We start from the raw sequence: 72,089 nt of genomic DNA on the forward strand, positions 1-72,089 counted from the left end.
AGTACGTTCCTAGTTATGAGAGTCACACTTTTATTGCATGTATTTATCAATAATATAATAGATGTTGAGGTGCTTCATAAAATGAAGAAAACATAAATTGAAGTTAATGAAAATGTTTGTGATGGTCATTTATAAGCTTGTATTTGTAATTTAAAACAACCACTCCAAGCATACAAGACTAGTTGTTACATTTCAATTAAACATAAACAAATACCCTTCTTCTTCTTCTTCCATTTTGAGTACATACCTCTTTACAGAGTATTATCATACTATACTGGGGTGTGTGCAGGTGGACCACTACATCGGGGTTCCCCCTACTCTTATACAAATAGTGCAGTGGGTTCTTAACGTGCAAAGGTGGTGACTTTTCTCTACACGGGGCCTCCATTTTACGTCCTATCCGATTTACATTCATACAGCTGGAATCAATCGTTGCCATTCTTTGTGTTACAGATAGACGAGTATATATTACAAGTTGCGGAAAGACAAAAGAACATACAATTATGTTAGTTATCACCCTTTCACATATCAATCCACATAATTATATAACTTATATTGCTTGTAATACACATGTGTTACCTGGGTCCCGTCTTATAAAGAGTTGCAATCGATCCAAATCTCGCAAGTTTGCAGTCTCCTATCTCTTGTGTACATAGTTGCGATTGATATCAACTTTTTATAAGACGGGGCATCTCATATATCATCCCAAAAGATCTATTCTAATCTAATTTACTGAAAAAATATGAATATCAAGTCACTTCTTTCAGCCTAAGGAATTGCCATTTCTAAATGTCGTTTTCATTTCTACATTTTATTTATAAGTACTTATTTCTCATGAATATATTTCCACGTCCACATCTAAGCTATTAATGGATAAAAAGGGACAAATCTTAAGAAAATGAATATGAGTTAAAATCCAATACAAAACATTAGCAGGTATGAATATGAACATTTTATTATGATGAAGTCTTACAATCTTAGATACAACTAGATGGAACTTCGACTGCGCGCAGTCGAAAATGATGCCTCCGTCATAGAGCAATTTTACAAACCAAAACAGAAGAAATTTTTCGAATTCAAGTTCAATTGTAATCCATTAACAGGTTCTCAGAATATTGTGATTACAAGCTATTTTTGCATACATAATGAGCCAATGACCTTTGACCTAATGAACCAAGAATCTACTCAGTTCATTGGCTCTGCAAGAAACATACATGACCTAAGTTGGCAGGAATCCATCAATCGGTTCTTGAGATAACGCGATCACGAGCTGTTTTTGCATACATAATGTGCCCTGTGGCCTTTGACCTTTGATCTTGTGACCCCTACATCTAATCAGTTCATCGGCTCTGCAAGTAACATACATGACCAAAGTTTGGCAGCAATCCATCAATCGGTTCTTCAGATAACGCGATCACGAGCTCGTTTTGCATACATAATGAGCCCTGTGACCTTTGACCTTTGACCTCGTGACCCCAAAATCTAATCAGTTCATCGGCTCTACAAGATACATACATGACCAAAGTTTGGCAGGAATCCATCAACCGGTTCTTCAGATAACGCGATCACGAGCTCATTTTGCATACATAATGAGCCCTGTGACCTTTGACCTTTGACCTCGTAACCCCAAAATCTAATCAGTTCATCGGCTCTACAAGATACATACATGACCAAAGTTTGGCAGGAATCCATCAACCAGTTCTTCAGATAACGCGATCACGAGAACGGGACATACGTACGTACAGACGTACGTACGGACGTACGGACGTATGGACGTACGGACGGACGGACAACCCGAAAACATAATGCCTCCGGCTACTTCGTAACGGAGGCATAAAAATAAACAACAAATGTAAATATCTTGAAAAAAGTTAACATGATGAGTTATAATTCTATACAATACATATGTATATTAATATATCATATATTCTGAAGAAAATCTGCCATAAAACAAGTGATTAGTTTTCCTTTAATTTTTTCCTGGAAATTTCTTTGTTAAAAATGGAGAATTTAATGTTAGATGCACATCAAATATGTACTGTAAAAGGATAGAGTTGAGCAAAGCTCAGGTAAATGGAGTTTGGGTTTGGAGTTGTATGGGATTAGAATAAAGCCCGGCTCGATTCCAGTAGTCTACCGCCCTCACACGATACCAGCCACTGATGAGACTTGAAGCACCTGAAGAGAGCAACATTAAAAAGAAAATGATTAAGTTCAGAGAATTAACATGTTTAGTGTTGAATAAGATTATAAGCACTCTAATAATATTTGGTATATCAAAATTGTAGAAACAGGTTCCCAAAAAGAATCTTAAAAGAATAAATTCACACAGATAATAGTCATATCAATGTAATATAAATATAAGTCATGAATGATTGTTTACCCTTCTTTTCCTGATCAGGTGAATATACAAATGCAGTGAAGATGAGATCGACAGTGTTGATTCTTTTATATGTTCCCTCACTCCCTGTGGAAGAATACTCTGCTTCATAGGTAAGTATACAGCGGGTTGTGATATTAGAATCATCCCAGATCACTAGAACATCTGATGCGGTGTACTGATGAAGGCGTAGACCTGTTACCTGATGAGAAGTTTAGGAAGAAAAAGGATCATAATTTATTTGGTATTTTGCCTCAAATTTTGCCTACCATAGTATAAATCCAATTCTTAAAGAGAATTTACATAATTGTCAATTGTGAAGATTTTTTACTACGATTTGCACATCCCTTGAAAGACCAATGGTGAGAGCAACCAGTGGCATGAACAGCCAGCCATAGTTCATGTCCAACTAAGTTGATCTTTAAAGCCACACTATCCTACTGGTAGCTACTTGCTCCATCTATATAGAAAACAATGCCTAAATGGTGACCATTGGTCCCCCATGATGCCCTTTTTCTTATGTCCATTGAGAGCTGAGTTGATGAGATAACCACCTGTCCTGTGACCTTGCAGTCTGGTCTAATCCTTCTAGTACAGATAAGCTTTAATAGTCTTTGTGAAACACTCTAAACATGGAAATCACACTTCGTGCATTCTAGAAAAATCGCTGCCAAAGTGATGAAGGTCCTTCATGAATACCTCTTGAGAAGAACAATTCCACCAGTGTATCAGAGTAAGATGGCAGTAAATAAATGAATGATTTTTACTTAACTTTCATGAGCATGTTTCTAGCATTCCTCTTGGTGGGTTTTTCAAAAATGGTGTAAATGGCCTTAAAGGTAAAGACCAGTATTGGTAACGCCCCAATTTCAAAAAATGAAATGGAAGCTCTCATTACCAATCATGTGAAAGAATATGTTTTGACTAATACATGATGATAAAAAATTTGCCGGGAAACCGCCTACTAATTCATATATTTGGTAAATTTATTTCTCTCATGGTCGTGTGAGAGAGATAGGGTAGTCCCATATACATCTTTCTGTGTATAGTGCTTGTAACTTTACGAAGAATGGGCCAAATTTCTTATCATTTTGATGATTCCAGAACCTTGCAGATGCTAGATGCTAGATGATCAACCTTTTCTGATCGAGTCCACAACGTTTCTTTCACAATGCAATCGCATGACCATTACTGGTCTTTACCTTTAATTCTGCCCATGCGCAGATTAGATTGTATCAACAAACTGGCTTATTCTTTGTGCAAACCAGTTTTGAAATTACCCATTTCAACCTTTTATATTCATTCATATCTTCCTTCACACATGAAACAACAACAACAAAAAATGATACCATATAAAAGAGGATGAACAAACCTTCAACATGCCTAACACAAATTTATCACGACACAATCATTTATCTTTCGATTAATGGGGGGAAAAAAATCCAGTTTTTAAAAGAAGAAATACACATAAACCATTACCTTTTCAGGAGCTGATGCAGATTTAGCACATATATGGACGAGGATGACTCCTGGTTTGTTGAGTGAAATACTGAATGTCATGCTAGGAGGGGTGAAGGTCTTTGGTCCAACAATTCGAACTGGTTCCTAATGTACACAAAGAAACAAAACTTTAGGATTAATCAATGATGATTATATAACATTAAGCGTCTGTCGAAGATTTGATACCAAAGCTTGTAAAAAAATGTACACCAATCAATGAATGATAATAATGAAATTATTTGTAGAAGATTTGATATCAAAGGTAGGAAATTAATAGTTATTCCTACTAGTACAATGTAATTTGACTACCTTCAAAAAAGGGAGAAAAAAACTTGGTTCTGATCATGAATCTCATTAAATTGCAGGGAAGGCAACTATGATAAGTTATTTGGTTTCATGGCATTTCTTTATCCGAACTCACTGAAAACATGCATATTTCAGACTTGCAAGAAGGAATTATAAATTGCACCTGGTTTTGTCTCATCTCCTTGAACTGCTGTCTGGTAGGATAGACTGGTGAATCATACTTTCTCCAGAAGGCTGAGGGATTTCCATGTGCATTATCAAGAAGGTATTCAACATAAACCAGGTCACCAGCTAAGTCTTTGATTGTTAGTTTGAAGGGGAAGAACAAAACAAAAATGAAATTAGTGTGAGCTGCAAATCACTTTTTATCTGAATTTCATATTAGTACACGTTCCATAATCTACATGATTACGCTATTTTACCAAAGAGGTACCATGCTTGCAGTCAATGACATAAACTTTGCGACTTAGATTTCTAAAACGACATATGACATGAAACTGGTCATGTCATGAATTGCGGTTGACTCTACATTTCATTTCATGTTACCTATTTTTACATAGAATTGGAGAAGAAAAAATATGTGAATCTTTTTTCTTCTTTTTTCCCCTTTTACCAATATTTTTTCCTCCATATTTGTATTATTATGTATCCTTTGAGGATAGTCATGCTATCAAGCTTTGCTTACTTTTTAACCCTTCTGTTTGATGTTTTCGATTAATTACAGCCAGCCTTACTTTATTCTACATATTTTCTTTTGTCATGTATAAATTTGAAATGTTTGTTTGTTATATATTTGTAAAAATGCAAAAGAAAAAGAAAATCAAAACAGAAATAAATGAATCAAATCAAATCAAATTAAATATGGAAGTCATCTAGAAAGTATTATAAAAGTAAATTAATCAAGATATTCAAAGGACACACACAACTAGGGATGCTTGAAAATCATCTTCTTACCTGCCACATTTGTTGTAAGAGCTGGGTTGACACCACCGACTTCAAGCTGAATGCTATCAGTACCAGTGACGTTATCTGTGTCTGCACTGTTGTGTATGAGGATACTAGCTTGCCAACTGAAATAGGAAAACAGGAAGGTAAATAAATAACCTAACAAACAGAAGATTGAAAGAACATTGTTTTTAAAGTAATATGCAGTAGATAAAATTGTGTTTAACTAGCTTCCATATGCATTCTCAAATTCAGCCTTCAAACTTGGATGATAATTCAAATTGAATGTGCTGCAGAACTTTGAAGCGGACAATATTGTCTCTTCAAAGCCAGAAAGGCATTAGCATATACAGTCAAACCTGTCTGTAATGGCCACCTGTCCATAACGACCACTTAAATACCCCCATGAGATTTTTAATGTAGTTAATAACCTGTCCACAACGACCACCTGTCTAAAGCGACCAGCGGCCACTCATTTTGCTTCCGCTGGCCATCGAAAATGCCCATACAATCAAAATGGCCGCCAATGCATACCTGTCTACATCGGCCACTATTTGTGTTTCCCTTCGGTGTTCGCTATAGACAGGTTTGACTGTATCATTTAACATAGAGTTAACACCCTTCTGGTTCTCAACAGACCCCATAATCATAATCACACATGGAATGGGGATGTTGCAAATTACGTTCACCTGTCATATTAACCCATTGGTTCCTCAGGATTAAAGCCCGTCTGCACTAGATGGGCCAGGGGGATTAGACCTCCCTGCAAGGTCACTGACAGGTGGTTATCTCATCAAATCAGCTCTCAACATAAGAAAAAGATGGGCCAGGGGGATTAGACCTCCCTGCAAGGTCACTGACAGGTGGTTATCTCATCAAATCAGCTCTCAATTAACATAAGAAAAGGGGATCATGGGGGACAAACAGGCACCAATTAGGCATTGTTTGCTATATAGAGGGCGCAAGTAACTATAAGTAGTGCATTAAGTCTTTAAAGAAAGGTTCAAAAATAGATTTCTTGATAGAAAAATAATGTCATAAAAGCAACAACAACTACAAATAATTGGGGTCAAAGATGGAGCAGAAGGGACTCACCTGTCAGCTCCTCCTGATTGAGTTGGAGTGTGGATGGTGGCAAGCACACCTACATCCCCATCAGAAACTGCTCCTTCTACAAGAAAATATAAAAGTAATTTATAAATTGACATCAAATATAAAGCTTTAGAAATGACATGTATCTAGAGAGATGCTGTTTCAAATATCTCCTTCAATCACATATGAAATTTGCAAAAGAGAGTTATCAGTGAGAGAACAAAGTCTTAGAGTAAGATTACAATTATCAAGCTTACAATCTATGGTAGAGAGCAAGTAAGGCCATATCTTCAAACAATCACACATGCTGACCTCTGACCCCATATGGAAGGTCACTGACCTCCATCTTTCATATTTTTAAGTTATGATGAAGAGCAAACGTTTTTTCGAACCCCACCCACATGACACAGACAATGATCCATTCTGACCTTTGACCCGATATGAAAGGTCATCGACCTCCACCTGCTGCTCTCCGAGGAGAGAGAGCAATCCCATGATGCTAAGGACAGGTTTCTTGATGGTCTGTATACTAGGGGGCTTTGTCTCGTTCATCTGGAAGCGGGTGACGAGGGTGCGCTGGTCGAAGTAGTTAGGGTGCCAGTTGAGGAACCCGTTGTCGTTGCTGAGGAGTTCATAGCTGATGTTAGTGTGTTCTCTAATCATCTTATTCTGGTGTTGCAGAATGATCTAAATAAAAGTCAAACGACAAGAAAGAACCTCATGTTTTAAACTGTATCTGGATGGTTTCATTAATAAACAGTACATAGAATATTAAAAACAGACAGCATAAAGATAAGAAAAAATATAATAGAAATAAAGTTTTCCAAAAATCTTTCTTTTATGTCAGCAAATTTTGTTATTTAGCTTTACTTAAAGGTACTATGTCTCATTTACAGGCCCCAAAAATGAAAAGTTTAATTCCAACAATATTTGAAAGACAATACTAATTTAGAACTTAAATCATAATGAAAGGGCTTGAAAATGGCTTTTAGTGGGAAAGTAACGACCATTAGTTGTCTAATCAACTTAAGTAATAGTCTGATTTTCAGACCCTTTCATTATGATTTAAGTTCTAAATTAGTATTGTCTTTCAAATATTGTTGGAATTAAACTTTTCATTTTTGGGGCCTGTAAATTGGTCGTACGTTTTGTGCTGCACAAAGATTCAATCAGTTTAATTTTGGCCATTACAAGTAATGGGTTATTGATGTAGACAAATGCTTATGTACCTGTTTATTTTATGTATGTTATTACCAAAGAAAAAAAGATGTCAGGAGTCACTCAACAGTGTCTGACACTGAGAAATAGTGAAGTCTAGAAGGTAAGTGGCTTTCCTTGCACACAATTTGAATACTAGGAGTAGGAGTGGGACACTGCTAATGTTTAAATTTCACGAATAGGACATACATGACATATTCATATTTCCTGCAAAGTTCTACAGAATTTGATGTTGGCTGCAAAAGGGACATAGTATTTTTAAAGGGTGCATTACCTTGGCAACAATTGCAGCATACGCAGCATCTGCTCTCCACCATTCCGGCCTGCTCCAAGTTACCAGGGGATCAGCCTCACTATCAAACAGAGTTTAAAATGTCCGATTGAGTCACAAGAACAACATCTAAATTATAATTCTCGATATTCACAACACGGTGCTTCACCTATCAGATGCAACAGAAAGGACAGTTTTAAAGTGCCCGGGTCGACATCAAATCTGCGGTACTGTAGAAGCGTTATTTCATGGCTATTTCACCCATTGTACGGCCTTCATCCATTATGTTCATCAAAACATATTCAGTAAAAGTAAAAAACAACAACAAGGCAAAAGCAGAGGCGTGAAGCATTTAATTTAAATTGTTTAAATTTTACAAGAAAATATGCGGCATGAATTGTTCACAAGAAAAGTATAGTAGCTAGGCACACAAAGACCTAAAATATGCCATTTCTGACTTCGAGATGTTGACTTTTCTCATAAGGCACTGTGGATTTCCGTCGGTCTATTGCATCTGATAGGTGGCGCATCATACTGCAAATAGTATACCAAGAATGCCGAAAACACAACTAAACATGGAAGAAACCATCATCGACAGGGTTGCCACAAAAAGATTGAGATACTTTGGATATATCAACAGAATGAATCAAAATAGATACCCCCACATCCTTCTCAACGAAAATGTATGTGACAAACGCCCAAGGGGAAGACCAGCTAAGAGATGGATGGACTGTATCAAGGCGGACTGCAGCAAAAGACACCTTGACTCTCTGACTAAAGCCACTAGGCTGACAGGAGACAGGAAGGCGTGGCAAGCCCTTGTGAAACAGAAGCCATCATACATCCCAGCGATGGTGTGGATGGCTTAAGTCAAGATTGTGTTAGCTCCCATGAATTAGTCTGGGGGCATAAATAACACACTTTCAAAATCACATTGCACAATATTCTCAAACAAGCCTCTCATAGCAGTTCCTATTTGAATAATATCATACTTACTCATTGTAGAATGGTGTTGTTGTTAAAGAAGGATGCTTTAACTGAATTTCTTTTATCTTAGCAAGCTCTTGGGTGAGAATTGACAGTGATGCACCTCCACCCTGAAAAAAAAAAAAAAAAGGTCAAAATTAAAACAAGCCATTACAAAAAAAAAACCTCTGAAAATAATCAATGTGTACAGAGAGGAAAGATAGGGAGAAGTAGTCGAGTAAACAGGAGTCTCCTTAATCGCTTGAAAGTGTTTTGACATACAAAATTGATTTTAGTCAAGTTTTGTTCTTTCCGGAATGGATGTCGAGAAAAAGGAAACCAACAGAGGCTGAATTTTCACACAAATAATAACCACTTGGCCTATGAGTTCTAATATACAGAGTTGTCCATTCCTTATTTCTTATTACATGGCGTACTTATTGCTTTCTTTTCTTATAAGGGCATGTGATGCTAACACCTAGGAATTATAACTTGTGCAATTTGGGCTTTTTAACTAAGCCAATGTTGGAGTAGTGTGTATTATGTTATCATAATCGATACCTTGAGATGCAGGGAGATATAGTCCAGCCTAACGCCTTTCTCCTTGGTGAAATAGTTCATACCATTGACACAGTGATCCATTAAGGCCCAACTCTTCTTGACAAGTTGCTTTGTGGTTGGTTCTCTACAGCTGTCTGCAGGGCCACCTAACTTCAGGCTTGGATGGCCCGCCTTGAGGCCTTCGGAGCATGCGTCATAGTAATTCAGAAAACCTTGTAGGACAAAGGAGGAATATAATAAAGATCCATTAAAGCCTAGCTCTTCTTGGCAGGTTGCTTTGTGGTTGGTTCTCTACAGCCGTCTGCAGGGCTACCTAACTTCAGGCTCGGATGGGCCGCCTTGAGGCCCTTAGAGCATGCGTCATAGTAATTCAGAAATCCTTGTAGGACAAAGGAGGAATATAATAAAGATCCATTAAGGCCCAACTCTTCTTGACAGGTTGTTCTCTAGATGGTTCTTTACAGCTGTCTGCAGGGCCACCTAACTTCAGGCTCGGATGGGCCGCCTTGAGGCCCTCAGAGCATGCGTCATAGTAATTCAGAAATCCTTGTAGGACAAAGGAGGAATATAATAAAGATCCATTAAGGCCCAACTCTTCTTGACAGGTTGTTCTTTAGATGGTTCTTTACAGCTGTCTGCGGGGCCACCTAACTTCAGGCTCGGATGGGCCGCCTTGAGGCCCTCAGAACATGCGTCATAGTAATTCAGAAAACCTTATAGGACAAAGGAGGAATATAAAAAAGATCCATTATGGCCCAACTCTTCTTGACGGATTGTTTTGTGGTTGGTTCTGTACAGCTGTCTGCGGGGCCACCTAACTTCAGGCTCGGATGGGCCGCCTCGAGGCCCTCAGAGCATGCATCATAGTAATTCAGAAATCCTTGTATTTTGTGGTTGGTTCTCTACAGCTGTCTGCGGACATAACCCCCCCCCCCCTCCCCTTGGGCTGCCAAGTGAAAATGTGACGTACATAGAAAACGCTGAAATTTCAAAAAGACGTTATCATGCATTGCATGTTATGGTCTCCATTGTGTTAATAGATGCCAGGAAAAAACATCACTTACACTTACAGGGGTTCAAAATAGCAACAACAAAAAATTGGCTCACCGCTCGTGGAAAATGCTCCCCATCGCAATCGTCATTGGGTCAAAACCCCCACCCCCCCCCCCCCCCCCCCCTTAGCAAAAAGCTAGATCCGCTCCTGCTCAGAGTCATTGATATGTAAACATGCTTTGGCCCACTCTGTTTACAGCACAAGTTGCCCTACTTTTCAAGCACACAATATAAAGTGTGCATCAGTTCCATGCAGCCAGGGAAAAAATAAGATACTTTGTATTATTCTCAGTAGAGTACATGTGTTCAGTAGCTGTGTTATACAAATGGACACCATCATCATTGTTATTATTAATATAATTATCATTATTATTATCATTCTTATTATGATAATTATCATTGTCATCATAACCACCACCACCATCATCATCATCATTATTATTGTTGTTGTTGTTATAATTATCATTATTATCATTACTATTATTAACAATCATTAGAAGGTCACAGGTCCTATTTTTTTTTATTGGATTCTAAAGAAATCATGTATACAAAAGCCTGATTGATAAGAAGCAGAGCACATATTCCTGCACTCTAATAGTTCAATGAATCCAATGGGTCACTTGCACTTACCTTGTACTGTAAAATTGAGATTATCAAAGTCTCCATGATCAGGTTCATTCCAGGATTCAAAGTTCCATTCAGCGACCTGAGAAAGGCCATAACGATCTAAGATACACCACACATAACATGGAGACACAAGTTACTATCAAGCATCATAATCAATTTTGAAAAGAAACTACCTTAAATTTGTGATTGAAATAACTAATGGCCGACTTGATTAAACATTTACATGGGGTATGAATAATTCAGTTGTCAACTGTTTTTTTGTAAACTATGCTGGAAGAAACTTATCCCAAATCATTTACAGTGATAACGATGTGCAGACTATGTCTGAGGGCACAATTTGATGAAAATGTGTAAATATAAAGTCATTCAAGACCCTTCATAGACAATTAGCTTGAGTGAAGTACACAAAATTGAGTTAAAATTCTTCCAAGTTTCAATGGTTATAATACGGCAAGCAATTTTGTGAGAATTCTAGGAATGGGACATTTTCTTGTCATCCTAATAACCCCCTCCATGCCATAGGTGCCATACCCCCCCCCCCTCGGTCTTTCCTCAAGAATTTGAGTGTTTAACAATGTGCTTGGACTAGGATGGTCTTATAGAAATAGAGACAGTTACCTATATTGAGCAGATTATATTTCCCAATTCATAATTGACATGTCATGGTTGTCATGGATACGTCACCAAACTTTGGATCACGATGTACGCAATGGCACTGATGTCCTTTGGCAAGACATTAATCTACATTTGCCACACTCGACCCAGGTGATGTAAATGGGCACCTGGCAGGACTTATTTCCTTGAAATGCTAGAGCACGTACCGTAATGGTGGCCATGTTAAAACCGGGGTATATAATTATGGAGCACCAGGAGTGTCAAGTCTGACAGACATGAGCGCTATACAAGAACCCACTATTATTATTATTATGACACAAAGCATTTTAAGTCTAAATTTCACTCCGGAAAGGACGACATCTTTACCCTCAATGTAAGTCAATTTCTGTGACATTTAGAACGATATTGTTCAACTTTAGTACACATTCTGTTGAATATCACTCACCTACGTATCTCTTGGCTATGAGCTGGACCAAGTCCCGCCAGGCGAAAATCTGGGTCCTGTTCTCAAAGTCGTTGTACCAGTCCGATGGGTTCCCCATCAGTTCAAAGCCAGGCTGAAGACCATTGGAATGTAACAGATCAACCAGTTGGTCCAAAAGGGTAAAGTTGTAGTTGATGATGGATCCTTCAATTGAGCTGGTTGAGGTGTTTTGGAAGGAGAGAGGTAGGAGGGAGGAAAGGAGAGAAGAGGGAGGGGAAAGGGTAGAGAAAGGGAGAGAGAAAGAGATATAGATGGAGAGGAGGGAAAGAGATGGAGAGGGAAGGAAGAGCAAGAGAGCGAGAGAGGGAGAGAGAGAGAGAGAGAAAGAGAGAGGGGGGTCGAAGGAGAGAGGGTTGGGAAGGGAGGGAGAATGAAAAGAGAAGGAAAAAAAATGAAAGAACAGAAAGAGACAAAGTGAACTCTTGGAGAGAAGCTAGACAATCTTGTAGATATTGTAAGTACCGGTAGATCAACAGGCAGGATAGAAAGACATCCTTCAGCACATACCTGTGGAAGCATTGAGGCATAGCGGGTCACTCACCTGATTGTCTATCAAAAGGCTAAGGTTTTGTTTAAATCTCTGCCAACCACTATCCTTTGGCAAGACAGTGATTTACGTCATGCCACTCCATAACAGGGTTTAAATGCAAGAGTGAATGCTGCATACCTACCAGTTCAGATACAAATGGGATAATAAATACAATGTAAACTGATTTTAATCTAATCTAATCTATAATGGCTTTTATTATCAAAATTTGATCTATTGTGGTTATTGTAACCAATAGTAACTTACTTTTATATCAATTGAACTAAGTATTATGATACCATGCCAAGCAAGACAGGTTTACCAGGGAGCTTAAAGGAAAATCCAACTTTACAAGCAAACTACTTTGAAAAAGAGAGCACATAAATCACACAAGTAGACTGGTGAAAGTTTTGATCAAAATTGGGCAAAAATTTATAATCTCTGTCCATCTAGGTACATCAAATTGACTGAATCAGTAATGTCACTATGGAGGTAGAGCTGGAATACTTTCCCATCTGTTCGAACACATAACATGACTGAAATTTCAATTTTTCAAAATCTATGACCCAGGAGGGCCTGTTCTCTTTAGAAGACATATAATGTATGTAGACAAGTGCCTCAAGGGAGAAGACACTTCTAGGAGAAAAGCATAAATTAATGGTATTTTTGTATACTGTACAATAAACATGTCATCGTCACAATCCACTGACCAATTTGAGATTTACAGATATTAAGTGATCTCACATTTCAAACATTTGTTATTCTGTTTCTCTTATCATTCTGCTTTCATGCAAATGAACTTATTATTACACAGGTTGGATTGCCTGGCTTACTTGATTTTAACAAGATCCAGCAACCAATGAATGCGAACTTGCTTGATGCCATCTCTTGGGACAGACCCAATCAGGGCCAGGTTCTGCTTTTCATCCTCACTCAAGAAATAGCTGTAGTCCTCTTGATGTGGAGCTGCTGGACTAAAAGGTTTTTTGAAAAGATGGATTTAAAAGAAAATCAAAATTTTAAAATATCTTGGAGAGCATAATGGTAAATAATGTAGTGAAACAGCAATTATCATTATTACTATAATAATTAATATTATTATTATTATTATTATTTTTTAATTTTTTTTTGAGGGGGGGGGGGGGGGGGGGGACTTGAGCCACCAAGTGTTCCCCCCCCCCCAATCGATTCCCCTCCAATTTGCACCTGCTACTAGCATCTACGTAAAACTACTACTACTACTAGATCTACTACTCTATTGATTTTCAAACATCTGTGGACAAAACTCACCAGATTTTACTCAAAAATACTTTCAAAATGGGCGAAGGGCATTATGGGGAAGTGAGCACTTATTTATTTTTTTGCCAATGGGAAATTTGTGAATATCGCGCCTGCCGATATTTCGCTCAACATCCCCCCGCCCCCCCCCCCCCCCCCCCCAAGCAAAATAAATAATAAGGTAAATTTCTGGTCACAATTTTTTGTTGCTGGTTGGAGGGGGGGGGGGGGGGGGGTGGCCAAGGCTCGCTCGGCCAACCCCTGGATCCGTGCCTGCATCAAACTGTGTGTGTTGACGGGTGGCTGTCTATCTCGCATGTGCAGATAGCCTGCCGCTGACCTGTGTTAACAACCGATCACAACGATAAACACAGGTAAACACAAGTAGGCTCAAATATCTGGAAAAACCAAGGAAAATTTAATTAACAAAACTTGTAAGTTTCATTTGTTTGTTATTTGTCATCTACATTGATTCATTAAATTGTTTGTTAAACTGTTTGAAACTATCAAACAGCAGGTTTTACAAAATATTGCATGAAAGTACTGCTGTACAGTGTCCCTAACTTTAAATACAGCCAGGATAATAATGCTGCTATGTGTGGCTATACCGTGTGTGACAAAAAAAAGTCTACACTCAGAAAATTGTCATTTATTTAAAGTCAGCTAGTGAACGAAAGGTTATCATACAGGTTTTGAAAGTGTGTTTTATCCCGAATCGTTTGGTATCATTTTTGTGTGGTATGTGTTCACGTTTGGATGAACAGAAGGCATTATTTGTGAGAGTGCAAAAATCAACTTGCAAAAAGTAATATTATTAAAGTAAGAGAATGAATTGAATGTATCAAATGAGAAGCATTGCATAAAATGTTTGCAGAAGCAAGTCACACACACACACACACACACACACACACATGCGCACAAATGTTCTTTGATATGTGTGGCATGATCAATTTTGTTAGGGATGTTATTTGGAGCTGCAAATCGTTTTATGTAAACATCACAAAAGCATTACCGATGAATTGCTATTAGATAACAGACACTAACTTAACACACACACACGCCCGCACCCCACCGTCGGTACGGTATGCATCAGTTTAACGTGAATTTTCTTAACCTCTCTGTATTTTCTCTCTCCCTCTTGCCTTTAGCCATATGTTAAAATACTCTATAAAGTATGCACCAGATCACACAATTTTACCTTGAAAAATAAAAAAGCTCCACACTGTGGGAGGGACGTCCCCCTCCCACTAACCCTCTCTGCGCTCGGTTGGGCTAGGTCGCTTTGCTCCCTCACGCTAAAGCATCTTGTATAATCTCACTTTTAACTGTTTTTCAAAATTGGCAGCCCTGAATTTACTAGGTTGAACTTTTTTTTGACTCTCACTGTTGACCGTTTTATAACCTATTCTACTGACTGTACATGAAGGGGTACATGAAATTCAATAGCTGGGGCAACAAGCAAAATGTAGGTAGAGCCATCATCGCAAGCTTTATTCAGGGTCATGCTAAATACGGAGATCACTCACCAAAGGCCTGTACTTCTCCAAAAGTGCTTTAATTCTGCAACATTTTTATCACAAGACACTTTGAAGGAGTGGTGTTCTGATGAAGAAAGATGACCTTGGATGAAAACGGAAATGAGAGAACATGCAAACAGCAGACGATCCATCCTGAAATATGTGTCAAGAGAGGGCAGCAGACACAATGATAGTTGTAATCATTTAGACACGGATATTATGTATATGAAACATTACGGTTGACTTCATAGGCAGATCCGTCGTGAGGGCAGGCCGAATGGAACGCGACAGTTATTAAAAAAAAAGAAAAGAGGAAAGACAGAAAGAGAGGAGAGGAATAAAACAGAGAAAGATATAGAGATTAGAAAGAGACGACGACGGAGAAGAAGATGACGACGACGAAGAAGAAAACCGAAGAATGCCATTCTCGAAGGAGGCGGGGGAGGAGAAGGAGGACGAAGAAGAAAAAGAGGAGGAGGGGGAGCAAGAAAAAGGAGGAGATGGAGGAGGAGGAGGAGGTGGAGGGGAAAGAAAGGGAAAAGAATTGAAAAGAAATCGAAGAGAGAAATGAGGGGATATAATGGCGGAACGATGCAACATTCACTATAGGTCAAAAAGATATTTCACCAGATTAGGGATCACATAACAAATACCGTAGACTAGCGTGTGGATCTTTGAAGGTATATACTATCAAATAAAATAGAAAGACCCCTCCCACTTCGAGCGAATCTGTACCCCTTATTCCCTTTTGGCCTATATCCGAAGACCCAAGTGAAAATAATCCTTAAGAATCTCACACAGCATAGGTCATTAAAGGCGTACTGGATGGGACTCTGAAATTCCCAATGTTCAGGTGAATTAAAGTAAGCTGTCATTTAAAAATCTGTCATACAAATGTTTGCAATTAAAAATATAACAAAGAACACGTTACAAAAAAATGAGTTCTTAATTAGCTAAGAATTTTTCACTGATATGTTTTAATCATTTGACACTAGTACAGAAAATGCTGTTCAGAGATTGAAAAAAAAAAATTTGAAAACAGATTTTTATGTTTGTAATGCAAAATGTGAAAAGTATGTATTGAGAAACTTCTACAACTATGAAAAGCGTGATGTTGGTGTGTGTTTTGAAGAACAAAAATGAACACTAAAATCAAATGCTCCGAGTCACAATACCATGTTCTAACTACATAGGACAATATATCAACACAATGGATTAAAGTTGTTTCCATTGGTTCCTGATAGGGATTTGAAAGATGTTTCCTGTCTGTTAACTTTTTCATATCATTTCATTTCTAAACATAAAATGAAACAATAAAAATGTTGACATGTGCAAGGCATGGTTAATAATCAGTTTAAATACACTTAAAAACAAATAAATGTACAACATGTCTTGGATCATAAAGAACTAAGGTAAAAAAAACCTACAGTGCTCTTTTACTGCGAAAGGTGCCCCCATTTATACAGATAAACGCCTTTTAAAAATTTCAAATAGTTGCTCGTTCCACATACTTATGAGTGCCTCTTATCAACTCTGGTATGTGTCCATTTGCCTCTGAAAATTCCCATATTCAAATCTGAGAGGTGCCCATTTTACTTTACGAAGTGCCCTTTTCTTTTGTAATAAGTGCCCCTTCCTCTTCAGATAAGTGCCCCTGTTATTTTGGCTCGTTCCCGGCTTATCATTCCTAGTTTATGCCAATTCCTTACCGATAATTGCTCCTATTTCTCCTTTGTAATAATATAGTGCCCCTTTTCCGTTCTCACAAGTGCCTTTTTCATTTCTGGTGAGTGCCCCTTATTAGGTGCAAGCATTGCCCCATTTTCTCCTCTGATAATTGCCCTTTTTACTTTAACACGTGCTCCTTTTTCTAATAAGTGTCATTTTCCTTTTGGATATGTGCCTCTTTTTCCTTTCACCATAAAATGTGCTCATAATATTCTAAAGCAACTAAGAGCAATTTTCCCATTAATTTTCAGCGAAAGCTTGCTCGCTACGCTCGTTAGCAATTAAAGTTTATTTATTTACGTTTCTTATTAAATATCTTTTCAGTCTTTCATGATTAGGTTGTGCTTAAAACCCCATCAGAATTTGTCCCCCATCTTTATAAGATGTATTTTTTTCGAACTGCGACAGGCCACACAAATCTTACAAATTATTACTCGCTCGCAAATGAATATTACAGACCATCACATTCAACTGCAAAGTATGATGCTTAAGCAGTATCTTGGACCATGTAAAGAGAGAAACAAACATTGAAACCATCCCTGATAATGTAATCACAATGTAGGGGTATTATACCAATGTCTAGTAATGACATATTTTCACTTTGAGGTTTCCCTTTGACGATGCCCCCTTTTCCAGAAAGTGCCCCGTTTAAGTTGTTGGTGCCCCCACACTTTTATTGCTCAAAGTGTGAAGAACATTAATGTAAGCAATCAAGTATTTTTTCATGGGTAGATGCAAAGTATTCTAGCCTCATGAATAATCAACATAGCAAAAAACGGTACGCCATAGCTAGAATATATAGGCGATATTATCTTCAATATCCGCATTCTCCAGGGGCGGATCTAGCTTTTTGCTAAGGGGGGGGGTTGACCAAAATAATGACGATGCGGAGCATCGTCCACGAGCCGCGAAGCGGCGAGCCGATTTTTTTTGGGGTGTTTATTTGAACCCCGTAAGTGATGTTTTCCTGGCATCTATTAACACAATGGAGACCATAAAAAGCAGTGCATGATAACGTCTTTTTAAATCAAGTAACAGTTAAATACACAGTTATATCCAGAGTTATCATGTGTTTGGTTAAGTTACCAGATGAGTTGAAAATCTTCTCACAATATTTGCACTTGAAAGGGTTTCTCTCCAGCGTGCGTTCTTTTTTCTTTCTTTTTTTTTTCACTTCGGCGGTGGCCCGTGTCCTCAAAAAAGCTGATGGGGGAGGGGGCAAGGGACTCTGTGACATTTGTTCGCCCAACCCCCCCCCCCCTCCCCCCAAAAAGAAATAATAATAATAATAATAATAATAATTAATGAAATAAATACATAGAAATAGAATAAAATAAAATTACAAGTTTAAAAAAAAAGATAAGATTTAAAAAAAATGGTCCCCGGATTTTTTTTTTTTTTTTTTTTTTTTTGGGGGGGGGGGGGTTGCAACCCCCCAACCCCCCCCTCTAGATCCGCTTCTGATTCTCTTCCCCCCTTTAACAACAATTATTGCCCATTATGCCATCTGGTGGTGATGCGGATTTGTTTTGCTCATTACGCCACTATCCACGCATGTATATATGCATCTCCTTCATTATGGGGTGCATTCCAGCCAGGCGCCTTTTCAGAGAAGCTCACAATGCTGAACAAACTTTCGCTGCCTACCAGGTACATTATTCGACACTTGGCTGCATGGGGATAATAATCAATAAGTAAATTCTTGCTAAAGTACACAAATGCTGTACCGGGGATCAAACCCACGACCTTCTCAACTTTAGTCGATAGTTTAAACCTCTCGTCTTCGACGCTCCATGCATCTTATTTAATACAATCATTGACAGGAAAAAACCGTTGACTCCACTGTTCTTGCCAACAATCCATTAAGTTCCTTTCTTTCTCCGAAAATAATAATTTATAGCGAGGGAGAAAAAAAGAGGAAATAACCGTTGTTGCATCAGTCAACTTGTAATTTCGTGTGATTACCCCACTCATTCCTAGTATCTAATGTTGCGAATGAATGAAGAAAACATTAAATTAATTCTAAGTCTGACAATGGAAAAGGAGAGTGTGAAAGAGAGAGAGAGAGAGAGAGAGAGAGAGAGAGAGAAAGAAAGAGAGAAAGAAAGAGAGAGATAGTTTGATAGATAGAGAGATACATAGAGAGAGAGAGAGAAAGAGAGAGAGAGAGAGAGAGAGTCTAATGTAGAATACAGAAAGAAAGACAGCAAGTAGTCATGCAATATTGAATCCTGTGTGGATTTCATAGAAACTCTTTTTAGTTCCAAATTAAAGTCTTTTATTGTCTGTTTTAGTTTTTATTACAGATTAAAAGTAAATTTACTTTCCTGCAGCGCATTTCCGGATTTTAATAAACTAAATCTTTATGAGTATGGTTATTTTCATTAATTGTTTTTGACGTCAGAGATACGTGCAAGCTATGCATTTACAGTTTCCTGCTAGAAATTACAAAAAAATCCCTTGTTTTTATAATAAATCAAAAGAAAATCCATGAATTAAACATCATGTAAATCCCTAGAAAGCAATTTAATTGTCAATCAACTTTCGAATGAAAAGGAACGATGTTATTGCCAAAATATATCACGCGAACTTTCTGCACTTTTACTTTAATTTGAAAAAACCAAAATAAACCTGCCCTGCATACCACAATATTTACATCATCTGTAACCATCGTAAAAACTCCTTTCTTTCATGATCAGAACTCCGTATCCAGTTATATACACAACATCTCTTTAAATAGTTGCCAAGCCCTCAATCATTAATCGACCAGATCTTAATATATATATATATATAGAGAGAGAGTCACGCATCATATTCAAAGTCGTGTATTAGTGTAACAATGACCAGTGGGCTTATGTCAATGAATTTCATATGAACATGCACTGTATTTGATGATTTAAAATAGAAAATTATTGTTTCAACATGTAAGAATTCGTTTTTTAAAGTTTTTTTTAGCAGATGTTTCTGCATTTATTGATAAATCAAATACAAAATATTCAAATAACAATTATAGTATATGATATCATTGATTTACATAAAGAGTGACAACTGAAATACATACATACAAAAATGCATATAATTTACTATATATATAATTGAAAAATTTAAAGTATGGAGGTAATTAAAAGAATCAAGATAAATGCAGAGGCTAACTACCATAAGCATGAATGCTTAGAGATAGCAGCCGAGAAAGAGGGAGGGGGAGGGGGGGGGGGGGGGGTACGTGACGTTGTTATTGGAGTATGTAGGAGAATAGAGTGTCACGTTTGAATATTATGTTCATAAAGTATCTAAAAAAAACTGGGAAAATGCAAGTGTGTGTGCAAGTGGGCGTGTGCAGGTGAAGTAATTGTTCGATTCGTATTGTTCAGATCTGATAGTCGAAGCGTTTTTAGGGGTCCCGGGGCATCTTTGGGGGCCATCCTAAGATTTAATTACTCTAGGGAAGGAATTTGGGATGAACGCAAACTTATTTTCATCTCGTAATTGCCTGACTCTCGTCATCAGCCGTTTGTGTTCATTTCTCGTATCTGGGTGAACATCGTCGCTGATTCCACCCGTTTTACACCTCAGATTCGAACATTTTTTTTAATGAAGTGCTCTTCATAAGGATTGACTCGCGATTAGTGAAGCGTATAGCAGCTTTATGAGGATTGGTCTTGGTCATGGGTTGCGCTGGCCACCTGCTTGTGAGCACGGGATATTAGGGACTTTTATATTTGCACGTCGACATAGTAAAAGTACGTCAAACGTAGCACATGTGACGTCCTTTTAAGGCACCTTTTAAGGCACTGACAGTGCCTTAAAAGGACGTCACACGTAGCAGTCCACTTTGTCGACGTGCAAGTGTTAAGGTCCCCATTCGTGGTGTGCGATGGGCGCGTTCAACCTCCACATTCCCCACAAGCAAATGAGATGCGAAAAACTGGCGGGCGTACAAAATGTGAGCAATATTGCGTTACGGAATTGTTTTGCCTACTTCTGTTTACTATATAGATCGACGAAGTTTGGTCTCAGCTCATTTAAATATCCATAATCCGATTTAGTTGCTTTTACTTTCTCAGCCTCAGTGACTTTCTTTTACTGAAATCTGAAAGAAACTTGGATTGCGAGCACTTTAGAGCTCATTTGTTTTAGAGTTATCTTGAAGTGCCTGTTTCGTAATCAGAAGGGTAGTGTACAGTGAAAATCATTCAACAATCAAGAGTTCACCAAGATCATCGTCGTGATCGAGGGCAAGCTTTGAGGGCTCTCTTCGCCAGCTTGGCCAACTGTCAGATAGTATTTACCTTGGCAGTATGTCGCAGAAGGAGAGGTGAGTCGAAATCATGCAGCTAATTAGCTAATCTTTAGCATAATAAATCTAATACTGTATATTCATCTTTGATAGCAGACTGAATTTTAATGATATTTGCCGTATTTATGGAGGATTGTCAATAGTGGTTTAGACTCAAGAGCGGGTGTTAATTTCTTATTTCTTTTAAACGTTTAGCCACACATTCATGTTGGTATATTTTGGAAATTGGAGCTGAGAGGGGGGGGGGGGGGGGGGGGTGTAAATACCCACTGACTTCCTTTTTTCTAAATGTATAGAACACAAAGAATTGTTTTAAATTATTTTTTTCTCTACCAACTCATCAATTGAAACGCTGATAAAATTATCATCGTCTATTTTAAATAGGAATGGCATGAATTTAACGGTATTGAAATGAAATGAGCATTTGCTTACTATGTAATTATTGAATTACCGGTAGTCAAAACGATGATTTTTGTTTTGTTGTTGATTTAAGACGAAAATGTGCACATGAACGTTAAAAGTTATTTATGAAAACCGATTCCTTGCCCACTTCTCACCATTTTTAAATGAGACAGTATCCACGGACATAGCTTCTCGAAGAGAGAGAGAGAGAGAGAGAGATAAAGAGAGAGCGAAAACGCAAATCCAAAAACATTAGTTTATAATTAAAACGGAAATGATGATTATTAAAGATTAGCATTCTGTGTTTAACTGTATGGAAAAAACGTAAACAAACTGAATGTTCTTCCCCTCCCCCTACAGAAGTATAAAGATTACTCAGCTAATTTAATTTGTTGATGTGACTACTAGTATATATGAATTATTTGTGCATGCCTGTAAGAGCTATAATGGAATTTATTATGGGATATAATAATAATAATAATGAAGAAGAGGAAGAAGAAGAAGAAGAAGAAAAGTAACGATAATGATAAAAACGTCAACAACAACAATACAAATAATGATAATAATAACAGTAATCAAAGGAAAAAGAAGAAGAATAATACAAGCACTTCAATCGTATTCAAACAAAATACATGCATTGATGCCTGTGTGTTTACTTGGCAGACGAAAGAGTATCTCCCTGAAAAATCTAGAGCAATTTCTTAGAAGTCTGTAGCATAAAGGAATGTGGAGATAGAAAGGCCGAAAGAAAGGCTTAAAACACGGCCCGGAACAGACAAAATGGTGACTGGACAGTCACGCACGAGCGCTTTTGGAAAACGGTGAAACTAGTGACCTTGATAGGATGGCAGAGACTATCCCCCTGTCCACACCCAACATTTTCCGTGATTAGGCGTGATTAGCTATACCGTTTCGCGATAGTGATACCGTTTCGCGATAGTTTTACGATGGAAAATTGTGTGTGTGGACGCTCACTAACGATACGTCGTATAACGAAACTAGTCTAACGAACTTCGCAGGTTTGGGCATCGTTTCGAACTGAAACTCAATAAAGAATCACGCCTAATCACGCCTAATCATGGAAAATGTTGTGTGTGGACAGGGGGAGTGTAACTAGTGTAACTAACTGGGCGGGGCTTAACGTGACTTCGAGCGAAAGGAGACCAGACCTCTCATTTTCGCTTCCATTTCATGACCGCAGTAGCAAACTGCGTACCTATACGACATTTCGCTGTAGAGTTTCAGGATTACTTTCTTCTGTGTGTGGACATCCTGGAATTTATACAATGATTATTTATACGACTTTTCTTGTGTGGACACTCTGAAATTTATACGATGATTCTTTATACGACGTTTCGTTATAGAGTTTCGGGATAAATTGTTTTGTGTGTGGACACGCTGAATGCCTACGAAGTTTGAAAAGCATTGGGATATAGATAAGGCTTACAAGCACTGCGTTAACAAAAAATGGATTAGGGATAATGAAGCATATCTAAGGATACAGGCTGTGGCCCAATTGGCATTCCATACCAATATAATCCCGCTGGGTATAACATGGCATCTACAAGGCCCCCCTTCTCAGAGTGTCAAAATCTGGCTTCGAGATACCCTACGTTTGTCCACCCAGCAGGCGCGGATCCAGGATTTCTTAGGGTGGGGGGGGGGGGGCAAATTTGAAACTATGCAAGCCAGATACTGGTACGTAATGGTGACCAGCAATGGCGTAATGAGCAAAATCGTTTTTTTTTTTTTTTTTGGGGGGGGGGGAATCCGCATCATGGGATAATGACCGACTATTAATTTTTAGTGTGACACTAAAGATATAAAACAATGAAATACTGATCAATTTGCGATCAGAATTATTCCTTATTTCATTCCCCCCAAATCCCCCCCCAAAAAAACAAAAACAAAAACAAAAACGCATTACGTCGTGTTTACAAAAGAAGACAAGTAGAAAGAGTGAAGTAGAGAATACTAAAGAATTGAAGATGAAGAAAAATACATGGACAGTCATCATCGATACAAATCAAGGCTATCGAGAATGTCAATATTTAGTGATTTGTACTTTTTAGTCTCAATTGCATGCGAAGGGTGCGTGGGAGGATGGGTTTAGTTTCCTAAAATTCTTTTATAGGAACAGGAAGAACTTAAATCACTGTTCAAAACAAAAGGAGCTGCTATGTGTACCATATCGTGAGATTGACAGGAAATAGATTGATAAACAATTAGCTTTTGAAACTTCTGATATCTTGAAAATCACAGTTTTGATGACGCCAGAGAACTAATTATTTTTTGTTTGGGTATTTTTCCAGTGCTGTATAGCTCACCAGTTCAGAGAATTATTGATATCGTTGTTTCTGGATAATGAAGCTATAAATATCATTTAACGAATACCTGGAATCATGGTGAAATATTAATCTAGGGAGGGTTTTTTCTCATTTAAATATATATTATTTATAATAAAGTCAGTTTGAAACCTTTTGAAAGCATAAGAATTAAAAAAAAGTTTGGAACGAAACGAAACAGAAAATTGCAAATCAATTTCATCATTAATTGTTAACTTTGTTTTGTTCAAAATTGATTGACAGAGTATTTTGATTGTTTGACATTTGGATCCGCTACAGAGTTTTTACAAATGGGTGGCATCTTCATTGCTTAAAAACTTACATTTTTATCAGTAATTTGCATGACAGGTAATGAATTTTGAAAGGAAAAATTAGATTACGTTGCTAGGAGTCATTCACAGGTGTATGTAATGAAATGGGATAAAATTGATTTAGATGAAGAAAAAAAAGATGGTCTTATTATTTCGACTAGAATGTATTTTCTTGATATAACATATAAACTATTTCCCCTATCTATGCTTCCTTTTCGTTAAAGAAGTGATGCTTGTGACTGTTTGTCATGCATGCCATGTTAAAGGAGGAGATGTAATAGACTATAGAGAATTATTGATATCGTTGGTTTTTAGGATAATGAAGTTATGGAGATCATTTTAACGGATACTTGGAATCATGGTAAAAAAGGGTGCGTGAGAAAATGGAATTAGTTTCCTATAATACTTTTATAGGAACAGGAAGAACTTAAATCACTGTTCAAAAACTAAAAGGAGCTGCTCTGTGTACTATAATCGTGATATCGGCAAGAAATAGACTGCCAAACAACAAGCTTTTGAAACTTCTGATATCTTGAATGCACAATGTTGATGACGTCGGAAAACTAATCACTTTTTGTTTTGGTATTTCCAGTGCTGTAGCCCACCAGTTCACAGAATTATTATTATTGCTTTATTAATAACGAAGTTATGAAGATCATTTTATCGAATACTTGGAATCATGGTAAAAAGGGGTGCGTGAGAAAAAATGGGTTTAGTTTCCTAAAATACTTTTATAGGAAGAGGAAGAACTAAATCACTGTTCAAAACCAAAAATGAGCTGCTCTATGTGCCATATCGTGAGATCGACAGGAAAAAAAAGATAAACATTTAGCTTTTTAAACTTCTGATGCCTTTATTAGTCAGTTTTGATGGTGACAGAAAACTAGTTACCTTTCGTTCGGCATTTCCAGTGCTGTAATCCACCAATTCGGAGAATCATCAATACAGTAGTTGCTTTGAAGGAGAAGGATAATGAAGCTATGACGATCATTTTAACGAATACCTGGAAACATGGCGAAATATACATCTAGGGAGGTTTGTTTTCTCATGAAATATATATTGTTAATGATTAAGTCAGTTTGGAACTTTTTGGAAGTATAAGGATAGCAAAAGAAATATTGGAACAAAACAAAACAGAAAGTTGAAAATCACTTCCATCATTTATTTTAAACTTTTTTTTTCTTCAAAATTGATTGACAGTGTATTTTGATTATTTGACATTTGGATTGACAACAGAGTGTTTTATATAAACGCGTATATATGTTGCATCTTAATTGACGGGTGATGAATTTTGATAGGAAAATGTATTACGTTCCTTGGAAATGATGTAGAAGTGTATGTAATGAAATAGTATTTACGTTCGATTACATCTAATTTCTGCGTTTTTTCCAAATATAATAACTGAATAACAAAGAACATAAAAACGTAGGTTTAATCCATAATATATACAAACAATAACTTCATGTCAAAACTTTTTTTAATTTTTTTTTTTTTTTACATATGTACATCTATTAACAAAACTTAATATTTCTATAACATATTATTATGAATTTAAAATAGTAGCCAAACTGTCCGCTTGACTAGGATGGCGGTCTAAAAAAGAAAAAGTGTTTAAACGATCTTTGTGTATGAGAGTGTGTTGTGTGAGTGTATATATATATATATATTGTGTGTGTGTGTGTGTGAGTGTGTGGGTGCATGTGCGTGACATGAGAATAGATTGTCATTGTCATTGCGTGTTTGTATGTGTGTGTAGCGAATAATGGATGTGCACGTCAGGCACGTAGCCACGGGGGGGGGGGGGGGACGTGCCCCCAACAAATTTTCAAGATCGGTTGAAATTTTTTAGACCCCTCCTCAGGACGTCGATCGATTACATGTATGTGCCCCCCCAAACATCAAATTATGGCTACGTCCCTGGTGCACTTAGCTCTGTGTTGTATGGTGGAGTGGAAACAATGTAGCCTTTTCAATAAAGGAAACCAAGAATACAAAATAGAATACGAAATTTGCAAAAATGAGTTCCAATGTGACCAAAATTTTAAATATCAATGATAATTGATTGATAATGAGATTGATTAAGCTTAAACAAAATAAGATGGTCTTATTATTTTAACTATAATGCATTTTCTAGATATAAGATTGTCAACAAAACTAATCTATACTTCCTCTTCGTAAAATAAGTGATGCTTATGACTGTTTGTCATATATGGCATGTAAAAGTAGGCGATGTATTACACACTCTTTAAAAAATATGTACAATTGAATAAATTATTGGGTAAATTTTAAGCAATTTTGGTCACATTACATTCAATAATGGGTTAAGTTTTTTTTACAAACGAAGATGCATGCTCCCTTTCTAACTTATAATAGGGAAATCTTTATCCCACCTTGTATAAGAGTTAACAATGCGATCATGATATCAACAAGCATTGGAAAGTCCTTGATGGCTGGTAATTTTGTCTCTAAGTGTTATGGATTGATAAGAATACGTATGATTGAAGTATTATTTTATCAAATAGTATAATTATATATATTGAAGAAGTATCGAAATGTTTTGTCTTTCAGAACCATGTCTGGGACAACAGAAACACACATGTTTTTGCACAAGACAGGGCTCCTAAAGGTAAGAGCTGCCCAGACGTCTTCAAATAGAATTAGTCATTGAATTTTCAATAAAAACTAAATATATTGATACCCTGAAAGAAAAATAGAGTTAACGAGCTAATTTTGTTTTGACACAGATGGAAATTCTCTGTTCCTTGTTTTAACACACAGTTAACAAAACTAGTAGCGCTATTTTCGAAGGAAAGACATGTCGAATCATTTAATGTCATGGAGATTTAGTATTATAGCATACCGGGGGCTGTTTCTCGCAACCGTCATAAGTCTAAACTACTTGGACATCCCAATGAAATTTGTGCTATAACATTTATCTGATGTCCACGAATTAAGTGTTATGGCGGTTTCGAGAAACTGGCCCCTGAATTTCAAGTAAACACCACCAAGAAGATAATATGTAGATCTTGTTGATATACTCTATCGCACACGACACTTTCATCAATATGAATCATCAGAATCAATATTAATGTGATTTGATTGAAGAAACATTCCTCTCGCTACGTATTTAATTCAAGCATATTATAGATTTTAATAGAATAAAGGTGATTGACCTGACTTGTCAAATAAACAAAAGTTGTAAAAATTAGGATGATTGTGTTTGTCATCTACCCATTTTTGTAATGACCTCCCCCCCCCCGATTTTTTTTTTTTTTTCAATATTGAAAAAAAATCATATCGATTAAACATGTTGGTGGTGATGATGATGATTATTAAGAACACATCAAATGGATAACATGTGCACATTGCAGGACAAAGAACAACTGGTGATTTGCAAGCTAGCTTCACTTGGCATTGGGGAGCGTCCAGAGATTCATATATTCACCGATGGATCTGGAGAACCAAATTCTGTCGTCAAAGTAAGGTCCTGTGCGGCCGTCCAAAAGGGCGACCTTGTCCCGAAGATCGTCAAGGCAAAGTACGACAACTACATCTGCATCACTGGTAATGGTAGCGTGGGTAAATATACATACTTACGCACACAAACAAGGTAAGCAACTACATTAATTAGTAAAAAGGCTAAATTGGTTAAAGATATATGGTTCAAAGCAGTAGACGGAAGAAGTTTACTGTTATTGCAAACAATCTAGCACTTGCAGTAGCAAGTCTGAATTTGATTGAAAAAGAAAATAATTTCATTTGGAAATGATGATGAGTGATAGGAGAGGTTAAAGTAGTAGAGGTGATTGTCATGGTGGCAGAGGAATTAATTTATTAATTCCCATAAAGGGCGTAAAACAGGAGTATTTAAATTCATTATTTTGAAGAAAAAAGATCAACACCCAGTAATTGATAGCTTAAAGAAAGCCTCATTCGCATCATGAATTTTCAAGCTGTTCGAGACTAAGAACGTCATTAAAGAACATTTTCCCAACCGTTCTACCGATTTACGCAGGGAGCAGAGGGACGAGTGGTGCAGCCAACTACAGGCCTTGATGTCCATCAAAACCACACCCAACCAACAGCCATCGCAGCCATTGCAGCCCTATCGAGAGAGAACACAAACAGATGCTTCCTCCCATAGACCGCCCGTGTCTCGTACTCGGAAAGGAGCCCCCATCACAGCACCTGGCAACATGCATGGGATCTTTCACGATGAGCTAGACAAAGTCGTTAAGGTTAGTCCTAACTCCTTCTGTTATTGAATCATGAAAAAAGTCGACTGCTATAGGTAAAGATACCCTCTAGGCAAGAACGTGCACGTGAAGAAATATCTTAGGCCTTATGTCTTCTGTCTGCCGTCTTAGAATAAACATGAAACCTTTCATTAAAAAGATAATAAAATTGATTTTTCTGATCTTTCCTATCCTTTAAAACAATCGTGTTTATCTACATATTTTTTTCATTTAAGTATTTAGCTATTTATCTATTAATTGATATTTTTTGTTTTGTTAGCGAAATCGGCTTAGTGTATATCTTCTCCCTCATACTCCTCTTTTCATTATATCGTATAGAAGAGGGGCAATACATCAGAACCTAATGAGGAGACTGACGACAGCCAAGTCTGCTGTGGACGTCATCACGTGGAGGCTGGGGCGTCGCACGACGGTATGATGGATGGCATGATATATATTTGAAAGAGATGTGAACAGTTCATTTGACAAAAATTATAAAAAAACTTCCTTATTATTATGATACAAAATGTGCCACGCACAAGAACTAAATCAAGTAAAAAGAGAAATAAACGACCATAGATTACTGAAGGATAATTAAATCAATATCTACTCGAATTCGTTTATCTTAAATATCACTTCGATCAACTACAAATGAAAACCGAAATGAATATAAAAAGTACCGTGATAAATTGACTTTAATTATTCGTTTGTCACGCTAATTCTAGTATTGTAATATAATTGAAAATATTAAAGATCAATCAATCAATCATTATGGCAAACAATTAATGACGTTTTTAGGGAAGAAAAAGCAAATTCTTAATAACATTGAATTTAAATACAAAGGGCATCATATCCAAGATCCTAACGTTGTTGCTGATGCATTCAATAAAGACTTTACTAATATTGGACCAGAGTTAGCTTCCAAAATAATGGATAAAATTGATTTTGTTGAAATACTCAAATGATAATAAAAAAACGATCCTTATTTTTAATTCAACAAAAATTCATGAGATTTGAGGATTTGTTGGTTCTTTAAAATGCTGTAAATAAAGCGGGAATGATGAATTAAGTTTATCTTTATTTAAAAAAATTAAAAAAAACACTTTATACACTGTAAAAAAAGTTGGGCAGATGCTACTGGGTAAATCGAATTAGGGCAAATTTTGTCCGATAATTGGGTTATTTTCTCCCTACCATTTACTATATGAAGTTACCTAATAAAAGGTAAGAATAGGTTAGGTAGATGTTACTGGGAAAAATCGATGTTGGGCAAACGTTGTCCAATAATTGGGTTATTTTCTACCAACGATGTAGTTACTGACGAAATAATTGGGCAATATTATTGGGCAAATTAAAGTTGGGCCATTTTTGTCCAACATTTGGGTTATTTTCTCTCAACCACTTACTACACTGTCGCTCATATAGTTGGAATATTTTTTTTACCCCAATTTAAGGAATTATTTTGACAATGATTTATTCCCAATAGATCTAGAAAATAGTATACAATCTCAGATTTTATTGAATAATAATTTGCCAGTGTTTGTTTTGCGTGACTGCTAAAGCATGTGTATGCTACGCTTATCAACTTGGGGACCTACGCCCTTAAGTCATAAATGACAGTAATGAGGATTAATGCTCCACAAAAGGGCACTAATATGGCACATCGACACGGTTTTGATCCTGGGGCCTCACAGTTACGAGGCCATTGCTTGGCCACTGAACCATGACTGTACGCAGCGGAGGCTAGGGTAGGGGGCAGTTCCCACAAACAAACGAAAAGAAAATGCAATCATTTTTCAATAATTCATTGCATTTTACCCCGGTCCCCAACATTAAAAGATCCTCTGTACGACCATGCATTATGGCTCAAGGCATGGGCACACAGAAGATTTTTTTCTGTTGGCGACCGGGGTGAAATTCAATGAATTATTGAAAATTTATTGCATTTTCTTTCGTAGGATAACGAAGGTCAATGTGTTTATTAGATATAAGCATGTGCGCGCCTGTGAAAAGGTGACCAGCTGAACGGCGGCAATCTTGAAAGATAGCCCGACTGTCAGGGAAAATGTACCGAGCGGCCATTTTGAAAGGAAAAAAAAAAAGAAAAAGGGCCTCCTCCTTCCTATTTTTCAAAAAAACAGGACGCTAAACATGATTTTTTAATATTTTTATTTGGCCTAAGCGCAAATTCGGTTGATCGTAACTCGTAAAGCGCTTTTAAGAAACAATAATTAGCCGGTTTCGAGCACAGGTCCCAATACATGTAACTATTGTCTTATAAAATACACGGACGTCTGGTATGTTCCACCAGAAGTTAGGTATGTAGACAGAAAAGTTACTTTGATCTGTATTTAAAATAAAGTTTTTAGATTTCAAATAATGTTTTTGTTTACGTTGTTATAGCGCATAAAAATAATATAATTTATTGTTTGGAAATTTTGATTATCGTACATACAGCCAGCTGTCAGGATACATACGAGAACGTTCATAATGTTCAGAATGAGGATGGTTGGCGTAGACAGCAGCAAACCTCCAAGCAGGCCCTCAAAAAGACACAAGAACTGTACCAAGATTTCCATCAGACAAAAATGCTTCAGGTCAGTACCTTTCTCATCATAATTATTATCGTCGATTCTCCTGACGAGCGTTGTGAGCCATTCATCAAGAGAGACATTTTACAAATGCTAGTAAACTATTAAATATGGGGTTAATAAATCGTCAGCTGCCCGTTACTGCCCTTTGCAGTATGTTCTTGTTACGACCTTCTTGAGATGTGTCTTAGACTGTGTCTAAATTGACATATTTGCAATGATAGATAGATAGAAAGCTTAATGTAACCATACGAGTCACATTGTACTGATCGTGCAATATGTGATGTCTTGAGTCTCGTCTCATAAAGAGTTGCGATTGATCCTAATCAATCGCAAGTCCTCCGATCAATCGCAAGTCCTCCGATCAATTGCAAGTTTGCCATCTCCTATCTCTCATGCATGTACATAATTGCAATTTATATCAATCGCAAGTAATTTGCGATTAATATCAACTCTTTATAAGACAGGGCCAAGGTGTGCTAAGAAACACGCCATCAGATCTGAAACAGTATGACAGCAAAAGCAACTTAAACAAAGCTTTCATTCATTTCATTTGTTTATTTATTTCCATCTTCATATAAAAGCAATAGATCATTACAATATTATAATAAATTTTTAAATACATGCAATCATACGTGTTAACAGTATCAAAAGAGACCAAATTTACCAGTCGAAACAAGAAAAGGGGAACTAAAATAAGGCCAAAAGGCCTTGTAAAATAAGTTCCCTAAAGGTATGAAGTTATTATTTGTTTTTTCAACACACGGTAAAGTTATCAACTGACAATATAACCAGTGGTCTTTATCGAAATTCATTTTTCAGGAAAAGCCTGACCAGTTTGAGAACCTGTACGAGATTCCAGAATTTCCATGGGATCCCTTACCCGAAAGTTTTAACCGTCTCTCCGGCTGCAGTACTTCGTCCGGAGAATCCGAAGGAGGTGCTTCGGTCATGTCAGCTCCTCAGAGTCTTCACAGCTGTAAAGAACCAACAGAGAGCAGTTGGCCACCAAGTCCTACACCATCGGATGATTCAGAGCCCGAATGTTCTGAGATAAACCCTCCAAGCTTACAAACATGTTCAAGAGAACTGCCAGGAGGAAGATTTCCACACCAAAAGGAACCCGAGGCTGGTTTGTGGCTGGATGAACAGATCTATGAAAATACGTCCGTCATTCAGAGACGGCCCAGAACTGACTCTAGAACCACAAAACCATCACGATCAGGCTTTATATGGGATGACGTTAATCCCCATCTCCAACAGTTTAAAGCCACGATGATTGAAATACAGTGCAAGTAAGAGCCAAAGGAGATAAGGTCAATTTCTTCAGAATTTACATGGCAAATGTATTTCTGATTTGAACAAGCTGAAAAGTCGGTTTAAAAAACAATACGGATAATTTATATATTCGATTTAGTTATTATGTACAGTAACTAAGCAATAACTTTTACAGGATATACATCGTGAACGTGTTGAATATAATTATGAGGTCTAAAATCTTTGAGATGCTTCGTCACTTCCGATTGAATGAGATGATAATAATGCTTCCTTTCTTTGCCACTGATATAATTTGAGATTATTTTCAAATAAATAAAGAAGGCATTATGCATATCGACTATTTCCTTCAAAAATGTATGTTGTACAGTGCGCTTAAAGCAATATTATTCCTCATTACTTTAATCAACTTTACCATCAATTAATATACAACTCGTACAATATATTTCGTCTGTTGGCAGTTAAGAAAAAAAAAACGATCGGAATCTTAATTACATTGGAGGTTTCTAAGTATTATTACTTATGTAATGACATCTAATTTCTTTTGTATAGGAAACTTAAAGAGGAGAAGCTATCGTCGACGGCTACAGTACGTGTCGCCAAAACTATCATCGTTCGGAACTTGTCACAGCTATCGCTCAAAGAAATCAGAGACAGTATTTTGTGAGTATAGCTTAATATTTATTGTTATTATTACAGTATTATTAGGATTTTTTTTGGTGGTGGTGGGGTCCAATTCTCCGTTTGCCTTTCTCCCTATTCTTGCTTTTTTTCCCCTCCCGTTTCATTTTTATCCCCTATCGTTTCCATTGACAGAACTTGACTTCCTCGTCTTTTAACTGAAATTAATTATTTCTTTTTTCTTCACCCTTGTCAGAGTTATGGATATTCCTCTCGAACTCAAGGATTACTTCCGGGTAGGTGACCAGTGGTTGAAGGTCAATGATAATATGCTGAAAAACGTCCACTTTGCCCGAGACTGTGTTCGAATGTCAGACAAACCGGAGGTAATCTTTTGTGCTAAATCCTGCATCAATGTGTAAGATGAGAAAATGAGAATGTTTTCCACAAAATATTGCATATTAATACATCAGTATGATCATTCGTCAGCACAATAAATCTTTAATGAAGGACGTCTAAGTTAATCGTGTTAAAGATACTGACTCATTTGCCTTTTCTTTGATTTAGTTTAGTGACATATATACTAATGGCACGACTTTTCGGCAGAATTGTTAAATGTTTAACGTAAATTATTGGATTTATGTCATATTCATATAGTTCATGCACAAATTCTACATTTTATGAAACGAACTTCATATAACTAGATTATGACCTAAAAGATAAAATACAAGATGGAATCGAAAAAAGAGGAAAATCTAAGCAGAACACAGTGTGGAGGAAACTTACGGATCGATGTCCTCCCGAGGGCCGAACGATCTAGGTCCAAGACAACAAAATGTTCTAATGTTTGCTCTTTTGCAGATCGAGATCACGCTAAAGAGAATCCCGTTTGGAGCAATCTGTGACTTCCCATGGACTTCAAATAATGTTGACGACATAGGGCTGAAACTCCGCGGAAACGAGGTAAGCCATACGCAGGCCTCTAGTGAGCATGTTCAGTTGGTTGAAACATTAGGCCGAATCTTAAACAAATCTAGTTTATCTGACATCCCTCCCCCTCTCGTATACTTTGTCAACCGTCTCATTTTTCTATTTTATGTTTTTGTTTTTGAATAATAAAAGAAAATCTAGACAATGAGGTTCACAAACATTTTTTATATCACACTATCACTTTGTTTTGAGCCACTATAGTTCATATATACAGTAAATCTAATATCTGTACACAAAATTTTGTATACGTGATGCGACGGTATAATTAGCTTATGTAAAGAACATAAATAGTGGAAGCTCCTCTTCCTCATAAAAAAATCTGGACGAGAAACTAGGAATAATATTTTATATGGTTTTGGCCGATTGTTTATTTTAATGAAATATTTTCTTGGCTGACCAAGGAGTTTACTGATGCATCGATAAACAAAATGTAATTAATCGTCAAAGGGGTCCCATTTTCTGAATAATTTTGGTAAGTGCCTCCGTTTCACACTTTCAAAGCAACAACCCCATGTGATCCCTACTTGCCGACAGGCATGACAGGTTTGTAGAAGAAAAAAATGAAGAAAAGTATTTAGAATTTAACCGACATCATTTGTGAATGGTGAGACCCCTGCACATAGTCCACAGACAAATTTACCAAAATTTGATGTCATTTTTTTAAATTTTTAAATCCTCATTTCAGATTGAGCAGGTATCTCCGAAGGGTCTGGCTCATTGCAGAGGATCTCTACAGTCAAACGATATCGCGTGTCTGAACAGTGCAGGCTTGAGATGCAACTGCGTCATCACTGAAGTCAACTTTGACTGCGTCCACCCCGATGCATCCACGGAACAGGTAGGCAGATCTGATAAGATCGCCTCCACTTGACCATTGGGTCACTCATATAACAAATATAACAGAAGCAGAGGGTCATAAAGTCATGTCGATGAAAGGTATATTCGAGAGTTATTTCTGGTGATGTAAACAATAATATTATGTCAATTAATAACCAGATGAGAAAACGAGAAAAACGTTCATTTTAGGAAATAACAAGAATTGTACCAGATCAATTAAAGATTTTGGCGGCACAAGAGAAAATAAGCTTTCGTACATTAGATTATTTTGTGGTATAGCGGTTTTTTAACGTCTTTTGATTGGTATGTTTTACCGGCTGGCTGCCAAACAAAGCATGTGTATGATTGTCATCACACGACCACGGGACCGGCGGCTTTAAGTCGTCTCCGTCTTGGTAATAACAAAATTGCCTTACCAAAGTTTACTAGTGCAACGGCTTACTTTAAAACTCGGGACTTCTCGATTACTAATTTACAGCTCCATAACAAAGCCATCCTGCGTCCTGTTGATGTAAGATTGTTAACTAATTCCCTCTTCCAATTGATAGGTATGGGAGATGATCAAGAAGGCAGACGGCATTGTCATTCTCATGCTCCATCCCGTGGACTTCCGTACCGTTCAGAGGGGTTTCGACATCGACGGAAACGACGTGTACGAAAACGTAGGTCGATCTAGCAACATGCGCAATGGAACTTCAGAGAAGTCCTACAAAATGGCTTACAACCACATAATATGACAACTGTTGGTGTAAGATCATTCACTAAAGACCCTCAAAGAAGCTACAGGGGGGCTAGAACAAGAGTGCACCAGAAAAATGAACAATTACACAAGAACATCGTATCTTAAGTGATTCATGCATTTGCGTTATGGAATTTTAGAGGAGCTACACAATGGGTGACAACAACATTATATAACAAGCTCCGAACATAATAGGTCATTTAATGAACACGATGTTTCTAACTTCAGAGGAACTACAACATGGACGCACCAGAAAAATGCAAGATGAAAACATCTGCATCTTAGGTCATTCTTATCTAAAATGCTTCATTGAACTTTGGGGGAGCTACAAAATAGCTGAAAGGGGCCTAATGGAAATGTGCATTATGGGTCATTAAATGAACACGTTGAATGAAAATTCAGCAGGGCTACAACATGGACGCGCAACAAAAATACATAATAGTCCCATCAAAGCCCTTTTCATGCAACATGCTAAATAAAGCTTTATATGAGCTTCAAACAAGCTGATGACTGCATTAAACACAAATGTCACATAGTGACTATTCAATGAATACTACTCAAGAACCTGTCATCTAGGGATTAATCACTGAACAGTCTTTATCAGACCATGGATTTTACTGGCCATGATCAGACGTTCTTTTCTCGAACAATCGAGACCCAAATAAAAAGGCTCATACAAACGAGAGATAGACATCTGACATTCTCGGGAATAAACTGTTAGCAGATCAAGTGTTCTCGAACACTGGCTCAGGCCCAATGTTCTTAATCTCTCCACCTTCTTAGTCTGTAAAATTGTATGCCTTCTGCCAATTTGTTTTGTATTAAGTACCGTCGAACTCTTTAAAGCCCCACTGTCCTACTCGTAGCTACTTGCTCCCTCTATATAGAAAACTTCCCCAATCGGTGCCTGTTGGTCCCCCATGATCCTCTTTTTCTTATGTTAGTTGAGAGCTGAGTTAATGAGATAGCCACCTGTCAGTGACCTCGCTGTGTGGTCTAATCCCTTCTAGCTCAGTAGTATTGCCGGTCTTTAAGGTACCACCAAAATAGTCCTGGACTGTTCTCAATTCGTCTTAACTACGTGCGTGCTCTCTCACACACAAGTTTAAAATAGGAAAGAATTACGAAAACATGTTGATTTTCATACAATCTCAATACTTGAATGGAAAGTTAAAAATTGTAGAAAAGAAAATGATAAAAAGAGGTAGAATAAAGCCAATCTAAAACGATAACATTTTACATTTTTTTACGGAAAATGAATCGAATGCTCCACTTTATACCGTATAAGTTGAATAAATGCTGTAAATATATGTAAATGTATGTAAATATATGCAAATTTATGCATGTTATATGCGCATTAACACAAAACAACTGAATATACGAAAACAAAAAAGCTTCTGTACCTGTCCTCAATATTTAATAAAAGTCCACAAGATTACAATGACTTGGCTTGTATACCTGCATGTTGCACAGATGTTAGTTACCACATACTTGATATATTTCCCGTTCTTCACAATTTATTATGGTCATGACGGTATATATATATATATTTATTATTTTCTTATCTAGGTTGAGAAGACTTTCACAACTCAAAAGAATTGCAAAGAATCAAAAAAAGTTTTGGATATCGATTTGTTAAATAATAATGTTAGCCTTATTGTGCAGAAGCTATGATCAATTCAGAAAATGATGATATGAAATATACATGTATATGTATATATATATATAACCTTACATGTATTAACAGGACATCTATATTTAACCCTAAATTGTACATTAACAGGACATCATAAAGACTGGTATATTGTCCTAAACATAACCCTAGATTAAAAACTTTATAACTAATTAAACTAATGACTCATGATTAAACCTATTGTTTCATGGGAGACCTTTAAGTTTTCTCTGCCTGCAAACGTACGTAGAGGGCAGTAATTCTATTGTACAATCACTAACAGGACACGAAAATATCCTGCTAATGACCATGTCTACTTAATGATTCATTTTTGTCACTACATTATGTCCGTCTAATGATGTATATAAATGTATGTATGCAAACGCAAACATGTGCTGTTTTGTTTCTGTGCCACTGAATAAACCTTATATATTTGCATTTAATTTTCAAACGATGATGCATTGCACAATAAAGTCAACTCATAATCTAAGTATATCTTTTTAATTTTCGTATTTTGCTAATACGCCTTGCGTTTTAACTTAATATCAATAGAAAGAAGACAGAGAGACAGTTGTAAAGGGAATTAGAGGAGAGGCAAAACTAAAAAGCCATGATAACAGAAAGAGCAACGGAGGGTCTATGGGATCAATAATATTATTTCAAGAAGAGATTTGTTGAGCTTGATGAGAGAAAGGAGCAAGAGAAGGAGAGATGTAGTCAGAGATGGATCGTAAGAACAGAAAATTAAAAAAATTAGGATTATGTGAGGTCACATGGCGTTATCTTGTTGAATATATATATTAAAGTTTTTAATGATAATGTAGATGTGCCACAGTCATATAAAAGTATAGCTTTCGCTCCGTGAACTTTTCGTGACATCGTATTCCAGTTGAAAGAACATCATGATAATATAATAACAAATGATTTTAGGAAGCTGCATTTCTATAAGGGCTCTATTTGAAACTCATATTATTTGGACAGAAAATAATAATACAAACTTGAGAACTCTAAGAGTTACCCAATGAGGGATAAATATTTTTTGAAAGGTGTGTGAAAGTTAAGAAAGTTTAAAATCTATTTCTTATCAGTCAAAATAAATTGAATTTTTTTCTAACTTCAAGATAGAAAATGTGAAATATGTAGGCTCATTTTCAAAGGCATGGGGCTGTCTTCTCTTGCAAATTTATAAGAAATATAGTTTCTAAATTGGGCGAGCGGGCAACAATTTTGAGGCATCATTTTTTAATAGTGAAAATGTATGTTTCATCATACCACCTCGTTCACCATATGTTAGGTGACGGTTTCTTGGATTTTAATGATTTCAAACATGTTTTTTTTTTCTTTCCAGTAGCTTCCTGTTTCATTTAATAATTTTGAACTTTTGAGCGCAAGTCGCCCCCTCCCCCCATCCCTCCCTGGCCCCCTCACTTTTTTGAAAAAAGTATGTTGAAGGGAAATAGAAAGAAAGGAAAAAAGATAGAAATAAGGGGCTCTAAGGTGAGTCTCTGGATGCTCATCTGACCGTAATTAAATGTCTTAAACCTCTTAACTTCCGGGGGCTCGATCTTCCCCTTGGATCCAACTAAAGGTTCTAAGGCGGGCCCCTGGATGCTCATCTCACCGTAATTCGATGCCTAAAACCCCTGAGCTTCCGAGGCTCTGCCCCATGGACCCCACCAAGGGCCCCAAGGCAGGCCCCTGGATGCTCATCTTACCGTAATTCGATGCCTAAAACCCCTGAGCTTCCGAGGCTCTGCCCCATGGACCCCACCAAGGCAGGCCCCTGGATGCTCATCTCACCGTAATTCGATGTCTAAAACCCCCGAGCTTCCGAGGCTCAGTGCCCCATGGACCCCACCAAGGGCCCCAAGGCGGGCTCCTGGATGTTCATTTGACAGTAATTTAACGTGTATGTGTGTATTGGCTTTTTACAGACCTGTATCAATCAGATATGATTATTTACGTCTGGGGACCGACTGTTAAAACGTCACCATCCAAAAGACGTGACTTAGTTTCGAACCTGCGTACTCGGCTGAATCAGTTTGTAACTTCCACTTAAGCTGGATTACAGGCGCACGCCACAACGCCTAGTTTAGTAATTCAACGTCTTAAAACCTCTAAGGTTTAGGGGCTCCGCACCCTGGAACCCACGCCAATTAGTGACCTGGCAGTGTTACAATAAGGTATCAAAATATGCTCAACTGACAAATTTAGGCTCCATTCGCTTCGCTCACTACGCTCTACCTGGTCATTTAGTCACCCCCCTCTTTGAAATATGTTCTGCGGGGCATGCATGTAACATATAAGGGTTGTGATGATGCGGCTCCCCCATCCCCCCCCCCAAAAAAAAAAAGTTTTTGCTCATTACGCCACTAGTCTCTCGCATTTCGTCCCCCGGTCATCAAAAGAAATCGCCGCCCCTGCTTGTCAGTCTGGTTGGAGTCATTGTGTTGCCCTGCATGCATTTAACCACTGCATGATCTGGGCGTAATTTTAGCTCGATATGCGCATATATGTTTTAAATATTGAATGAAGCGATAATTTAACCAAATGTGGCATTCCGGTACACTCAAGTGAGCTTTGCTGTACGATTTTTAAAAGATCTATTAATTGTTAAGTGTAATTGACAGCACAAAGTAACCTGCTTTGGAATGACTGTACATCATTGATCGGCTTATAGATAGGCCTACATGCAATTTACGATTATTTTGTATTAATATCCGGAGGCTTCTGACAAAAGCTATTATACACATACACAATGACACTCGAGGATCCTAACTGAAACTATTCGCATCGAAGGAACATGATGTCCTAAGCTGAATTTTGCCAGTTTTTTTTTTTTTTTTTTTTTTGGGGGGGGGGGATGAACAGTTCATTTTTACCGGGAAAATGTGAACTATTCATGACCTCAGCAATACAAAATAGACTATTCCAAAGTAATCGGCATGAAACGTCTTTTATAGTAAAACTATTCTTTTTCTTGTTGTGTACACTCCTAATGCAACAATCTTACGATAAGGGATATAATAGCATGTATATATTTGAAAAATTATAAAATGTAGGTTTCTGCATAAACAGGCCTAGTAATAATAATAATGATAATAATGAGATTTGTAACGCACTGAATCCATTTGAAATAAATTGCTCAAGGCGCACTGAAACAAGAACAAAACCAAAAAGAGATCATGTAAAAGAATCTGCAATATAAACAAATGAACAGAAGTTAGATACAAAAATATCATGACAATTTCAACTGAAAAAGAGGATCTAACAGCAAAGGCCTTGGACGAGCAAAAATAATTCCCCCCACCTATTATTGAGATTAGGAAGAGCAATAAATACTGAAGTTTAAGAGCGTAAATATCTTGACGGAATGTAGTGTTTTATCGAAGTAATATTGTCCTGCGGAGCAGAGCCATGGACACAATGAAACAAAAGTAAGATAACTTTGAAAACAACACTTTCACACATGGGCAACAAATGGAGTTATTACAGTTCTGTTATGTTATTACACCCTGTTATATGACCAAAGAGATCATTACAACAAAAATGAATTTATTGATTCACCCGTCTTAAAAAAAAGATCCTTCTTCCATCGGTTTAAGAATAACAAATGACAAGTCACAACAGAATATATATAACGATTATATTATACGGAATAACATTTTGGACCTCAGACCTTTCCAGACCTCAGAAAGCGCAATGACGTTTACAAATCAACCTGATATTGTACTGAAAGGACATACTATAGGAGCATAATTATCGTTTGTGAGCAGCCTAGGTCTTTCGCTTATGTTTCGTTTTTCTCTTTTTTCTCGTCAATTCTTCGCTTTTATTTACTTAGCAGATCCAGAGTTATTGAAAGAAATCGGAACATGCTATTAATACAGGTTGGGATTTTTTCTTCCTAATTTTGCAATATTTCGCAATATTTAGTACAATTGAGACTTTTGTATTCATCTGAACGTCACTTACCAAAACGGTTTATTGACATAGAGTATCGAGGTCAGAAAACATGTTTTTGTCATATTTCGTTTTGGAGCCCAGTCATAATAGTGCACCCATCATTCCAATGCCAGGAGAAGAAAAGGAGTAACGCATAATAAGGGTTAATGCATATTGCAACAATAATGCGGTTATGATCCGCGGGTAATGAAAGGGTCCTTATGGAGGATTTGCTTTTCATTTAAGCACAGAAAAGATAGTTGTTTTATCATTTCCTCAAGCCCGTGGGAAGTGGTAGGGGTGTAATGGGGGCGATGGCACCTCCCCTTCTTTTCGATATTTATTTTTCTCTCCCAAGGCTCCTGACGTTTGCTTTTGGGATGTGTATACCTTTCACGTTTTAATATATATTTCTGGCTATGACTCACAAGTAATATTTTGAAGAAAAAAAATTATGGTCATACTCTTTTGATGTACATGAATATCTTTTACCTTAAAACGGTATCAATATCGTTACACATGAATTTAGAGCTTTCTCGCCACGAGTTAAGTATTCTATATTTTGCATGTCATCGTGTATCTATGTTTCTGTACATATATATCTTTATTTTTGAAAAAAATAATTCTCTTTGGAATTTCAAAATATGAAAATATTGGAATGTATTCTCTGTTGTGCTTCATTATCCCAAGTTTGGAAGGATGAATAAATTTATTAATCGTCAAGGTTAATTCTTCTTGTCATTAGTTATGTAACCGTTATGTTTGTCTGTGGACCAAACTTCCTCTTGACTACGATAAGAAAATAATCCACGGAACTCGGGTCGCCTGCAAAACTTCCTAAACGTAATTATTTAATCAATGGTACATGTTATTCACTGTATTATTTACCAAAAATTTAAACAAATCTGGAGGTTATTTGATTGGTACATGTACAAAGATCAAAGTCCTGCTCCTCCCTGCCCCCCTCCTCACACAAACATACACACTGACACACAGGTAAAACGTGCCAAATCCTATGATCCTATGCAAGTTCACTGGGCTCTGTGTTATAAGATGCAGACATAAAGCGAAATACACTTTTTTTAAACGCGGCGGTTTACCATGTCATTATCTGAACAAAGCTTTACGCGTTAACTGGCTTTCATTTTGCTGCAGCGGTCGTCTGAAAAGGAGTTATTTCAGTTGCACTTTGCAGGCGACCTGGGGAAGTGGGATCTCTCGATGTGGGTCAAAATTAGATCTTGGCAAGAAAGCTACACGACTAAAGATTTGGTTTGGGGGAGGGAATGAAATTTTTTCAAAATATTTGTGTTGTAAGAGAATGACTACGCAGGGGCATAGACAAAAGAACAACATCTAGATTCTGTTTTAACGACTAAATGTTGTTAAAGTGGGTTTATTCTCTCGCACATTAGCGGATCTCTTTAAATTTGTAAAGTATGTGTAGCACCTCTATGGGTCATTCTAGTGACTACTAAATAGAAACAAAAAAGAAAAAGACGATCTCAATACTACTATTATTTTTGAAAACTATACTGTCGCTGAAAATGTTAGTTTTATTCGGTTGAACTCTGTGAAGAGGGCTAAATCCTTACAATTAACAAAATCCCTACAATTAGAGTGTACTTTCGCGTGATCGATGATAGTCTGCGAACTCGAAATCCCAACGATGCTGATCGTTTAGGAATATAAGCAAACAGAAAGTGAAAGAAAGAGAGAGAGACAGAGCGAGAGGTGAGGGGGGGGGGGGGGGGGGGTGGCGGCCAAACAAACTAAACACTTGGAAGGGAGGAAGCAAGAGCCACGGCTTTTGTGAATCTTGTCATTTCTTTTAATGTCATCATATCCATCGTATTGTTTAGGCCCGCGTCAAGGGAAATCCCCATCCGATCACCAGTAATATTTTGGCATTGGTAATATTTGTTTTTGGTACAACTTGTTTGAGCGAGGCAGAGCTTTTAACTTCAGGGATTATTTGCTCTCGGGGAAAACTCCATGGAATACAGTTACCAGGACACTTCTGTCAGTGTCAGTAACTGGCTCTCTCGGATATAAATATAAACTATTACAATCATTGAGGGATTATTACAGGTCTACAGTGCTTCTCAACTATTATATGCGATCTACCCAACGTATTGATAAAATTATAGCAGCCGAAACGCGTGCATGGTAAGTTGCTACTGGTCATACAGGACATTATCATACTACTAATATTCAATACATAAAAACAACGCTCAAATGATTTTCAGAACTCATCCTTCTTATTATTACATCCTATAAACATGAGAATAATTATGTTTCGCCGAAGGAAGGGACACGTGCCTATCATACTGCAGTATCCGTCAGTGGTGGCATCTTTGACATTTTAACACCCATCCTCTTTAGTCTTTTGGGCTTATCACTCTGGTTCTAGATGCTGCTCGTAAGTGTCGGCGTGCATGGTGATGTAGATAGACAGTAGGTTTGCGGGTGCACCATGTGAGAGAGAGAGAGAGAGAGAGGGTTGAGGAGTCCTGAAAAGGACTCTGACTCGGTACTCTTTCTTGGGGGTGTGTAGTCCTGAAAAAAACTGTTGTTATCTTTCTTAGCATATAGTTCTTACCGAGTCAGAGTCCTTTTCAGGGCTCTTTAACCCTCTCTCTCTCACATGGTGCACCCGCAAACCTACTGTATACTCTGGTTCTAGTTACTATATTTAATGAACAATTTAATGACCTGGGCGCAATTTTAGTTCAATATACGTGTACATGTTTTTTGATATTCAATAAAGTGATAATAACAAAATGAGGCTTTCCGGTACACTCAAGTGAGCTTGACGGCACGATTTAAAAAAAAAATCCATCAAATTTGAAGCGTTTGGCAGCACTTAGTAAACTGTTTTTAAATGAATTTACATCGCTGTTCAGCTAATTCAAGATATATTGTGAAACAGCATATGAGGAACTAATAATTCAATAAGCTCTGCTTCTAGTTAGTTCCTCTTTTATCGTGCTATTTCTATTACATTTGTCGTTTCTTTGTATATTTTTTGTAATATACTTATTCATTGTTTTATGTTTTGCATGAGAAATATAATTATTTGAATCATCTTTGAATCAATAGATAGACCTACATGCAGTTTACGATTATTATCTATTAATATCCAGAGGCTTTTGACAAAAGCTATTAGTATCTACGGATTTAACAAATGATCGAAAATAGGCATCTGCATAAACACCTATAATAATAACAATAATAATATAAGAGATTTGTAATGCACTGAGTTCATTTGAAATCAAAAGCTAAAGAGGGTATCTCACTGAGCGGCGAATGCTTGCAAACGTAGAGAATTTGGGGTTTTGCTAGGGTTCGTAAAAGGTTGCAAAAAGTTCGTAACAGGTTGCAAGAAAGTTCGCAAACAGTTTACATTGATGAAAACAGTTTTTCTTGTTGGAAAGAATATCTTTGCAAACGGTTGTAAGACGGTGTCACAGAAGTTCTTTTTGATTCGCCAATGCTAGCGACCACGTGACCATATGGTTCCTATATAAAAATCGACCCATTTAGTACCATGGCAGGAGTTAGCAAAAGGTCCCAAACATTCACAAATAGTGGCAAAGGATTGGCAAATAGTCGCTAATCTTTGCAAAAACTGTCGCTAACATTTGCTTTCAGACGCTAATTTTCGCAAACACTTTCGCCCAATTTTATTCAATTGTTGCTAATTGTCGCTAAGCATCGCTAAATGTCGCAGAGGTAAACCCTGATTTTCGCCAACATTAGTCAGAAAAGTGGACAAATCCAGAACTTGCAACGTCCGTAAGCATTCGCTGTTTATTTATTTTATTTATTTATTTCTGATATCTATACAGGGTGGCACATATCACCAGTTTGGTGGTCTTCCATGAGGCTCTGTTTGGTAAGAATAAAACAAATAACAGCAGCAAAACGAAATTGTCCTCAATCATTTAAAAGAAATTTGTGAATGGAATTTTCAATTTAAGTAGAGAATACATTTGAAAAAAATGAAATGAAAATAAAGAATAGATGATAACCACATATTTAAAAGAAAATAAAAAGGAATAAAAAAGTTCATGTTTTAATTATCTGATATAGCTTAAAAGTACTATGTCCCATTTGCAGGCCAAAAAATGAAAGGTTTAATTCCAAAGGCATTTGAAAGATAATACTAATTTAGAACTTCCCTAAAAAAGGTGGGGCTTGAAAATGTCTTCAAGTGGGAAAATAACGACTATTAGTTGTCAAATCGACTTAGGAGCTATAGAGCCAATAAGTAATAGTCTTGATTTTCAGACCATTGTACCGAATGGTCATACGTTTTATGCTGCGCAAAGATTCAATCAGTTTAATTTTGGCCATCACAAGAAGTTGGTTATTGATGTAGACAAATGCTCATGTACCCTTTACAGCTCATTATAATTATGTATGTTATTACCAAAGAAGAAACAAAAGCCAGTCAGTCACTCAATAGTGTCTGACATTGAAGTCTAGCAAGTATACGGGTTTTATTGCATAATTTGAATAATAGGACACTGCTAACGTTCAAATCTCACAGATAGGACATACCTGACATATTCATAATTCCTGCAAAGTTCTACAGAATTTGAGGTAAGCTGCAAAGGGGACATATTACCTTTAACACACGGGATACCAAAATTGTTATATACTTATTTACACTCAATCGCTCTTTGATTAATACATTTAGGTTTGTTTACACGATAGCTGAAAATGGATACATTACATGTATAAACACATGAGATAACGATAACCAGGTTAAACAAATTTAATAAGTTTGCAAATAGGGAAAAATGATAAGCTTCGCACGAAACCTCCCAAAAGTTCATTTACACGTCATCTGGAATTAACAGGGCCTTTATAATGTGTTTAAAACTGTTAAAAGTAGTTGACATCTTGAAAGAACTTTCAAATTGATTCCATACTCTAATTCCAGAAATCAGAGGACTATTTTTATATGTGTCCGTCCTAAGTTTGGGTACGCACAATGCATTCCTTACAGCATGTCTTTTGTTGTGATCATGTAGAGAACTGACATGATGTAAATCTTTTTAAAAGTACATTTGTGCCATGTCATGCATTGATTTATACATCATCAATGTACGTCCAAACTGGAAATTTGTCTGAATAGGCATCCATCCTAATCGACTAAACATATCATTTGAAGATACTTCAGATCCTTCGCCCAGCACTACACGTGCAGCTTGTTTAGTGAGATACCCCCTTTAAAGGCGCACATGTGAAACAAGAACAAAACTAAAAAGATATATAAGACAATCTGCATTGTAAACAAAGGAGCAGAAGTAAGATAGAACATACAAAAATAACATAACAATTTTAACTGAGGGAGAGCATCTAACAGCGATGAGCAAAGGTTATTTCCCCACCTATTATTGAGCTTAGGAAGAACAAGAAATCCGGAAGTTTGAGAGCGTAAATATCTCGACAGAATGTAGTGAAGTATTAAAATAATATTGCCCTGCGGAGCAGTGCCATGGAAACAATGAAACGAAAGCAAAATAACTTTGAAAACAATGCGTTCACACATGGGCAAAAAATGGAGTTTTTACGGTTATCTTATGTCTTTACACCCTGTTATATTGGACCAAAGAGTTCATTACAACAACAAAATTAGTATATGTCAATATACTAATTTAGAAATAGTATCCATACTTCATGCATGACTGGTATTTGAACAATAAGAATGAAGACAAACTATCCGTTTTGTTTTTAAAAAAATAAAAGAAGGATGAAATAAATTTCTTACGATTTACATTTCGATGATGTTAAATTGTGTTGTCGTGAACCAGCCCCCCCCCCCCCCACTCGACAACACGCCCTGATGCACCTATGTTATTCTACACGTTCCAGTACAAGTCTAGAAAAATGAAGGTAAGAATCATGATGAAAGCTATTATAAAAATGCTTGGAGATCCGGACAACGCCATATTCGCCATGGTTTGGACATGTTATCTAAGAAACCACGAGACATAGAGGCTACATCGGTCTCGTGGGCGTTCTGATAACTTTTCTAAAGACTCTCTAGACTAATAGCGTCGGTTTTGTGGACTTTAAGTAATGTGTCAGATTCTTATTATTTTCAATGCATGCCTGCTGTTGTTAATCATTCTCCATATCTCATAAAATATCGATGTATATATTTTTGTCATTTGATGCCCTTCTGAGCTGTACGTTTAAGTTTTAGAACTGAAATGTGAACCGCCAAATTTAGAGTTTTAAATCTTTGCTCAAGTTGTTAGGTTTTGTTACGAACATTTTCCCATGCGAACACCCTTTCTTATGTTAAATATACGGCTACCGTATCGTAAGCCTCGCGATTTCTCCTCTTTCACCGTCTAAGTAATTGTTCAACTCATTTTGTATTCATTTGATTACAACAAGGAAATATATGTTTGTTGAATCTGTATCTTTTGAAAGAATCTATTTCGACCCGAGCTGAGAGCAGGACAATAATATTTTGGAGCAAGGTTTGCCTTCGCGGTATAGAATTGGAAGATAATTTTTTTATCCAATAGCTGCAGTTGAAGTAAGAAGACACTTTTCTAGTTTTTTGGTCACGATATCACTCCAGTGTAATTACTTAAAGATAGTGCCTCACATATTTCACAGCCACTAATTTGTCATTATAAACTGACAAGGTTCCAGATGAAATAAAGATTGCAAAAGTTATTCCCCTACACAAAAAGGACCAAGAAAAGATCTAGGTTACTTGAGATCAATAACGTTTTTGCCTGTCATCGGTAAAGTTTTAAAAGATGATAATATCAGATTAATCAAATGTCTAGAAAAAAAAAAGATAAATTCTATTTCCATCTATATAGATTCCAGGAGAAATAAAGAACTAAATTGTCACTGATCAATTCGATAAATTCAACTTTGAAATCTATAGATCAGGAGAAGTAACTCTGGGTATGTTCACCGATTAAAACACAAAAACATTTGACACAATTAATAATAATATATTACTAGGTAAGCTATATAGTGATGGCATTCGCGAGGGTTACCTCTTGAATAGTTTAAAGGTAAAGACCAGTTTTGGTCATGCGATTGCATTGTAAAAGAAACGTTGTGGAATCGATCAGAACATTTAGATCATCTAGCATATGAGTATTGGTGTGTACTAGCTGCAAGGTTCTGGAATCAAGAAATCTGGCCCAGTCTTGGTAAAGTTACAAGCACTGTACACAGAAAGATGTATATGGGTCTACGCGATATCTATCCAGGCCGGATAGATATAATAATTTACCAAATATATCAATTAGTAGGCGGTTTTCCGGCAAAATTTGTATCATCACGTATATTCTTTCACATGATTAGTATAAAAAGCTTCCATTTCATTTTGTTAAGAGGGGCGCGTTTCCAAAACTGATCTTTACCTTTAAGGACTATCTCAGTAACCGATTTCAGTTTGTTCAGTGTGGTCAAACGTTATCTGAAATAAAGAAGATAAGATGTGGTGTTCCACAAGGATCAGTATCCGGACCAACTCTGTTTTTGATGTCGATTTTCGGCCCTTGCCGATGATTACAACCTATTTCATACTTTTCTTGCTGACCAAGATGAAATTTATGTAAATAGAATGAATAAAAACATACAGACAAATATACATGGTGCATTGCTAACAAACTTACAATTAATTCAAGAAAACTTATTTCATGTTAATAAGAAGTAGGAGGTAAAACAATAGATATGAATGGAATACTGAAAATCGCTGGCGAGGAAATAAAAGAGGTTGATGTTGCCACTTATATGACTGCGAATCCTAAATGTGTATAATTTACATGATTTATCAATTTCTACTTTCATGTTTGATTTAGTATAGAAATATAGACTGTTTTGAGCAGCGCCGAGGGGTCATGTTAGGATGTGCACGTTCCCGAGAGCCCAACTTTTTCCTGTTGGGGACTGGGGGAAAATGCAATGAATTATTGAAAATTTATTGCATTTTCTTTCTTTTTTTGTTTTTGTGGGGGCGTCGACGTACCCTAGCGCCCGCTGCTTAGAGTCATGATTCATTGGCTAAGCAATGGCCTCGTTACTGTGAGCCCCCAGGATCAAAACCGTGTCGATGTGCTATATTAGTGCCCTTTTTGAGGCATTAATCCCCATTACTGTCAGTTATGACTTAAGGACGTAGGTCCCCTAGTTAATTACCATAGTATCACACATATGCTTTAGCAGTCACGAAAAAACAAACACTACCCAATTGTAATTAAATAAAATCTGAGAATGTATACTATTATCTAGATCTATTAGGAATAAATCTTTGTCAAAATCATTCAATAAATTGGGGTAAAAATAATTATTCCACCATTATGACCAAGTTACCAACAGTGTACATTATCAGTTTGTATATTGTAAGACATTGTCAAGTATTCTTATTTGTCAAAGTATCGATTGTAATAATAAACTATTTGTTGTTGTTGTTACGTTTTTTAAACTGATTTGTACCAAAATACGTTGTTCAGATGTTGAAGGGGTTAGTACTATTATTTAGCCCCTCCTTTTTAAAAAATAAAATATCAACCAATATTTTCTCATTTTGTATATGTAAACACATTGTATGAAATATATTAGTGTATTGCTGTTGGCAAATAAATCGAATTAAAAATGAGTATACCCTTCACGTTTGAATATAAATACTGGCCTAGCTCACAAGTAATATTTTGGTCAATGAAAACGCACCCCTTTCAAAAAGCTTCTTACCATCCTATTCCATTTATAACAGGACGGATTAATTCTGCTGCTGCCACGTAATAAAGATGTATTTTGAATTATTATGTTGAAAAGTATTTTCGTTTTTGAAGAAGCTATTATGATCCTGGTGATATAGGTGTGATGTATATTGATGGATATCGCATACGATAGTTTGGTGTAAAATTCGACATCGTGTGTTTAAAAAAAATGATAATAATAATAATAATCCACTATTATTATTCAATATTATACGTCGTTAATAATTTCACTGGTGGGCGTTCTAACAAGAAAAGGCTGTTCCATTTCATTACCAATTTTCGACCACCCATACCACAATTATGCATGTTTTCGCCAGACTGACATGATATTGAATTCGATTATAAAGAAAAGTACGGTACTCTTTATTGCTGAACTGTGTTTATCATATTCAATTTATCATTGTACGTCCAATCATAATAAACAAAATGCAATAATTTTTCAATAATTCATCGCATTTCCCCCTGGTCCCCAACATGAAAAATTCCTCTGTTTGGCCATGCCTGGAACCATAATGCTTGGTTTGTTTTTGTTTTTTGGTACTTGTGGGGACTTCCCGATACCCTAGCGGCCTTTACGTACAGTCATGAATAGGATGAGATTGATTAAGCTTCAATAATAAGATGGTCTAATTAGTTTGACTAGAATGTATTTTCTAGATATATGATATGAAAAATGTCCTCTATTGTTAAATATATGCTTCCTCTTCGTTAAAGAATGGATTCTTGTGCCTGATTATCATGTATGTTATGTACACTCTAAAAGAATGGGTACAATTATTAGGTTACATTTTCACAAACGAACATGTATGTTCCCTTTCCATAGTAGGGAATAATTTACCCAAGTTTGTATAAGAGTCGACAATGCGATTATGATATCAACAAGCATGGGCAAGTCCAGGATGGCTGGTAATTTTGAATCCCATATGTTTCTAAGTGAAATAGATTGATAAGAATAAGTACGATTGAAGTATAATTTTTCTTAATAATATTTCTTATAATCAATGCTACGGTATGGCCTTCAATTCATATAACTATATGAATGTAATGCATTGGATTTAGTCGCCATTATTGTACACATTACATCAGGGGTTAACCCTTTTACGACTTTTTTGCGGATTTCTTCAGAATCGTGTGGGGGCGGTACCTTTGACAAATATGATATCAATGTATTTTATAGCGTTATTTTCCCACTTGAATTTTCGAACGAACAATGCCTGAATGAAGGATAATATAAAACCATGTGAGCTACTTGCACGATTTTGTGTCGGTCCAGTTTACATTTTCTTTATTCACAAGGAACAAAGTTCTACTTTCCTCGCTTCATAAGCTCCGAGATTAAGTTCTATCCAAAATATCGTTATTAGGGTTTTTCGATTGCGCAATAAGGAATTCCCCGATATCATGCCATCAGAATATATAAATTATATATAGTTTTAAATTTAAAAAGATACTTGATACAGAATTTACAAAAATCCCTTTGATAACGTAATTATGTAAACAAAATTACACATAGGACTTCTTTGGGTATATTGAAATTTGATAAACAATTACGATGTCAACGTTTAAAAAAAAAGAATTGTGTGTTGAGCATATTTATATAGACATAGACATAGACATGCATAGTTATCAATATATGTTTATCAAATATGAATGCTTACACTTGCAACTTGCATCCTTAACCGATGATAAAATGGAATAGGTACCATGCAAGATACACGACTTATTATCTCAGAAATACTCTGACCCGGTGTAGAAGAATATATAAAATGTCCTTTGCAAGGCTTTAATCAACATTTGCCACTCCATACTCAGGAGAAAATTGGGGACCTGGGGGTGTTTCATAAAGCTGTTCGTAAAGTTACGCATGACTCTACACGTTGTGGAGATAAAGTTTGGTGTGGAATTAAACACCGCCTGTTAATAAACAAAATTTCAAAGACATTTACTATTATTATTTAATATTGTGCAATCCAAATACGTCGTTCATTATTTCTCTGGTGGGCGTTCTAACAATTATGCATGTTTAAAAAAATAGATTTACATGACATTGACTTTGATTATAAGAGAAACAAATTGTAATTTGCACTATTGAACCATGTAAATTCATTTTTATCAATCATTGTACACCCAATCAAAAAAAAAAATACTGCATATAAGAATGAAATAAAATACGTCAAATATAAATCTTATCGGTAATGGGAATGGCCCAATATAAATAAATAAAGGTTACATGACGGGGTTTTTTTCTTCTGAAGGTTCATAATTCTGAAAGTTCGTCACTCCGAAGGTTCGTAATGCAGAAGGTTATAATTCCTAAAATGAAATGAACCTTATATCAAATTTGAAATGACAAACCTTTGGTAAAATTAATTTTATATCAGTTTCGGGATAATTAACCCTATTTCTTTTTTTTTTATATACGAACCTAAGGAATTACGAAACTTCGGAGTAAACTAATAAATGTTCGGAATAATGAACCCCTTTTCAATGTTAGAATTATGACCTATGGACAATTATTGTTTGGGAATTATGAACCTTCAGGGAAAAAAACCCCGTCATGTAACCTTTATTTATTTATATTGGGCCATGTTTAACTATGTTTATGAATCTGCGGGAATATTATGCAGTTAAAAATCATCTGCAAACTTGTATATCTATAAACGTATATACAAGGTCTTATGTCCCGTAGCCCCCACCCCCTAGTATTATGGTGCGTACCAGATATTATGCTAGATGCAATATTTTTATGTAGGCTATTGTTTATTTAAATGATGGAATTTACCTTGATTTTGATTTCGAAGCATTCCGTAAGATGTGAGATATATAAAATCCCGCCACATCTTGCGATATAATTATCTCGTGTGATCACTGAACTCTAACACATCGTGGTGTCACAGTTTAGTAAGTGTGATGCAATAAAACGCTATCGGGGAAACCTTTTTTTTTTGCAGGGTACAAAAAAAGGATTCTTTATCCCTCTTTTTCATTTTGTTTTTGTTTTTGTTATATTTTTAGGTATATAACGTCGATGGTGTAGTATTTACTCAACTAAGTGATAATGAACTAGTCGGGGTAATGGACTGTTTTTATAAACCTGCCGTGCTCATCACGATATTTGTTATTCATCTGTCACCAACGTAAAAGCTTCTCTCTATAAGAATAATTGCTTTAAAAAATATTTTAAAAAATTATGTTATGGAATATTTTGTGCGTAATATTACCCTACCAAAGGATTGAAGAAGAAGAAAAAAAAACCCCGAAGTAATAAAAGCAGAACACGTCATGCCTGTAGGCCTACGCCTGTTATCGTGTCGGGTATTTCCCTTTCGTAAAACTTCAGTTTAAGGAAGTAACATTTAAAACAAACTTTATTCCTCATTCTGAGCACTTTGGAACTCATTTGTGTTAGATTTATCTTGAAGTGAAGGTCTCTTTCGGGTACTTTGGTATATACGGAGGCAATTAGTGGGGTAGTCTTTCAAGAAATTCACCAAGAAAGAAATCCAGAAATTCACCAAGATCATCTTCGTGAGAGCAAACTCCCGAACCAGTCTCATCGCCAGCTTGGCCAACTGTCAGATAGTTTCTACCTAGGGCTAGGCAGTATGTCGGAGAAGGAGAGGTGAGTCGAAATCATGCAGCTAATAAGCTTATGGTTAGCATGAGACATCTAATACTGAATATTTCAATCTGATAGAAGACCTGAATTTTGATGATATTTGCCGAATTCATGGAGGATTGTCACAAGAGCGGGATTTAGTTTCTCTTTCAATTTAAACGTTTAGCAACACCTTCTTTATTTTCTGGAGAAAGGGAGAAAGAGAAAGAGAGCGAGAGAGAGAGAGAGAGAGCGAAAATGCAAATAAATACCAAATAATACTTATGAAGGAATTTATGATTATTAAACATTGACATTCTGTATTATACTAATACTAATTGACAACACAAACGGAAACAAACTGAGTGCTTTTTTCTTTTTACCCTCAGAAATTACTAAGCTAATTTATGTATTGATATGACGACATATGATTTATTCGTGCATGCCTGCGAGAGCTATAGTATTTCACTATTTTGGGATAGCAAAATATAATTATATTTAACAACACAAAACGAATTTGCAGTATGATTGTAATACATGTGCATGTACTTTAAATGTGGATTAGCTTTAAGAAAAAAGAGATTCCAAAAATAACACCACTAATGTCTGCAGTAAATTCAACAATGCGAATATAAAGGTATATCCTTCTATACAAGTTGACAAAACAACTCCATTTAAAGGAAACGAAACAGTGGCAATATAAACTCAAAATGTTACACTTTCTACATGCCTCCATAAAGTGGCGTACGCACGATTTCTCTAAGGAGGGGTGTTAAAAAGTTAGATTGCATCATTAATGTGACCCTGCGAGGTTGCGAAGCAACCGAAGAGGAGAGGGAGGAGGTTATTCGATCTAACCAAGGGCAGCGGGGTGTCTTCCAAATGGGGGGGGGGGGGGGGACACCAACAAGGGGCCACTACAAAGGGAAACCTCAAAGTGAACAAACACCATTTTTAGACATTAGTGGGCCTATACCCTACACCGTCATTATCGTGATTACACTACTAGGGATGACATAAGTATTTATTTCTCCTTTTACGCGGTACAAGATACTGCTTAAGTAACTTACTTTGCAGTTGGATGTGATAGTCTTAATATTAATTTTCGTGCGAGCGAAGCGATCGAGCAAAAAATTTAAAGGTTTGTGAGGTCGCGTAAGGTCGCAGTGCGAAAAGTTACATAAAGAGGACAAAAGCAAACCCTGATGAGTTTTAATCACAATCAAATGAAGAAAGGCTGAAAAGTCCTTTTATAAGTAACATAATTATAACAACTATACATGCGATTTTCTTGATTTTCTTGTTTATATAATTGTTTAAAGAAAAGGGGGCTCTAAGTCGCTTTGAATTAGGGAAGCATGTCATTGAAAAAGGAAAAGTAGACACTTATCAGCAGGGAAAAGGACCGTTATTAGAAAAGAAAAGATGCACGTGTCACAGTAAAAAAAGGCAATTATCAGAGGTGAAAATGGGGCACTTCTCGCATCTGAAAAGGAAAACTCAACAGAGATGAAAAACGACACTTGTGAGATTGGAAATTGGAAATCTGTTGAAGGAAAAGGGCAACTACCAGACTTTAATAGGGGCATTTATCAGATGTAAAAAGGGTTATTTTGAAAAGGGGAAGGGGCTCATATAAAAAAAAAGAAGGAAAAGGAGCACTTATGCCGAAGGAAATATGGTACTTATCAGAAAGGATAAGGGAAATGCGTAAAAATAAAAGAGGCACTTCTATTTTTTAAAAATGGGGGATGCAATTATCAGAAGGAAAAGGGCTACTTATTAAGAGGTAAAAGAGGCAGTTTTTACAAAGAAAAACGGGCACTTGTCCAATGTAAAACGGTGCAATTTTGGGGTACCTGAAAATATGGGGGCCATTGTGCCCCCTGCCCCCGGGAGGACCGTCTCTGCATCCAACGTCGTAAATTTTGATATCCTAGCTTTAAAAATCCTGGGGTTTTCTTGCAATTCAAGTTTTCACGTTTCTTTTTTTTCTCTCCACATTACATTTTACCCCCCAAAAGGACAGACATATGATAATAGAAATCATATAAGCACGATTCACATGTCAGATTAATAAGCAAAATGTGAGGAACCTATTGAAAAGCGATGCTTGTAGATTATAGGTTCCTGATAAAATAGACACTGTAGATGAAAAACTGTAGCAGTAGAGGCAATAGAGAAAGATGTAGTTTAGAGGGGGAATTTAACACACAATGGAATGAGGAATTAAAAGAATTCAAATACATCAATTTATAGCACCAATACCTAGAGTCACCTAGTTAAAATGCGTATTAGTAACCCGAGCAAATTATTTAGCAAGGCACCGTTGAACATAACATCAAGTGTATGGATAAAAATTCGTGCATTGTCAGTTTGACCTGTCCCTAAATATGTGTTGGAAGAATTAGAAAAAAATATACAAGTATTTTTTATGGAACAGAAAAAACGAATTATGTATAAAATTAAAAAAAGGTCGTCATTGAGTACGCCGTATTCAAAAGGTGGCCTGAATATGATAAAAAACAAACTTTATTGCAACTTTTACAAAAAGATTGTTTGAAATTAAGACATCTACCTTTATTTTTATAAAAAGGTTTTATATGCATATTTTGAGTTTAGAAAGCTGAGAAACATTAATCGCCTTTCCCAAGAAAGTCTTATATGGAACAATAGACAAATAAAGATAGCTGGTAACAGTTGTTATTAAAATAACTATTTGATATTACATAGAAGATTTGTTTGATGAAAATTGTTTTTTCCAGGTGGCAACGGATCGGTTTTATCAACTAGGGAACCTACGTCGTTAAGTCGTAGGCCTAACTGGCAGTAATGAGGATTAATGCCTCACAAAGGGCAATAATATAGCTGATCGACACGGTTTTGATCCTGGGACCTCACAGTTAATAAGCCATTGCTTTGCCACTGAATCATGACTGAACGCAGCGGGGGCTAGGGTAGGGGCGTTCCTATAGGGGGGATGGGGTGCGACATCCCCCACCTATCAGGATATTGTCGGTAAAATTGCTCTGCCGTCGGGGAAAATGAGAAAAGGGGAGGGAAACATGAGAGGAAAAGGGAAAGAAAAGAAAAAAGAAAAGGAAAAGGAATGTGAGCTAGGCATAAGAAAACAAAACTGTTTGATAAGAAGCGGATCAACTTGTTGTTTAACAATAAGAATTAATTTACCTGCGTTTGGAGTGTTAGAACACTAACACATATATAAATGTGTAAGTACATAGGCTATGTTTGGGTTTTTGGGAGAAAAACGTGTAGGTAAACAAACACTAAAATTCTTACAGTGTACTCAGGTAGGATACTGCATGATGTTACCAAAAGCCTTCAATCGTGAAGTCGGGTTTTTTTTAACCAAAGATTTATTATAAAGTAAGTTATAACACAATGAGTGAGTCCATTGTTACCAACATCGGGTATCGTCAAGGGTGCGTGCTCTCGGCCATCCTGTTCGTGTTGTATACCAACGACTGCCGCTCATCTTCGGAAAATGTCTCAGTCTTGAAATACGCGGACGACACTGTTATTGTTGGGAATATTAGAGGAAGTCAGTCTGAATACGAAGACTATCTAAACTGGTTTACTGAGTGGTGCAATGAAAACTTTCTGGACTTCAATACTACGAAAACAAAAGAGATGATAATTGACTTTAGGAAAGTAAGACCCGTAGATCTAAGTAGCTGCCCAATGAAAATAAACGGAAAAGAAATAGAGAGAGTGAAATCATACAAATACCTTGGCACTGTAATTAATGACAAGCTGAAATGGGATGACAACTGTAGGGAGCTGTACAAGAAAGGGCAGCAACGGTTATATTTCCTTCGTAAACTCAATTCCTTTCACGTAGACCGCACAATAATGTACCTTTTCTACAAGTCTGTGATAGAAAGCATAATAGTAAACGACTGCGTTGTGTGGTTCACAGCATGTCGAAAAGTAGACTTGTCTTTGCTAAAAAGAATTGTTAAACAAGCGGTAAAATTGTAGGGAAGCATCTAGACTTCGAAGATATATGTAGAAATAGAGTACTTGACAAGGCGAAATCAATCTACCATAACAGCCGTCACCCCTTAAATAACAATTATGTAGCCCTGAGGGCAGGAAACAGGTTAAGATCTCTAACGTCCAGAACGAGCAGGTTTCTCAATTCATTTGTGCCTAGCTCAATCAGGCTGATGAACGAGGAGGGTTTAATCTAAGTCTGAATAATAAACTGAATTAAATTTAATCTGAATTGTGAATTTAATTTGAACTGTGAACTTAACTTAATCTGAATTATGACTGAATGTAATCACCTATTTTGAATTATAACTTGTATTTAATCTGAATTGTAAATTTAATTTAATTTGAATTATGAATTGTAGGTGATCGGAATTTGAGTTGAATTATATTATGAAATATGAATTGAATTGGTCTGAAGAATAAATTGTATTGAATCTGAATTGTGAATTTAATTTAACCCGGAATATGAATTTAATTTAACTACTTAGTCTGACTTATAAATTGAATTTGATCTGAATTGTTAATTTTATATTAATCTAAATTACGAATTGAATTGATCTGAATTATAAATTGTACTTAATCTGAATTATGAATCTATTTAACCTGAATTGTCAATTTAATTTAATCTGAATTATGAATTGTACGTGATCGAGATCTGAATTGATTTATTTTCTGAAATATGAATTGAATTTGTCTGAATCATGAAATGTATTGAATTTTTCTGAATCATGAATTGCATTGAATTTGAATTGTGAACTTAATTTAACCCGAATTATGAATTTAATCTAATTACTTAGTCTGAATTATAAATTGAATGTGATCTTGTTAATTGTATTTTAATCTGAATTACGAACTGAATGTGATCGGGATTTGAAATGGATTTGATCTAAATTACGACTTGAATTGGTCTGAATCTTGAATTGTATTTAATCTGAATTGCGAATGAATTTAATCCGAACTTGAATTGAATTTAACTACTCAGTCTGAATTATGAATCGAATTTTAGTATGCATGTTGAACTATCGCATTTGTTGTTACCTATGTCCAAGTTAAATGTTCTACTCTGTACCCATCTGTATCTTATTGATGTTTATAATGTGTAATCTTGTACTGACATGCAAATGAAACAAATTTCCAATCATTGGACAATAAATTTGAATATGAAATAATAATAATATGAATATAATTACCGATTTTTTAAAGCAAATGATCAATGTTTAGTGTGACACTAAGGATACAAATCAAAGAAATAATTTGATTATAAAGTGTGTAAAATTCATACCGTTCATGCTTTACTCAAAATAATGTTTCCTGAAAAGTTTGTAATTAGATTTATTCCTTATTTCTCTCCCCCCCAAAAAAAACCCCCACAAAACAACAACAACAAGTACAGACATATTTTGTAGTGTTTACAAAAGAGGACAAGGAGAAACAGTGAAGTAGAACATAATAAAGAATAGAAGATGAAGCATAACACATGAAATTGTAATCGATACAAATCACGGTTATCGCAAATGTCAATATTTATTGATTTGTATTTTTAAGTCTAATTGTTTGCGAAGGGTGCGTGGGAGAATAGGTTTAGTTACATAAAGCACTTTTATAGGAACAGAAAGAACCTAAATCACTGTTAAAAACAAAAGTAGCTGCCCCTTTTGCAGATGTATCGTGAGATCGACAGGAAATAGACTGAGAGACAATTAGCTTTTGAAACTTCTGATATCTTGCATACACAGTTTGATGACGACAGGAAACTAATTATTTGGGGTATTTCCAATGCTTTAGCCCACCAGTTCAGAGAATTATTGATATCGTTGTTTTTATGATAATGAAGTAATAAAGATCATTTTAACGAATACCTGGAGTCATGGTAAAATATTCATAGGGAGGTTCGTTTTCTCTTGAAAATATATTTGTTTATAATAAACTTAGTTTGGAACCTTTTGAAAGAATAAGAATCAAATAAATGATAGGAAAAAACAGACAATTATATCAATTTCACCATTCATTTTAACTTTTTTCTTCAAAATTAATTGACAGAGCATTTGGATCATTTGACATTTGTTTCCGCTACAGAGTGTTCTACATAAACACGTTCATGTGTGGCATCATAGCTGAATAAAACCTGGAACTTTTATCCGTAATTTCACGACAGGTGACGGAATAGTTCATATTTGAATTTTGATAGAAACATTAATGACGTTGCTTGGAAATTATGCACAGGGCGGTGTATGTCATGCCATAGGATGAGATTGAATAATCTTCAATAATGAAATGGTCTCATTATTTTGACTTGAATGGATTGTCTAGATATAACAATTATATGCTTTCTCTGCGTTTAAGAATGAATTTTTGTGCCTGTTTGTCATGTATGACATGTAAGGGGGTGATGTTATGTACACTCTAAAAAAAAATTAATCAATTATTGGGGAAATTCTAACCAAATTTGGTAACATTACGCTAAATAGTGGGTTACATTTTCACAAACGAACATGCATGTTCCCTTTCTACCTTACAATACTTCACCCAAGCTTGTAAACGAGTTAACAATGCGATTATGATATCAACAAGCATGGACAAGTCCAGGATGGCTGGTAATTTTGAATCCCATGTGTTTCTAAGTGAAATAAATTGATAAGAATAAGTACGATTGAAGTATCATTTTTCTTTATAATATTTCTTCTGATCAATGCTAAATACGTTATGGCTTTCAATCAAAAATAATGTATGAACATAATGCATTAGACTTAGTCTCCATTATTTGATACCTTACATCAGGGGTTTCCCCATTCACGACCCCAAAATCTCTTTCTCCAGTTTTATTCTGAATAAATGTGCGGGGGCGGTACCTTTGCACTTCTAAATGAACAATGCTGAATGAAGGATTTTATAAACACCACGTACTTGCGCGTTGTTACGTCGGTTCAGTTCATGTTTTTTCATTATTCACAATGAACAAAGTTCTACATTCCTCGCATTATAAACTCCCACATAATTTTTTTTCAAACAATCATTTTTTTGCTTTTGATTGCGTAATAATGAATTCCCCGATATAATTCCATCGGATTATATACACACAAGAGAACATATTCTGCGACGGAGTAATTTTAAAAGAGACTAGATACAGAATAATTATAAAAAATAGCGGTGACAACGTTGTGGTGTAAACAAACAAAAATAACCGCATATTAAGCTTTTGCGGGTAAATTGAAATATGTTGCACAATTAAGATGTCAACGTTGGTTTTATTTGATTCTGAGTTGAACCTTTTAATATAGACATGCATATCGTTATCAATATATGTTTATCAAATATGAATGCTAACACGTGCAGCTAGCATTCTTTACTGATTATACAATGGAATAGACACCATGCAAGATACATGAGTGTTATTATTCGGAAATACTCTGACCCGGTTCAGAAGATGTTATGAATAATGTCCTTTGGCAACAATATTTGCCACTTCACACCCAGGAGAAAAATCGGAACCTAGTACTAGTAGGATAACGAAAGTGACTTTGTGTAAGAAATTGGCATATGCCCTCACGGTTACCATATGATAGGAACTAGATTCACTGAATATAAAGATCTAGAACCCCCTCATCTCTTAGATTAGCCTTTAGACAAGGCCTCATGTCTGATAGACGCCGAGCGAATAAAAAGAGACTAATCGCGAAAACCCGAGTGAACGCCAAAGCGAGTGGTCCAGCCAAGTGGCCTTTAGTAATCTGGTTTATGTTTATGCTTATGTTAACCCTTGTTTCCGACTGTAATTCTGAACCGAAATGGTAGCGTCCAATCACCGAACGTATCATCGCGCGACGTCGGCATATATCATCCATCACGTTCACAGTAAACTCTACGTAGTACGAATAACTATAACATTGAACGAAACGACTTGGACTGGTTCATTTTATAAACAGGGAATTCCAATGTTCTCACTTACAATTGAGAGCTCAGGGGCGAATCTAGGGGGTGTTGCGGCGGTTTAACCCCTCCCCATCTTGGGCGGCCAAGTAAAAAAAGAAGAAAAAAAGTAAAAAAGTAAAACGGCGCGATTTTTGGATTTTTTTTTGTGGTCAAATCCCCCCTTGCAAAAAGCTAGATCTGCACCTGGAGCTCAAGTCATTAAATGCTTCCTATTTTAATGTAATTTTGCATTTAAAATAAATTTGGATGTGATATTTTGTATTAATCATTTATATGCTCATCTCATGAGCAAAACTAGTTTACGTCTTTACCTTTTCTTACATGTTTCGATAATGAACGAATCACGAAAGAAATCAACTGAGAGATGGCCATTCTGATTCGTCAATAAATCCAAAGTCATGATTAATTCATGCAAAGCAGTAAATCCAGAATCCAAAAGGCCTCGCGGCTAAAGCCTCTCGATCGCGCGTTCACCCCGGGTCACTAAACTTATCTCAGCCGCTGATTTGTGGGTGGAAAAATAGCCTGAGTCACGAGTCCTTGTCAAAAGGCTACTCTTAGATTAGAATCAAACGAAATGTTGAGATCATTGTAATCTGTATTTCCCATTTTCACATCTGGTCGCTTCGAGGAAAAGAAAGCAATGAATCATCCATTGAACTCATGATGACAACGTGACATTTATGAAAAGAAGTAGGACGGGAACCTTGTTTTGATAAATCATTACAATTCGTCTACATAGTTACGCTCTCAAAAATCTGGATAACTTGTTCTTTCTAAGCTCAATATTATTAAGGGGTAACCTTGCTCATTCAAGGCTTTCGCTGTTGAATTCTCAGTACATGGGTTTACTTCTTACTGGTTTTAGTGAGGAAATTGCATGAGAGCATACAGAATTTTAAAAATCAGCTAATTTGACAGAGAATTTCGCGACGACTGCGATATCGCGATGGTTATTATAAGGCTCATAGTTAATTGAATAACCAGAGAGTTCTTAATATCGGCACTTAATTCACGTCTCCATCATTTTTCGTTGATATTTTTTGAACAGAAGGAGATGAAACTGTAAAACCTGAACGCATACAAGCACCACGGACCTGTCGGGTTACACCTCACAACATAGGATCTCCCTAGAGCATTATTCATGAGGGTTTCTTGCCTTCATATGGAGTTGGTTGTATGGATGATGAAACGGTAATATCTTTCATGCCCTATATCCTGAAGAAGATACCGCATTCCCGGAAATTTGTACTGGAACTCCGCATGGTGAAGAAACAACCTGGAATAAATTGGGTGAATATCTGAATTCCAACTAAATGATTATATTCCACTTTTCATATCTTTACTATTTCATTTATTTTTCATTTATTTTCCAGGAACATACAATATAGAATACAAGAAAACAAAGCACAGTATACAAATGATGCATACGCATGAGTACATTATACGACCTATCCGCACTTGAGTTGAGGCTGTGTGTATCTATCGCACGAAGCCGTTAGGCTGAGTGCGATAGATACACACAGCATCAACGAGGGTGGATAGATCGTATAATGAATGAATAAAAACATGCATCATTTGTTTTATACAACGAAACTCCTAGATCCTTGTTATTTGATGTAAAAAGAATATATTCCAGATTGTTTCGTGACAGGCTGACAAATAAATCTCAAGTTTAATAAGGCTTTATTTAGTGCGCACACATAGCTAAAACTATACCCATTTACGCATAGTGATGCGCAAGAATAGGCTCATGCTCACGCAGTATTAAGCGCCCTAACCTCTACGCGCACTACTGCGCACTGAAAAAGAGTACATTGGGACTGGACAATATTGCACGCTTTTTCATGAAACAGCGTGCAATAGGCTCAATAAATGAATCACACGTGAGCGCGCATGACCAATCATTTGATTAGGATCCGGGAGTGAGTTGTATAATAATAAATACTACGACAAAATAAGAAACGTGTCAACTGATAGCTGCGGATCAGCAAAAGAAATCAAATTTCTGTATAGGTTCTTGTCATTAGCTGATGGTAGGAATTAGGATTCAATAATTCAATTAATGATCATTTCCTTCGGACAATCTTTTATTGCAGACATTCATATCAACAACAAAAAGTCAAAAGAGGTTTCAAAGTTCAATTCATCTAAGTCTGATTCTGTTCTGTTCCTGGTCCTGATCCTCAAGAGGGATATATAGATGACTAATAAGAACGTTATCGTTCGAGAAAGAGTGTTTGTTGCGTCTAGAACATTTTTTAATTGAGTCCCATCACATTGCAGTTGTGGGGAGGGACTATGATTATATTACCCCTTTGGATAACTGTCCAGAATCTGGTTTGAAGGTTTCACTGACTGAGTCGCAGGCAAAAATGCTGGGGGGGGGGGGGGAGTAAATCCCAGGCCCGAATGGTTCTTGCAAAGAAAATAAAAAGATACTGATGATGATGATAATGATAATGATAACAAATTGATTATTATAATAGTCATGATAGTAGTTATATAATTTCATGTACGTGTAAAGCGTATATAACCTACCTGGAGGATTTGCATACACAAAATACATTCACATACAACACACACACGCACACACGCACACACGCACACACGCACACACACACGCACACACACACGCGCACACATACATGCATATATAATTATGTATATATAACCCTACATGGTACCTTAAGTGGACATCATAAAAATGCTTACCCTAACCCAAACCCTAAGCCTACCCCTAACCCTAAAACCTTACCCTAAACCTAATCCTAACCCTAAGCCTAATGTCTACTTAATGACTCATTTTTTCACTCCAAATGTTCCTCCAATGACGCCTTTAGTAAAATTACTATAGAGAGAGATCTATAACAAAATTGGGCCTTCTATGAGAAATAAAACTTGAAAATGTTAAGAGGACACCAAATTGTCCTCCTAATGACAATGTCTACTTTTTTTCACTCCAAATGTCCCTCTACTGACGCCTTTAGTTAAATATGTATATATATATATATATATATATTTATATATATATATACAGTTAACATCTAAATTATTCATACCCTCACCAAGTGTTTACATATATTACATATTTTAAGTTTGTGAAAAATTAACTTGTCCAGACTCATATTTCTTGAGAAAGTGACATATCAAAACTAACTAAAGTATTCAACAAAGGCCCTAGTTCAACAAGACCATCTTTCATTCTTTAGTTATGAAAAACACAAGGGAGGAAAGCCATTATTCTCTCATTATCACGATTTTTTATTTAATTCCACGAGAGTTTTTAAAACTGTTGTATTTGGTTCATTCATTACATTTGTATATATACAGTGCGTCCCAGAAAAAACGAAACCGACGATTATCGATGTTTTATCATAACTTAGTCACATTTATAATTAATAAATGACACATATTTGGAAAGCTTAGATCCTCCTCTTTCATTTGATGCAACGCATATGATGCATGTTTCATGCATGAGTGATTAAAATGAATTTGAAGAGAGGAAACCAAAAAGTCATTTGGCGGGCGGTATCTGAATTACGATAAAAGTTAAGATAAAACATCGATAATTCTCGGTTTCGTTTTTTCTTGGACGCACTGTACATGCTGTTTTCACAGAAAACTGTGCATGTTGTGGACAAGACAGCTAGGCACCAACATGCGAGAGATGATGACGACGAGAGGAATGTCGAAAATGAAAATCTCCTAGTAACTTTTATACTGGAAGGCGACACTCCTATTATCAAGGTGAGGTATAAACACGGACAATGATCATCCAAGTGGCGCCTAATTAAGGCATACCTCAAAATGATTGCACACCGACTTAAAACCCACTGATTCTAGGTCATAGAGGGAAATATAATGTTTTATCTGGCCGGTGGTCGGTCTTGTGTCACATGTCGGTGTATTAATGCCAACGTAATGCAAACAGTTCTGTTCACAGAATAAGTTCTTCAACATGTGTAGTTTCCTATTTTTATTCAATATCTAACTAAGCCTATGATTCATTCCATTCTTATGATTCCATTTCGATTCCATTGATTATCGCATAGATGCATATTTGTAGACTTTATCTCTTTCTGTTGTATCAGAAATATTAATTATTAACATGTTGATATATAAATGATGCATGCGAATGCATACAAGCATATGGGACGCAATTATTAGGAGCCTCATGAAGTGACCTTTGCTTGCTTACGTGTCCGCATGTCACAACTATCTGGTCACAGTTAATGACTGTTCTCGTCTCTGTTGACATCCCCCTCCTTCCCTCCTATTTGTAGTTCCTTTTTGTGGTTACGAATGTGTTACTGTTATTACTTTTATTACTCATTATTCCTAAATATCATTTGAGGAGTACACAGTTGTAAAAGCATTGCTTTTATGTGGACCCCTCTGTTTCCAATATGTATACCTTAATTGGTGTAAATAATTATAATTGATTTGTAATGTGAAGTTGGAAACAGATATAAAATTTAATTTGATTAAATTGAATTGAACCACAACTGACCGCATTTGCCCAGTCATTTGATTATGATCTAGGACTGAGTTATATAATAAAAATAATTATAGCTACATGTATGTAGCGCATATTATCCATCCTAGAGGATGCTCAAGGTGCCTACAAAGTACCATTATTACGCTGACTGTAGCTCAGCTGTCCTAAGGCGCTGAATTCCTTCAGTTCATAAGTTCTTGTATACCAGTAACCCATTTACTGCACCTAGGTGGAAAGTACAAATGTAAATTAATGCCTTGCCAAAGGATATCAGTGCTGCTGCATGACTCGGACACTGTGATCTGCAGTCCGGGAACGTATCCACCAGACCACGATACCTTTTCATACATCTACTTTTGTTTGTTTAAATAAAAATATCACATGTGTTTGATCATGTTTAATCACAGATTGTCAAGCCGGGGCAATTCAACAGAACAACCAAGCTCACTGTGTATTTTGACGTGGATCTAAACGGCAAACCAAACAACGCTTTGATGATTCTCGTATTGAAGCAAAGTAAATGGAACTTTGATATTCAATTCAGGCCACAGTTCTTGAACGGTAGTGGTAAGTTAAAAACCTCATTGGTTTTTAAAATGCCTATATATATCTAGTGACCCACTGAAAGCCGCAACCAAAATTTTATGAAAGTTTGTCGTTCAACTACAAAAAATTGGTTCATCCTTAAATAAACGTAAAGCGATTTTAAAGGAACGTAATTTGTAATTTGTACTTTGCATTTTTTTAAATTTTAGATCCTTGATTTTTGTTTTCATCTCTCATTTAGCTTATCGTCACATTTCAGGAGAGAAAGTCGGAGCAACTCATAATAAAACGTAATTCATTTAAATTACAAAGCAGATTCAAGAAATAACAAGAATATTATTTTGAGTATTCCATACTGTGAAGCGTCACATATCTTATGAATCCTTATTCGTTCTGCATAGAATGCGATCATGCGGGATTGGAAGGTGCTGTACCACATCAAATATCAACAATCGGCTCATCAGATACAACATTGATGGACACAGCAAGGTAACAATCTCACGTTTATATATCAATTTCCTTACATATGGCGATGAGAGGTGAAAATATTTGAATTAGGGGGTGGGGGGGGGGGGGGGGGGGGGTTCGGACTTTCTTGTAGGGGACTCGTGCCTCAGAATTTTTTTACAAAAAATAATCATGTCTCCCCAAGTTTCTGATAAGCCAAACAAGGTTTGTTATCTTAAAAAATTCCCCATTTTGTTTTGAGAGATGTGGTAGTGGGGGGGGGGGGGGGGGTGCTCGCCAAATGTCAAGGGCAATTTCCTACCATTCCTCCGGTATCGTCAACCTTGACTGGGTTTAAACTATTTGTGATTACTGTCACTACTGTCTCTGCTCCTGGCCCGCCCCCCCCCCCTCCCCCCACTCCAGGGTCGGAGGGACCACATTCGTGTTTCCAAAAATATCCTGTAAAGGGGTACTTTTCGCGCGACAAAGTCCGGCCCGAGAATTGTAAGCAAGGGGTCTATTTGACTTCTCACCCAGAGATTTCTTTAACAATCTTTTTTTTTTCTCTCTCTCTCTTGGGATTCATGAGAAATTTATAAAGGGGGTTATAAAATATCAAAAAGGGGATTATTTTTTTCTCTCTCCCTCTTTTAACTCCTGAAATTAAAATATCGTAGATAGGGAGTTAAATTGAGCAGTGTTCCGGATTAAGAGGGGGTCTCCAAGGCAGGAAAAGCCCGCGAAAGGGGGTTGCCGAAATGTTGGCAGTCCTGACATAGGGGGTGCCAAAGGGAGGGAACATGCATATGCGTACCCTCAATCACTGACTGTGGGCCGGGGCTCCTGGTTAGATATTTCTGTGTAAATTTTATTACACAAGAATCGGAACGTTCAAAAAAGTGCAAAGAATAATCATCATTACCTTATTATTGCCTAAACTTACATTGCCTAAACGAGCCAATGGCATGGATACACGTACAAATGAAATTTAGAGACCGAAAGACACCCAATAAACTTGATATCATGAAAATTTGACATGGTCCCTAGTGGAAGTTGCATTTCTTTATTCTGAAGGTTCATAATTCCAGATATTCGTGTTTAAAAAAACTGGAATAGGTTGCATTAATCTGAAAAAATGCCTTCCCATAATTGCACAGTCCATGATAGGCATATAGCATAGCTAATCAAATTGCATGTCAATTTTCGTTTTAATAGTGAAAACCTGAACGAAATAACAGACTTGGATCTGGCAAAGTTAGCACGGCAACTAGGAAACCATGATGACGTCGCAATGGTTGCCCTTAATCTTGGGTTCAGTCATGCTCAATGGCAGCAATTCAGCGACATGAACACAAATGGCAGGTTAACCGGAACTAGGAACATGCTCTTCGATTGGAAAAAGGCCACACATAAAGAACGGCAGAGGCCGTCCCTTAAGAAAGTGTTAGAAAATTCAAAATTTTTAGAAATTGCCGACACCATTTAAATATAAGTAGCCAAGCATTTATCCACTTATGTGGACTTTCAAAAAACAATTTGCTCGTAAAATGTGAACAATTCAGCCATTGGCTGCTAATCATATTTTGTATTATACTATGAATAAATAAATAGATATATAAATGTATTCCTATCTGCTGAGTCGAGATCACTGTAGCAAATATAGGTGATAATGAATAATCAGATTCAGTGAAGGATTAATCCTTCTGATCCAAAATTTGTTAAATTTAATGGAATGTATGAATTTCAATCACCTGAGTATTATGTATTCAATGTCCTCTCTTTATATATAATAAAGAGAAAAGTTTGGTTTCTGGATATTTAAGATAATATATACATATATCTTTCTTCAAATTTCACAATCAATATACTGTTTATATATTTGTTAAATTTGGAATGATGGTATTGAATTTTTTAATTATTTGAAAAGAAAGTTTGGTAGTAATATCGTATAATGGTATAATAATATCGGTTATAAGTTATTAAGGGCGTGTTCTGCGACTGCTGAATTAGATAGACTACTCAATCTAAGGGCTCTTTTTTATTTTCTTTCAATTGGCCTCCTGCTTCTCTAACATAGGAACTATCATAATGGTGCAAGCTATCTGTTTATAGAGGTGCTAGGACACCTACCCCCTAGGACAACTACCCCGGACAACTACCACCCGGACAACTACCACCTTGACAACTACCCCCAGACAACTACCCCATACGAATACCTTCCTTTAGGGCAACTATCTCAGGGGGTAGTTGTCTGGGAGGTAGTTGTCCGAGGGTAGTTGTCCTAGGGGTAGTTGTCCTAGGGTTAGTTGTTTGGGGGTAGTTGTCCGGGTGGAAGGTGTCTCGGGGGGGGGGGGGGTAGTCGTCCTATAGGATGGAGGCACTCGGGGGTAGTTGTCCTAGGGTGCAGTTGACTTGGGGTGGTTATCCGGGTGTGGATGTCTAGGGGGTAGGTGTCCGGATACGGTTGATAGACAATACCTCATAGACATTAGGGTTGGCAGAAATCTATATTACATGTCATGGTCACTTTAACCAATTAAAGTTTTCTGCATCATATCAACACTGTTTATAATCTTCCTTTGAATACGATGATAATATTTTCAATGCGTAAATAACATTATTGGGATATAGTGATGATCTTGCGGAGCAATATACATTCATACTACATTAAAACAAATCCGATATAAATATTCAACAAAACAAAGGAATCTAATTAAATAGTGTAGGGGTGATAGCTCATGAGTAAATCCATAGATTATGTTTCGGTACCTCTGGACAAATCAGTGGTATAGTAGGCGGGAGGGTATGGTGTAACATTTTACCCTTTATGGTATACCCTTATTTCGTACACCTTCCAATCAAGCAATGTAATTCAAACCTTGCATGCCTCCCTGACCCTTGTCAACTACACCCGTCTGTGTTTGCCTGACATAGCGGTGCTGAAAGGTTTTGTTTCTGCAGAGACTCGTGAATTGTAATGCGTAATATAGTTCGTCAAAATAGGCCCCCTGGAAAAGAAATCTGTCACTATTAGTTTCATTGTGCATTTAAAATATCCTAATTTGTTAAATACTTATTTTGGCCCTTTCTCTATTCTTGACTTCTCATCAAATTAGATTGATAACACTTATTATATTCTATGACTGATCGATATGATGATTTCTCTCCATGAAATTATGTTCCTTCTCTTATTGATTTCAGTTTGTATGTTCATTATCTATTAGACGATTTTATTTCGTAATGTCATATATTTGATTGTACATTTAGAATGTTCAGTGATATTAAATGTTTTAAATGTATTTGTAAATCGTGAGCAATTCAGCCACTTGCTGCTATCAAGGGACGGTTGAATGAGTTGTTTAAAGAAAATTGAAAATAAATGGGACTAAAAACTGTAGGTCCATTGGTTGTTTCCCTCCTGAAATGAACATCAAGGTATGAAAGGTCTCAATAAAGTTATCAAGAATGATATGATTTAGTCATTTATCAAATACTCTGTTATTAACAAATATGTCAAAACCAATGATGAAAGACCCTTGTGACGGATAATAAACAGATAGTCACCAAGCTAATACTAATAGCAACTTTAACATTACATCAGTCTTGATCCCCTATTTATACCCCTACTTATTAGTCTTTCGTGTTACGCGTATATCCGTATTTCGTCTACAAATGTTGTCTCTTTCCACCCAGGTGAAGTAAATGTAAACCATGTAGGATGCAGGGGTAATAATATGATAATTTGTATAAAGCGCAGTAAAGTATACTCATATAGTAGTTGCGCTATACAAATGAAGAAAAACGATATATTATTACTATTATCATTATTATTATTTTTATTATTATTATTATTATTATTATTATTATTATTATTATTAATATTATTATTATAATCATCATTATTATTATTATTATTATTATTATTATTGTTATTATTATCATTATTATTATTATTATTATTTGTACTCTTTATGGTACTGAAATTGTCACTGGTTCGCTCTGTTTTTTAATATTTATTTATTTATTTATTTATTATTTCTCCACTCATGGGATGGGTTACCCTTGTCAGCTATAAGCTGTTTTTCAAAGGGGTCCAATTGATACTTGGTATGTGTTATAATCATATATGATAATGATGGATTAATGATATATTGAGTTTTTTAGCACCTTAATATGGCGGCTCAGCTACAGCCATGCAGGTTAATAATATGATACTTGGTGAAAAGCGCAGTAGAGTATATTCATATAGTAGCTGTGCTATATTTAGGGACGTATTATTATTATTATTGTTATTACTGTTTATAATACTGAAATTGTCACAGGTTCGCTTTGTCTTTGATACTTCGTATGTGTTATATTCATATATAATTATGATGGATTGATAATATATTGGTAGGGTAATACAGGTCAGCCTTAATAGGCCAATAGTATTTAGGAGCAAGATTCACCCTCGCAATATAGAATTGGCTGAAGATATGTGTAAATATTGAACATTTAACCTTTACATGTCTGCTTTAGAAACTAGGCACAATGGTAGCTTGCAGTAATAGAACTCCAGTATCATTATTCATGGTAGAATACTTCCAGTATAATTTGGTAGTAGTATAGTACAACAATAGAAGCTTACAAATCAATTTAAAACGTTTCCTCCTTGTTATGTTGTGTACACAGATATGGTTCTCATTGGAGCCCTTGTATTATGAGCCTCGGGATGATGAGATTCTGGATAGATAATGCCTGTTTAATTATTGTTATAATCCTTATCATTATTCTGTAATAATCCTTATCAATATTCTGTAATAATCATCGTTATCACGATCATTGAAGATTGTTAGCATTGTGTCGAATATCGCTGCAATCGGACAATTCTTTATATCAAAATGTCCGACACTAAAAGCACAATGTATTACCGAGTTCAGAAAACGTCACTGTTTTCTCCATATTTCGTT

At 36.3% G+C, this 72,089-nt stretch overlaps 3 protein-coding genes across 3 annotated transcripts; 2 read left to right on the top strand and 1 right to left on the bottom strand.

The window, feature by feature from the left end:
* Positions 1-1,853: 1,853 nt before the first annotated feature.
* LOC592184 (alpha-L-iduronidase) lies at positions 1,854-15,498 on the bottom strand. Its single transcript, XM_030986028.1, has 16 exons — positions 15,349-15,498; positions 13,378-13,518; positions 11,980-12,173; positions 10,923-11,018; positions 9,796-9,952; positions 9,666-9,730; positions 9,240-9,451; positions 8,709-8,809; positions 7,716-7,794; positions 6,652-6,910; positions 6,227-6,302; positions 5,141-5,256; positions 4,350-4,483; positions 3,860-3,985; positions 2,384-2,582; positions 1,854-2,178 (listed from the first exon to the last, which is right to left on the bottom strand). Exons 1-16 carry the CDS (start codon positions 15,489-15,491, stop codon positions 2,066-2,068), a joined length of 2,211 nt encoding a protein of 736 aa, XP_030841888.1. The 5' UTR covers positions 15,492-15,498; the 3' UTR covers positions 1,854-2,065.
* A 5,828-nt stretch (positions 15,499-21,326) lies between these two features.
* Positions 21,327-28,566, top strand: LOC115924169. The gene is made up of 5 exons (XM_030986029.1): positions 21,327-21,382; positions 26,991-27,048; positions 27,794-28,032; positions 28,438-28,512; positions 28,551-28,566. Exons 1-5 carry the CDS (start codon positions 21,366-21,368, stop codon positions 28,564-28,566), a joined length of 405 nt encoding a protein of 134 aa, XP_030841889.1. The 5' UTR covers positions 21,327-21,365.
* Positions 28,533-36,566, top strand: LOC115924204. Its single transcript, XM_030986102.1, has 9 exons — positions 28,533-28,660; positions 28,997-29,090; positions 31,115-31,254; positions 32,071-32,543; positions 33,076-33,186; positions 33,401-33,530; positions 34,006-34,107; positions 34,820-34,972; positions 35,520-36,566. Exons 1-9 carry the CDS (start codon positions 28,619-28,621, stop codon positions 35,706-35,708), a joined length of 1,434 nt encoding a protein of 477 aa, XP_030841962.1. The 5' UTR covers positions 28,533-28,618; the 3' UTR covers positions 35,709-36,566.
* Positions 36,567-72,089: the final 35,523 nt, after the last annotated feature.

This window comes from Strongylocentrotus purpuratus, unplaced genomic scaffold, assembly GCF_000002235.5.
Source record: "Strongylocentrotus purpuratus isolate Spur 01 unplaced genomic scaffold, Spur_5.0 spur5_scaffold_15, whole genome shotgun sequence".
Lineage (NCBI taxonomy): Eukaryota > Metazoa > Echinodermata > Echinoidea > Camarodonta > Strongylocentrotidae > Strongylocentrotus > Strongylocentrotus purpuratus.

Bases quoted from the DNA above. Each gene is read 5' to 3' on its own strand.
- LOC115924204 (XM_030986102.1), top strand. From the start codon at position 28,619: ATGCATGGGATCTTTCACGATGAGCTAGACAAAGTCGTTAAG. The intron at 33,187-33,400 runs GTGAGTATAGCT...CACCCTTGTCAG, and splicing joins GAAATCAGAGACAGTATTTT to AGTTATGGATATTCCTCTCG. The intron at 34,973-35,519 runs GTAGGCAGATCT...TCCAATTGATAG, and splicing joins CCGATGCATCCACGGAACAG to GTATGGGAGATGATCAAGAA.
- LOC115924169 (XM_030986029.1), top strand. The intron at 27,049-27,793 runs GTAAGAGCTGCC...TGCACATTGCAG, and splicing joins ACAAGACAGGGCTCCTAAAG to GACAAAGAACAACTGGTGAT. The intron at 28,033-28,437 runs GTAAGCAACTAC...CGATTTACGCAG, and splicing joins TACTTACGCACACAAACAAG to GGAGCAGAGGGACGAGTGGT.
- LOC592184 (XM_030986028.1), bottom strand. From the start codon at position 15,491: ATGGATCGTCTGCTGTTTGCATGTTCTCTCATTTCCGTTTTCATCCAA. The intron at 13,519-15,348 runs GTGAGTGATCTC...AAAACCTTTTAG, and splicing joins TGGAGAAGTACAGGCCTTTG to TCCAGCAGCTCCACATCAAG. The intron at 9,731-9,795 runs GTCCTACAAGGA...GGCCCATCCGAG, and splicing joins CTTTATTATATTCCTCCTTT to CCTGAAGTTAGGTGGCCCTG.